The sequence below is a fragment of the Zingiber officinale genome, chromosome 7B, assembly GCF_018446385.1.
Source record: "Zingiber officinale cultivar Zhangliang chromosome 7B, Zo_v1.1, whole genome shotgun sequence".
NCBI classification, from domain to species: Eukaryota; Viridiplantae; Streptophyta; class Magnoliopsida; order Zingiberales; family Zingiberaceae; genus Zingiber; species Zingiber officinale.
The window spans coordinates 87,772,549-87,844,637 of record NC_055999.1 but is presented as its reverse complement, the minus strand read 5'-3'; the positions used below and the strand labels follow the sequence as shown (position 1 = coordinate 87,844,637).

At 40.7% G+C, this 72,089-nt stretch overlaps 1 protein-coding gene and 1 long non-coding RNA gene across 3 annotated transcripts; one reads left to right on the top strand and one right to left on the bottom strand.

Moving 5' to 3' along the window:
- Nucleotides 1-2,295: 2,295 nt before the first annotated feature.
- On the bottom strand, nucleotides 2,296-2,994 carry LOC122004520 (calmodulin-binding protein 25-like). Its single transcript, XM_042559396.1, has one exon. It carries the CDS (start codon nucleotides 2,992-2,994, stop codon nucleotides 2,296-2,298), a length of 699 nt encoding a protein of 232 aa, XP_042415330.1.
- A 33,105-nt stretch (nucleotides 2,995-36,099) lies between these two features.
- Nucleotides 36,100-66,036, top strand: LOC122006200. Of its 2 annotated transcripts, none has more exons than XR_006118651.1 (3): nucleotides 36,100-36,617; nucleotides 37,240-38,617; nucleotides 65,814-66,036. It is a non-coding gene; the product is annotated as an uncharacterized LOC122006200 (long non-coding RNA). The 2 variants fall into 2 exon arrangements; XR_006118652.1 differs by lacking the exon at nucleotides 65,814-66,036 and having other exon boundaries at nucleotides 37,240-37,337; nucleotides 37,417-38,843.
- Nucleotides 66,037-72,089: the final 6,053 nt, after the last annotated feature.

Below are 72,089 nucleotides of genomic sequence, written 5' to 3'. Positions count from 1 at the left end.
GCGAAAGTGATTGCATATTTTGATGATAAACGGATGTGGAGGAAAGCGCAGCCCGGCCAAAAATTGATCACGGAAGAAGCAAATGGTGCCGGGCGGCGGATCATTGGGCCGATCGGAAGGAGTGGCTATAACTATTTCGTGGTCGGCCGGAATTTCATACGTTCGAATGAGACTCAATGCGTCTTCTTCATCGAATCGGCTCTCCATAGTCGTATACCAGAGACTAGGAGCGCCGACCATAGACGTAGAAGTACTCGCCATGGGCGAAACAGAAGCGATAATCGACAGAAAAACTAAAAGAAAATGCCGATAGAATGCAAAAGGAAGAAGTACAGGAGGCGGGTAGCTAGAAGGCTTACGGGTACGAGGAAGATCGAGAAAAGGAAGAAGATGGCGAGCGCACCAAGCAGATGGGGAATAAAGATCGCCGGAGCAGAAAGAGTCGCGTGAGGGCGGAGGTCGATGAAGCAATAAGGCGGCGGAGAGAAGAGGCCGTGATATTTATAACGTTCGCGTCGAACGGCCGTAGCCGTTTGATCCAGGTCGTGAAAAACGAGGCCATCATCCAGCCGTTCATTTCAAACGGCGGATGCCCCATCGGAAGTGACGCCACCGCCATACTCTGACAAACGCACGATCGCCACGTGTCAGCATGATATTGGTCGCATTTAATGAGCGCCCCTTACCGTGCGCACCACACGCGAGGGGCAGTAGGGGAAAGAAGTGGGCATAGATTCCAAGAAAATACAAGGAAGGGGCAAAATACAGCCGAACGGACGAGCCTCCCTAAGCCTGTCCGAGCGGATTAATATAGCGGTCATTACTCAGTCAGATCGGCAGTCCAGTCAGTCGGATTTCGCCTCCTTCGACTAGACTCGAGAGAGAGGCAAGTGATCCGGCGGTTAGAACCGGACGCCCGAGAAAGGGTTGGATCGATAGGCCGACCGGAGAAGGGCGGGCCGACCTCCCGGCCGGCCGACCGATGAATATCCGCCGGTAAGAGGCGCCCCGGCCGGAGTCGGGGTTCCGGCGCTCAATGAACAGGAGCGAAGGGCCGAGCGGATGACACGTTCGGCCTAAGACAGAAGGTGATATACTGCTAACAACCTCCACATAGCACCCTACCTAGAATCTCCCAGGTAGACCAGTATATATGACCGACTGGACGTAAGGCGTGTGCTGGCCGGACGCCCGGCAGGGAGTAAGAGATAGACAAGAACACCTTCTGACAGCGGACAAGTCCTATAAGCGGCCATACTCCAAGTCTAACAACGAGGTGTTCTGTTGTCCCATCAAGGACATACTCGGACTGTAGCAGTATGGCGTCAGGTAAGCTTTCTGACAGACACATACCGAGGTATGGGTTGCGGACACGTATGCACCTCGGTGGACGTGCAGGAGCTCTTTCGCCGCTCTATATAAAGAGCCGCATACTTCGCCGGAGGTACGCGTTCAACACCTCTGGAGCCACTTTCTTCACTGTTTGCTTGCCTGACTTGAGCGTCGGAGGGTCGCCGCCGGGAACCCCTTCCCGGCCCGACTTCTGTGCAGGTTCGCCGGAGGTTCGTGCCACCAGTCGAAGATCCACGTCAGCAGCCGGGAGCGCCACGTGCCCAGCGTCCGTTGATTCAGCATTCGGACAGGATCAACTTAAATCATGGAGGATATTTATCCTACCATAGCGGTCATTTACATGAGAGAAATTAGGCATTCAACGAGGTATTTTATTTCAGTTAGAAATTGATATCAAAATTTATTAGAACAATCGTTTATACAAATACCAACTATGCTAATTCATAGGAGCACAAATTCTTCTATCACGTAGCTGACTAATATAGCTGACACTTTTCAATCTCCTCATCAACCTGAGTACTTCATCTTTATCAAAAGCATGGCTTCAATCTATCTTTCAAATAATTTGGATATTTAGTTCTTCTAAGTCAGTTAATTTCAAAATAGATGGTCCAACTCTATATTCAAGAAGCATGATAGCTTTCTTTACTGATTTCACTTTTTTACTACGATGACTCCATATAACAATCTAATATCATCAATAATTCAATCAACATAAATATATAATTTTCTGATTAGTTGAGAAGTGCACCCTCTCACTGTCACATAGTTTAATACTCTAGAACATTGTTTTGCATGATCTTCAAATTTGTGCTTTGTGGGGTCATAGCCCTGAGCTTAGTGGTAATGATGCCAGCAGTACAGTACGGTGGAGACGGGAGAGTAATTAATTAAACACAAATTTAAAGGAGAAAGAGATGAACACAATGTAGCGCCCGCGCGTCATATGTCGTCCCACGACTCCAAGGTCGGGAAGGCCGGCATATCTAGTCCGTCAAGGTCGAAATTCGGGATATGGTCAGACAAACCGACGGACACGCCATCATCCGAGACGCAGTCCAGCAACGGCGCCGAGGTATCGAGGGTGGACTGGCAGACCTGTCGCAGAACGGCGCGGTCGCCCCCCGCTGCTAGCTCCGGCTCCGACTTCACCATCGGCTCGGCAGACAGCATCCCGCGGTCGACCTGGAAGCCAGTGACCCGCTGCACCATCTCCCTGAAATTGGTCGGGTCGGCGTTGATGTAGGTGGTGGGCGAGCGATTGGGCGCGCGCGACCTGCGCTTGGAGATGCGGCCAGAAGGGGAGGGGCCGAGCAGCCGGAGGGGGTATGCGTCGGGTGTGTGGCTATGCTGGCGGTGGTGGAGCAGGAAGGGGGAGGCGGAGGACGTGGCGGCGGACGACGGAGAGGCGGCGTCGGAGGAGGAGTTGTCAGAGAGGGAGATCTGCAGGGCTCGGGTGACGGCCTGGTTCTCGCTGGCGAAGGCCTGGCTGATCCAGGCCGAGTCGGAGCGGTACTGCCAAGGATCCAGCGCCGAGCAGTTCTCCAACATGGCGACGGAGGATAAGCAGGAAGCGGCCGGTGCCGTATTTGATTGGGGGAGGGTGTGAACGGGCTTAAATAAGGCATTAAGCGTATTCATCGTGGCACGTGTCCATCTAAATAATAATAATTATTATAATTATAATTAAAATTGGGAAAGGATATTCATTCGGAGGTGGATGCGACGTGGATAAGACGTTGACTATGGAGTCGCGTCGCCGTTGGACCCACGCGGAGCTCGTGGAGCATGATTACTATTCTGACACTGTTGCTGCATAATTACTATTCTGCCACTGTTGCCGCCGAAGGTTAATAGGCTAATAGATTGATCATACATGTAAAGGATGAAATTAGAATGCGACGGGCGGGGTGGATTTGTGATTCTTGCACTCAAATTATAGATCTGCCGTCATCTCTGTCGTCTTTATTCTTGATTTTGTTTAATTGGAGAATTTCTATTTTTGTTTAATCTGTATCTCCATTCCACTTCAAATGTCTATTAATTTAGCCAAATAGATTTTTAATTTTTAATCTCTTTTATATAAATATTAATATGAGAAATCATTTATAAAAAATTTATTATTATTATTATTATTAGTAGACAGAGATGACATTTAATTGATAGGGATTTTAAAAAATCTCCCATTCCAAATTTAAACCAAAAAAATTTCCTGAATCGGTGTCCGTTTTAAATTTTCCCGACGAATACCAAATCGAAAATTGTCATCTCCGGATCTAAGGCAGGTAGTCGGTGAAATTAGGGAATCAGCCGTACGAGTCGGCGGTAATTTGGGTGGTAAGGTCAGAGTATGGTGTGCGTCAGCCAGGGCATATGACGTATTGACGTGGAAGACGGGCTTGAGGACCAGCACGTCGGTTGGTTCCCTCGACGGGGCATGTATGATCTGCTGTTTTTCTGCTCCGCCAGGAAATTACGAAACTTCCCAACCAGATAAATCTTATAGGGACTTTTTTTTAAAAAAAATTAAGAGTATTTTTTTATTTATTATTAAAAGGATACCGCTAGGACTTCAAGTTAAACTAAATTTTAAAGTATTCAAATTTATTTAATAATCGTGTTAAATTAAACCGAGTCAAGTAAATTAAGTTTAAAACGATTCAAATATTTGAAATAATTATTTAAACTTGATTTAGTTTATTTTTCATAAGTATGAGTTTGATTCAAGCTTAGTTTAAGTTTGATTCATTTAGATATTATCGAATTCTTAATTAAAATTTGACTTGAATTTGATTCGTTTATATGTTATCCAACTCTCAATTTAAACTTGTTTGCTTGTTAAAACTTTTATTTATTTGATTGATTATTGACTTTGATAAGTTAAATTTGTTTATTCATTTTAAAAGTATTTTTTATTTATTTAATATGTTGATAAAAATTTTATTAATGAATATGATTTATGAACATTCTTCACAAATGTTGTTCACGAATATTAACAAACTGAACACATATATGTTCAAGTTTATTGTTTAGCTTAACGAGTTGTTTAAACTTATTCATTTAATTAATTTTGTATGTATTAAATTAATATAAACAAACTCTTATTAAACCAAATAAATATTAAATTTATTCACGATGGTTTAGTTCATTTATAACTCTACTCATCATAGTACATTTTAATTTTTGAAACTATCTTTTATTGTTAATGTAATTTTAGCGATTATAAGATCATAACTGATATGTAATTATAGCAATTACAATTCCGTAACTGTTACAAATTATACAGTCTTTTTATTATAATCTCACGACTAATATATTATATGATGTCGACATGTGTTCACTAATATTGATCAGAGTTGACATACGTCCATATTACTAGAGCTATGAACTGTAGTTACTAAAATACAATTGATCAAAGTCGAAGTGTTACAATAACATAATATTACTATAATATAATTTTTTTAGTGTTGATTAGAGTTGACGTGTCCGTATAGTCATGATATATTTTTTAGCAGTAGTTATGAATCCTTAGCCGTTATCATAATGGTTTTTGTTCAATCTTATATTTAATACGGATATAAAATACAATAAGGGGGTGTTTGGTTGGGGGTTATCAAGAATAACCTTGGTAGGTTATCAATGATAACCTTGTTTGGTTTAAGTAATCAGTGATTCCCGGTAATACAACATTACCGCCACGTCAGCAATCAGGGAATATAACCCGGAATCAGAAAACCTTGGAAAGCTTAGGTTTTTCACGATTCCGGGGTTATCAATCTTTTTCTTCCAAAATTACCCTCCGACTACTCCGCCCTTCTTCACGATCGCGCGGATTTCTCGCCCGAGGCTGACCTCCTGTCGCCCTCTCTGGTGTCCCCCGCCGCCACGATCTGCTACGGGATAATTGAGTAATTGAGTCCGGTGTCAGTAGATCGAGTAGTGGTGATGGGGAAGGCCAAGCACCAGCCGGTACTGCTGCTGCTCCTCTGCTCGTAAGCCTCCTCGCTTTGTCGGCCTCTGTTGCCTTCCCGTATCCCCCTTTCATCTTGCCGAGTGGAGACTTTTACTGGATTCTTCAACTGCGTGAAGCCTTTTGCGAGCTTGTTGGATTGCTCCCCTCATTTGCTCAGCGTTTGATGGAGTGGAGTAGCTCCAAGGTGCCGTATTGGGACATGGCGGAGCTGGAGCAGGGGGTGGAGCTCAACGTGGGCGCTTTGGCAGGTCCGAGCTTTGTCCTGGGGAGCCAGAGCGGCGGGTTGGTGGATTGCTCGGTCGATCTGAGGCTGGGTGGGCTGGGTGAGTTCGGGCCGCCGGAGAGGTGGCTCCCCGTACCCGCATCGACCGCGGCGGCGGCGGCGGCCGTTCCGTCGAGGAGAGCAGGTGCGGGAAGCAATGCCGGCGCCTCGTGCTTAGTCGACGGGTGCAAATCCGACCTCAGCAACTCCCGTGAATATCACCGGCGGCACAAGGTCTGCGAGGTCCATTCCAAGACGCCGATGGTGATGGTGGGTGGCCAGAAGCACAGTAATATGAGGAAGAATCAATTTTTTAATCAAATATTTAAATTTATTTAAATTATATTTTAAAATATATATATATACTTATTTTAAAAATTAAAAATTAAAAATAAATTATATTTATTTATTACATATATTATCAACTTATTAATTAATAATAATAATTTAATTTTAAAATTTAATTAAATATTAAATTAAACAAAGGGTAATATAGTAAATATCAAATTAGATTATAACATAACCTACGCTCAACCAAACAACATTGGGGTTATGTTTTATTCTCGATAACCTTGGTTATGTGATTACTTGGTAATCACATAACTAAGGTTATACATGATAACTTGAACCAAACGCACCCTAATAGTAATCTGAAGATAATTTGGATATCAATCTTATATTTTAAACCATTAAAGCATATTGAGATCTCTTTATGGATGAGTTAGATATTTTGTATTTATAAATTGTGGACACATTGATCACGCATGAATGTAATGGGAATATCAAATATTGGGACGAAAAGGAAGCTTTTTGTTTTCCTTCGATTATTTTATCTCACGAGTGAAAGGTGGCCTGCTTGCCAGGTTCCCCATTAAATTTGTATTGAATATGATAAATGTAGTTTCATTCTTCCAACCAATTAATATAATTCGATCTGTCATGTTATATAATTTTCCAGTTGCTTAACTGACGGGGCATTGTCCATGCACGAACCGTCCATATTCCCATCATAAATTAATTCCAACCCGTAGCTGTCACTCAATTCCTTTCGTATCGGCATTTGGCATATCATTTTTCAAGTTGCTTAACAAATGGGGCAAACTTTTAAAAAGACTCCTTAATTATCAAAATTTGTGAAACCAGAAATTTTTTCCCTTTCCGTTCTCTTTTCGTATCCTTAGATTTGTTTTATTCATTCATCATTCATTCTTTCACGTAATCACAAAAATAAGGGGCAATTGTACTCGTGAAATGGTTAAAGATGAAATTTTATAGGGGTCGAATGAAAACTTTCCAGGTGACTTCACAAATAGGTAAGCAATGACACCATCAAATTCTAGAAGCCATATTAATTACCTGCGGTGCAGATCTTTAAACTTATTATTATTATCCTGTAAAATTAAAAACTTCAACTCCAGTTTTTTTTTCTGTCTTTTTCTGTGCCAATACAATCAAACAAATTCTTCAGGAAAAAAAAAAATTAAAAACATGGTTTGCTAACCTGCCTTCCTGCCTGCCAATCTGTGGGCACGTCTGTCCAAGGGTTCGCCAGCCTGCCTGTGAATGTGATGGAGGTTTGCCTGACAAGTACAAATTAGGTTTGGGCACGTCCGAGTGCACTGTTCTTCCTGTGAGTCCAATTTCAGTGCTTGACTTTGTTTTTTCTTTTTTCTTTTAAAAAAAAACATCTGTTCAAATTTCATCGATTATTTTTTTTAAAAAAATAGTAAGATAAATCTAAAATACAAAAAATATATATATATATATATATTCCAGAAATAATGGTACAGTAGTAAAATATCTTTTTAATTTTTTTATTTAAAAATCAAATCTTAATTTTAACAAATTAATGGATATATTTTTTTTATTATAGTCACTATGAGCACTTTTTAATTTATTCAAATGGTTGATAAAATATTTTCATAGATAATTCAAACTAAAAAAACAAAAAGATCAATGTTCGAAATATTCTTATTCTCTTAAGTATTTTTATCACTACCTTTGGAAAGCGGTGCAGACTTGTTGCCTTGGAGTAGGTATGGCCAATGGAATTGAGGGAGGGCTTATAAATTGATAAATTTATCTTATCAAAATATATATATATATATATATATATATATATATATATATATATATATATATATATATTTATATATATATATATATATAAAGTATATTCTAGTTGATCAAAATATGATCATTTAACATTGTCCCTTATAAAATACTATGCTTTGACATGAGAATATGAGGAGTCAAATCCACCAAGCAAGGCTGGACCTGAGGTGAGGCCCAAGAGGCACTCGCCTCAGGCCCAGTTTCAAGAGGGGCCCAGATATTAGTAATTGGTTATATAATTTAATATTTATATTTATATTTTAATGAAACTTGCATCTTGATTCCTTGCCTAATTTCTCCATCACAACTTCTGAAGTGCGTGAGCGTCTCTGTCGATCACATAATCCTCGCCTTGAATTCGCCGTCGGCCCGTCGCGAAGTGCCGTTGTGTGATCGCCTGATCCTCACCCTAATTTCTTCATTGCGAAGTGCCACTGTGCCGATCCTCACCCTAATTTCACCGTCGCGAAGTGTCAATCCTTGCCGGCTTGCCCTAATTTTACCGTGAGCTCTCTCCTCTTCAAGGGTGGTTGTTTCTAGTTTTCTACATGGTCTACGATAGCAGTCTGCTAGCCTCTTCGATTAATCTTCCATTTTGGTAAGTTTCTATTTGATGTGTGCAATTTTTATTTTCAATCAATTTCCCTGTTCTTGCTTGCGACATAACAACATTAGTTCTCTACTTCTCTTGATTTTGAATTGTTGTGTATTTTGTGTCGTTACAAAAGCAAGGAAAAAGGTGAGAGAGAGACAAAAGCAAAATTGATTTTTCTTGTTCTCTACTTCTCTTCTACCGCTCTGCTCCAGAGCTTCTTAATTCCTATTAACTCCATCCAATTTGATTCAATTAGTTTCTATCATTCAAGTAAGAGTTATTCTTATTAATTTTTCTATCTTTTATTTTATGTCTTTTAGGCTCAATGGACATAGGGAGGAAGCAGGGTGAACAACCCTATCATTTTTTTTGCTCATATCTCCTGTAGTTCTTGTCTCAATTGAATATGAGAAAAAAGGGAAAAAAGGAAAATGTCATTTTTCCACTGAAAAATTCTTTCAACCTGTTTATAATAGTTGCTTGATACTTGTAAATTATCTTTGGATTTGCTTTCTGCATGTTGGCTAGGAGTTGGATAGAAGTTCTTGGTTGGATTGTGGATAGCCTCTATAGTTACATGGTTAACTGCCTTATATTTAGGTCAGGTTCAGACATCCAATTACGTTGAACCATGGAATTTGGATTAAGTTTGAGTTTGTTTCAAGTTGTGAGCTCTTCTGGTCGCATTTGTGTATTTGTTACATTAAGTTGGGTATCTATTGTAAATTTTGTGGCTTGGCTTTCTTCGTACTTGCTTGGAGTTGGATAATTCTGCAAGTGGCTTCTACACTAAAAAAAAAGCAGGAGATATGCAAAGATGATTTTTTTAGATGTAAGTTGTTGTTTTCTTCCTATTCATCTGTTTAAGCGTAGCTTTTTGGCTCGAATCTACCATTTTGATTTTATTTTATGCTCATTTGTTATTGTAAAGGAGGACCTAATTGATTTAACCTCCCTGGCAAAAAACAAGCAATGAACAAGATCTCTTGTGCTGCACTTGAATTGTAGCGGCATAAAATCTTCATGACTAATTATGAGTGCAACTAGAGTCATTTGCTGTGTCTTTGAATTCATGACTAGTTTAGAGAGCAACAAGAATAGGCCATTGTAGTAAGTGTTTCTTTATATCTAATTAGGGCTTCCTTTTGTTTTCTCATGGATTGAATGGATGTTAGTGAGTGTTTCTTTACTTCTAATTAGATATACTTTTGATAGATATCCCTCACAAAGTTGTGTCTATATCACACTTCAAATTGCACTTTTTTTGATTTGGATGCGTTCTTTTCCAAATGCTTACTGTCCTTATATTGTCGGGAACCTGCAGGGGAAGTGAAGTGGACCAATCTGGCATAGCCAAGATCGCAACATTCTTCCCAAACTACACACGACGACGAAAGCCCTCAAGTAATTTTTTTCCTTATCTTTCTTTAGCTCTTTTTTCTTTTTCTTTTTATTCTTTAAACTTTTTCACTTTTCCCTTCTTATTATTTATTTATTTTCTTACACATTGATTTTTAATATTGTTTAGGTATAATATATAATCATGTCTCCAAAATATTTATCTGGATCTCAAAAAAGATAAAGAAAACAAAAAGAAGAGGCATTTATTCAAAGTCAGACAGGAGAAATTAATAAATACTTTAATATCAATAACAAAATAACTGTGGAACAAAAGATTGAAAACATGTTGGATGTTGAACAAGAAATTGTGAATGACTTGGATGAAGAAGATAATGATAATATTTCTATTATTCAGCCTGAAACTATAGATCAAGAGATTATTTCACATTTGAATATTGATGATCCTGGAAAATGGGAAAAAAATGATAAAAAATTAAGAGATTTTTTAGTGGAAAAGGGTCCAACAAGAATTGGTGGCATCTTGTTTCCTAAAGATAAAGCTGGTAGACATTTTGATGCATTGCATTATAACCGAATACTGCAAAATGGAGAAAAAAGGATAGAAAATGGCTAGTTTATTCATCTTCCTTGGATAGAATATTTTGTTTTTGTTGTAAGTTGTTCATAAATCACAACAACAAGAATACAATTAGTCAATTAGCTACTGAAGGCTACAAGGATTGGCATAATTTGACTCGATGTCTTACAATGCATGAAAGAAGTAAGGAACATATTGGTTGTATGACAACATGGAATGATTTGGAGAAAAGACTGAAAAAAAAACAAGACAATTGATGAAAGCATTGAGATAGAAATTAATAAAGAAAAAGAGCATTGGAGATTAGTATTAAAGCGGTTAATTGTTGTTGCCTATAGACTTACAAAAAATAATCTAGCATATCGAGGAAATTATGAAAAGCTTTATGTTGAGAATAATGGTAATTTTTTACAAATGATTGAAATGATTGCTGAGTTTGATCCAATAATGCAAGAGCACATACGACGTATTCAAGCACATGAGACACATTATACATATCTTGGTCCAAAAATTCAAAATGAACTGATTCAGATGTTAGCAAATGAAGTAAAAGCTGCAATTCTTAGAAAAATCAAAGAAGCAAAATATTATTTAGTTATACTAGATTGCACTCCAGACATAAGTCACGAGGAACAAATGTCTCTTGTAATACGTTGTGTGGATAATTCAACAAGCTCTGTTATGGTTGAAGAATACTGGGTATCTTTTTTGAAAGTAGATGACACTTCTGGATTTGGACTTTTTACTGAATTAAAAAATGTGTTGAATGATCTCGAGCTTAATATTGATGATATAATAGGATAGGGATATGACAATGGATCCAATATGAAAGGAAAATATAATGGGGTGCAAAAAAGATTACTTGAAATAAATCATAGAGCCTTTTATACACCTTGTGGATGTCATAGTTTGAATTTGACATTATATGATATGGCTAATTGTTGTTCTAAAGCTATGTCTATGTTTGGAGTGATACAATGTATTTATACATTGTTTTCCTCTTCTACAAAGCGTTGGAAAGTTTTTAAAAATCACGTAGAAGGCTTGACAGTTAAGCCATTGTCACAAACTCGTTGGGAAAGTCATGTTGAAAGCGTGAAAGCTATAAAAGAACAAACATAAAAAATTAGAGATGTTTTACTTGATTTGGCACAAACGAGTAAAGATCCAAAAACAAAGAGTGAAGCTGAATCATTGGCAACATATGAACTTGAAAATTTTGAATTCTTGCTTGGCATGGTAATTTGGTACAAGTTGTTGTATGCGATCAATACTGTGAGTAAATTTCTTCAAGGTGAAAATATAGATATTGATATTGCAATTAAATAATTAAAAGGACTTATTCTTACTTTTGAGGAGTATCGAGAGTTTGGATTTGATAAGGTCATGATAGAAGCAAAGCAAATGGCAGAAGAAATGGAGATTGAAGCTACATTTAAAGAAAAACGCATTATCCGAAGAAAGAAACAATTTGATGAAAGTAGTAGTGAAGATGTGATGTAATCAGCTGAAGAATCTTTTAGAGTTAATTATTTTATTTTCTTAATGGATCAAGCTATTTCTTCACTAAAAACTCGATTTGAACAAATTCAAAAGTACGAAGAAATATTTGGGTTTTCGTTCAATCCAGAAAGATTAAAGTTTGCTAATGATGATAATCTAATGAAATCTTGTAAAAATCTCGAAGAAACATTGAGATATAATGGTAAGTCAGATATTGATGGAGATGATCTGTAAATGGAGTTATCAATCTTGAAACAGTCTTTACCAGTGGAAGCAAAAATAGCAATAGATGTTTTGAATTATCTGAAAAATATGGATGATTGTTATCCAAATACTCATGTTGCATATAGAATTTTATTGACCATACCAGTTACAGTGGCATCTGCAGAAAGAAGCTTTTCCAAGTTGAAGTTAATTAAAACATATCTTCGATCAACCATGTCACAAGAAAGATTAAATGGATTGGCGATGTTGTCTATTGAAAAAAAAAATAGTTGAACATCTTGACTATACAAGCTTAATTGATATTTTTGCAGTTAAAACAGTAAGACGTGTTGTATTCAAATGATTATTGGTAATATTTATTTTTTATTATATTTTGAAATATTCATGTTATTCAACTCTTTATTTTATTGTAAACTTTGTAGCTTCGCTAAAAAATTTTGATCGCACATGTAAAGGAGGATTATATTTTGAAGTGTAGATGATTTTTTAAGTTAATATAGCAGTAAAACGGTGTAAGAGGACCCTTTTTATTGAAATTCGACTCAGGCCATCAAAATCTCAGGTACAGCACTGCCACCAAGTGCACGTACTTTTGCCAAGTACAATTAGATTAACTATGTTTTAGAAGATAATTTAAGCACTTTGATTGAATGGAGTTGGTAAGGTTTGATTAGGAAAGGAGATCTCTTTCCATATTGAAGTTTTTTTTTTTAAAAAAAAAGTCAGCACTATGCATCCTACCTTTCAGAGTGACTAATTATATTCATCGATCATTAAGATAAATCGAAATTATTCGTAGTGAACGGTTCAACAATCTAACATCTTAGATTTATCATCACATGAGAAAAAAAATACTCTACAGTGTACGCTAAGAATCGAATCATGATTAATTAAGATGCAAGAGTGCTCTATTATAGCACCCTAATGCAAGTTCATATTGAAAAGGTAGATCCACTATCTTAACGTCTCCTCTAGTACCGGCTTCATGGATATAGAGGGAGATAAATACAAGAACATAGACAGTAAGCGCATGGTGAGGTAAACCCTAGGTTGCCAATTCTTGAGAATTCCTGGCTATTACATTAGAGATGTCATGCGTTTACTGTCTACGCTACGCCCTAGGGGCTAAAGTTCATATTGAAAAAAAATTGATAAATCCAGTTAGCCTCATTGACTATCCCTGAAGTGACCGGCCCTGTAAGTTCATATTAAAAGGTAGATCCGCTATCTTAACAACCCCCCTAGAACCTGTTGGTCCCTTTGGAGGCCGGCAAGAGGGGAGGGGTGAATTGCCCTACAAAATAAAACTCGAACCTTTCTCGGATTTCAACTATATAATGAACACTTGTAATAAGTAAATAAAAGAGACTAAGTAAAGAAAAGCAGACACCAGAGTTTTACTTGGTTTGCAATCAGGGGATTGCTAATCCAAGGAATGTAAGCGCACTATCTGATTCTCCTCAGGGCGGAGTAACCTCTTTACAACGTTGACAGCACAAATGAAAAGAACAGAATTGAAAGCACAGAAGGAATTGATTACAAGTGAGTTCTTGTGATCTGTGCAAACCAGTGCGATATTTATAGCACTGGTCGGGGCGCCCCAAAGGGGTTCCGGGCGCCCTGGGGGGATAAAACTTTATCTCCCAATGTTTAGATCGAGTTTGACTCGATCTGGTCAAAAACCTCGTTCCAGGCGCCCCGGAGGATTCCGGGCGCCCCGGACCCCAAAAGTCAACTCTGGTTGACTTTTTCCGTCCGGTCGCTCCGCTTCGGTTCAGCTCGTCTCGGTCCGGGTCTTCTGTTCCGGCTCCACTAGCTTGGGTGATCTCAGCCATCCGGAATAGGGCTCACCCGAACCCATGTTCTGGCATTCTCCTCGAGCAGCCTTCCTTCCCGGTTTCTCGTCCCTCGAACGCCGCGCACGTTCTTCTCGTCCACCGGTGTACTCTTCCGCGGTCACCTCGTCCCTCGAACGCACCGAGCCCGTCGGCTCTCTCCCGTGCCGTCCTTCTCGCTAGCCGCGTCTTCCGCTCGACTTCTTGTGTTCCTAAGCTCCTGCACACTTAGACATAAGGGTTAAACAAACGCAGGACCTAACTTAGCTTGTTTGATCACATCAAAACACCTTGGGGTTCCAACAATCTCCCCCTTTTTGATGTGAGCAACCCAAGTTAAGTTAGGGTAACCATATGCAATAAAAACAATTTATATTCAAATAAGTCCAAATATTTTTCAATTGAAAAATTATAGTACCTCCCCCTAGACTTAACATACTTCTCCCCCTTTGATCACATAAAATTTGAGGTTATAAACAAGTCTAAGGTTATTTCAAACATGAACTTTCAAGTGTAAACTAATGTCTTAAGTAAATACACTCTTCAGAATTTTTTGTTCGAAAAAAATATTTTTCAGATAAGAACAGTCATAAGTGTTAAAAAATTGAAGTTTTTAAAACTTATCTCAGCATTCCCCAAAAAATATTCTAAGTGAATATTCATAAGAAACAATTCTAAGTCAATTTTTAAAAAAATGATAAGGCAATATTATAAAAAAAACTCTAAGTTTACTTTTATAAAAAAATCTAAGTCAATTTTCATAAAAATTTCTAAGATAATAAAAAATTTCTAAGTTAAGTTAATTTTTTTTTAAAAAATATTTTCTAACACAAATTGAATAACTCTTTTAAAGCATTAAGTAATTTAAATTAATACTTTTTCAGTTAATCAATTAAACTTTTCATTTCGATACTTGACTTTCAGGTCGTGGCGAGGCACTAGGCCTTCTTGGTTATTGGAGCAACAACCACTTCCTTAGACAAAGCCTCATAAAGAAATTAATTGTTTAATTTCCTTGCTGAAAATGTTAAGTCTAATTTTAATTTTAAATTAAATAGGTTTTTGGAACCCAATAGAGGTTCCTACCTACAGGATTGACCAAGTATTTCCTAGGTATATAGATTTTTGATATATTTCTAATCTGACTTTGATGAAATCTATAATACCAATTCAAACATTTGTAATTTCTAAAAGTAGAAATATTTGAACAATTAGATTTTTTCAGTCTTTCTATTTCGTCTTTTAGTTTTTCATTTTCAATTTTCAATTTTTCAAAATTCTCTATAAGACATGATTTTGCCAAAATTCTCTTTGTTTCTAAAATTTCATTTTCTAATTTGGCATTTTTATTTTCTAATTTATACATGGATTTAGTCATAGCTTTGATACCAAAGTAAAGTTCATCAGGGGGTATGAGGCATACCTCACTTACCATATCAGACTTGAAGCCTGAATCTCCCCCTGCTTCGCTACTTCCATCTGAAGTCGCTCCCCCTTCATCGATGCTGGGTTCTGATGTACTTTATCCTTCGTGGTTTGCCATCAGTGCAATCCCCGCATATTCTTGAGCTTCTGATTCAGATGAAGAAGTGTCATCCCAAGTTGCTTTTAGGTTGTGTTTCTTGGGTGTCTTCATTTTAACCTTCTTGAGTTCTGGGCAGTCTTCCCTTAGGTGTCCCTCCTTCTGACACTTGTAGCACAGTACCTTTCTTCTACCTTTTTTATTCTTTTTATTCTGCATTTTAAATTTATTAGATCTAATTTTTTTTTTAAATTTCTTACCATGTACGCTTCTTGATCGTCTTCGGAGTCTGACTCGAGTTCATCCTTGTTGGTTGCGTTCAGCGCCATAGTCTGGGTTGTGTCCTTTGATATCTCTGCATATCTAGTTTCGTGTAATTCAATGGTAGAAAACAACTCTTCTAAAGTACTTACCTCCAGGTCTTTTGAGATGTAGTAAGCATCGACGATTGATGTCCACTCCGGAGTTCTTGGAAACGCGTTGAGCGCGTAGCGTATAGTGTCCCAGTTTGTTACCGTTTCACCAAGGTTTTCGAGACCAGTAACTAGTTCTTTTACCTTTGCATGTAGACCGGCTACTTTCTCACCTTTCTCTAGACGGATCTTCATCAGTTTGTTGCGGAGGATGTCCCTTCTAGCGAGCTTTGCTTCGGACGTGCCTTCGTGGAGTTTCAAGAACTTCTCCCAAAGTTCTTTAGCAGATAAATAGTTTCCGATGCGGTTGACCTCTTGAGGCGGTAACACGCTCAGCAGGTGATGTTCCGCACGGCTGTTTGCTACCGACTCATTCTGCTCCTTCTTTGTCCAATCGCTCTCTTCTTTTTATTTTCCATCTTTATCTATTGGAGCTAAAAAACCATATTTCATAATAAACCGAATTTCAAAATCTGTTTTTAGGAATACCTCCATACGACGCTTCCAGTCTGCGAAGTTCCCCTCGAATTTTGGTGGGACGATGCTTGGTCCGGCCATCTTGTTGCTTCGATCGGAGGTTAGTCCTCCTGAAGCGCGCCTTGCTCTGATACCACTTGTTGGTCCCTTTGGAGGCCGACAAGAGGGGAGGGGTGAATTGCCCTACAAAATAAAACTCGAACCTTTCTCGGATTTCAACTATATAATGAACACTTGTAATAAGTAAATAAAAGAGACTAAGTAAAGAAAAGTAGACATCAGAGTTTTACTTGGTTTGCAATCAGGGGATTGCTAATCCAAGGAATGTAAGCGCATTATCTGATTCTCCTCTGGGCGGAGTAGCCTCTTTACAACGTTGACAGCACAAATGAAAAGAACAGAATTGAAAGCACAGAAGGAATTGATTACAAGTGAGTTCTTGTGATCTGTGCAAACCAGTGCTATATTTATAGCACTGGTCGGGGCGCCCCGAAGGGGTTCCGGACGCCCTGGGGGGATAAAACTTTATCTCCCAACGTTCAGATCGAGTTTGACTCGATCTGGTCAAAAACCTCGTTCCGGGCGCCCCGGAGGGTTCCGGGCGTCCCAGAGGGGTCCGGGCGCCCCGGACCCCAAAAGTCAACTCTGGTTGACGTTTTTCGTCCGGCCACTCCGCTTCGGTTCAGCTCGTCTCGGTCCGGGTCTTCTGTTCCGGCTCCACTAGCTTGGGTGATCTCGGCCATCCGGAATAGGGCTCACCCGAACCCATGTTTCGGCCTTCTCCTCGAGCAGCCTTCCTTCCCGGTTTCTCGTCCCTCGAACGCCGCGCACGTTCTTCTCGTCCACCGGTGTACTCTTCCGCGGTCACCTCGTCCCTCGGACGCACCGAGTCTGTCGGCTCTCTCCCGTGCCGTCCTTCTCGCTAGTCGCGTCTTCCGCTCGACTTCCTGTGTTCCTAAGCTCCTGCACACTTAGACACAAGGGTTAAACAAACGCAGGACCTAACTTAGCTTGTTTGATCACATCAAAACACCTTGGAGTTCCAACAGAACCGACCCCACGGATATGGAGGGAGGTTCCAGCATGGACACAGGCATTAAGCGCATGATGGGATCGACCATGTCCGCCATCACCTCGGGGGATCAACCTCTGACCATTACGTCAAAGTTGTAATGTGTCCACTGTCTGTACTACGTTCTGGGGCCTGTATGTAACGACCCGCCTTCTACTGACTAAGCTGTAAGGTCGATCGTCACATTATGCTGTGCTAAACCATTCCTTGACCATTACTAACACTAGATGCGGAAGCTATACTAATTAAAACTTTTGCTAATTAGAATCATCTCTCGATTCTACATGTGCTAAGGGGTGTAATCTAAGCTATTCATGACATTATTACCTCCCCTTATGGTCAAAGAACTTATCCAAGGGTTTCTAGCTAATATCAGGCCTTCCAATCGATCCACGGATCGATTGGACTGATCGAATCGATCCAGAGATCGATTCAGAGGCCTACTGTATCCGGGACATGAGTTGGATCGATCCAGTGATCGATCCAGCACGCTACTGTGCTCGGGACGATATTCTGGATCGATTGGCTGATCGATCCAGGCTGACCAATCGATCCAGTAATTGATTCCCGAACCTTCTGTTCGCGACAGAAATCGCTGGATTGATCGGATAATCGATCCAGAGACCTACTGTTCGCGGAGCAAGTCGCCCGATCGATCAGCTGATCGATTGGGACCCCCCAATCGATCCACCGATCGATTAGGGTGTCTGATTTCACACTGAAGCTCTGATTTTCAACACTGATTCGTGCCAAAAATCGCATACAAAAGTTCTAGATACATGAAAAACACTCTAGCATGTAAATACTAAGATTCTAAACATGATAAACTAAACAAGACATAGTTTACTAAGCTGTAACACCTAGTAACAAGACTAAGTCATAAAACTAGGCATGTTAAGTACTAAAACTGAAATAAAAGCGTATAGATCCCAAGGATCTTTATTCCAAACCCCTTGCACACACACATCATCGTAGCATCGCCCTCCAGCCTCCGCTAATCCACTTTTCTTTTACCGGTATCTGCAGTATAAGAAACGTAGCATCTGTAAGCTAAGAAACTTAGTAAGAAATCATCTACCTCACAAAAACATGCAACGATGCGATTATGTTTTTAAAACATGCTGTTTGAAAACTGAACTGAGCATGGCAACATGGCATGGCATATAAAAGCATAAACTGGAACTGAAACATGTATAGCATATAAATTGAACATGCTTTAAACTGAACATGACATACTTATAAACTGAGTATGAAACTGAACTAGTCATGCATATATCTAAATCTGTACATGAACTCAAATCATGTAAACTGAACCTGAACTGAACTGAAAGTTAAATTAGTGTTCTCATCACTAGTTTCAAATTTGAAAACTATACATATAATAGATGAAAATACTAAACATGCTGTTGGGGCCCTGGCAACTGTACTTATTGTGCGCGCATCCCTACGAGACCCAGGATTGCAAGTTCCGAATCCAGCAGGGTTACTAGGTTATCTGAACCTAGGGACGACTGTGGGAGTCCAGCCCATGGATATCTGATCCAAGTACAGTGCCAACTGAATAAAAGTAAAATACTAAATACTGTTTTATTTTACTTTGCTGTTCCAGGTTATCTGAACCTAGAGGCTACTGTGGGAGCCCACCTAATGGATATCTGATCCATATAGTTGTAATAACTGATAATAACCTGAGTAAAATGTTTCTAATACATTTTACATGCTGTTAGGACGCCTACTGGTGCATCCTTCTGAACTGGGCATTCTACCGAATGCTTGGTGTGCACTAAAAGCACACCCTAAAACTGAAAACTGTAAAACTACTGAACTAACGCCAAAACTAACAAACGAGAGCAATTATACTGCAGGTGAGGGGTTTCTTACCTCAATCGCAAGGTTTTCTTACGATTCTATCCGCTAGGTTTTCCGGAAAACTGCTCCGTTCGACGAACCGCTTACGTCCTCGCGTTCCTCTCGCGGAGAAGAACTTCCCTGTGTTGAAATCGTTGCCGGATGGTAACCTTGGGATCCTAGGAAGAAAGTCCTAGCCTTTCCTTGATGTGGCGCCGAGAGAAGGAGGAAGAAAAGGAGGGGGCGGCGTGAATGGTCTCGGTGAAGAGGGATTTGCCGAACCAAAATAAAATAACCCAACTCCATCTTAAGTTTATTATTTATATTAAGTGGTTTAATGAACCCAACTCTAATATAAATATATTTGGTTCTCCTTTCTTTCAGCACGGCCCTGCTGGGTTCACCGGTTACTAAACTTATCCGTACACCATAGGTCTCGGGTTCGATTCCCGACTAAGCTATTTTAATTATTCCAATTATTTTTGCCACTTCCGCTACTCGGAAAATTCTGGAAAAATATCTAAAAATTCCACAAAAATCATAGAATAATTCTAAAATAAATTCAGGAATTTTTCGGGCTTTACAATCCCCCATACCTTATAAAAAGTTCATCCCCGAACTTAAAATAATTCTGGGTACTTCTGTCTCATGCTGGCCTCTGTCTCCCAAGTCGCCTCTGCTGCTGTGTGATTTTGCCAGCTGACTTTGACTAATGGCACTTCCTTGTTCCTTAATTTCTTTACTGCTCGGTCTATTATCTGAATAGGCCGACTGTCATAGCTGAGATCATCACGGACCTGTACCAACTGGGGCTCAATCACCTGGGTGGCGTCTGGAATATGCTTCTTCAGCATGGAGACATGAAATACGTTGTGGACGGCTGACATCTCCTGAGGTAGCTCTAGCTCATATGCTACCTTGCCCAGTCTCTTCGTGATAAGGTATGGTCCCACATATCTGGGAGCTAGCTTGCCCTTCTTCCCAAAACGCATGACTCCCTTCATGGGAGCTACTCTGAGGAAAACTGTATCCCCAACTGAAAACTCTAGGGGTCTGCGTCGTGTATCAGCATAGCTCTTCTGACGGCTCTGTGCTGTCTCTATCCTCTGGCGAATCTGCTGTATGGCTGCTGTGGTATCTGCTACTAGATCTGTCTGAAGCTCTAGTTCCTTCTGTTCACCACTCTCATACCAGCAGATTGGTGATCTGCACCTCCGCCCATAGAGTGCCTCATAAGGTGCCATGCCGATAGTGGCCTGATAACTGTTGTTGTATGCAAATTCCGTTAGACTCAGATATTTGCACCAACTTCCCTTGAAATCTAGGGCACAAGCCCGGAGCATATCCTCGAGTACCTGATTTACTCGCTCCGTCTGACCATCTGTCTGAGGATGAAAGGCTGTGCTGAATTTTAACTGGGTGCCCATAGCTGACTGTACACACTTCCAGAAGTGTGATGTAAATCTGCTGTCTCTGTCTGATATAATGGTTCGTGGGACTCCATGCAGCTTGACAATCTCCTTGAGATACAACTGAGCTAGCTGCTCCATGGAATAGGATATTCTGATAGCTAAGAAGTGGGCTGATTTAGTCAACCTGTCGATTATTACCCAGATGGCATCGAAACCATTCGTGGTTCTGGGTAATCCCACTATGAAGTCCATAGAGATATCCTCCCACTTCCATTCTGGAATTTGGATCGGCTGCAGAACTCCTCCTGGTCGCTGATGTTCTGCCTTAACCCTCTAACAGGTTAGACAAATGCTAACGTATCTGGCGATATCTCGCTTCATCCCAGGCTACCAAAATCGTTTCTTTAGATCCTGATACATTTTGGTGGAACCAGGATGCATCGCATATGAAGTCCTGTGAGCCTCGTCTAGAATCTGTTTTCGTAGTTCCTCCTGATCTGGAACACAAAGTCTGTCACCACAGTACACTACCCCACTGGCGGACACTCTGAACTCTCTACTTTCTGATTCTGCTAACCCTTGCTTGATTTTCTGGATTTCAGGATCCTGCTCCTGAGCTGTCTGGATATCATCAAGCAAGGTAGATGCTAAGGACATAGTGGAAAGCTGCCCGACTATAAGCTCGAGACTAAAATTTGTAATCTCCTTCCTTAGGGGTGGTGACATAGCTGCTAAAGATAATAAGGTAGCGTTGGACTTCCTGCTGAGTGCGTCTGCTACCTTATTAGCTTTCCCTGGATGATAGCGGATATCTATGTCATAATCCTTGACTAGCTCTAACCATCTGCGTTGTCGCATATTCAGATCCCTTTGAGTAAAGAAATACTTCAGACTTTGATGATCTGTATACACTCTGCACTGAGCTCCGTACAAATAATGTCTCCAAATCTTGAGAGCGAACACCACTGCTGCAAGCTCAAGGTCGTGAGTAGGATAGTTCCTCTCATAATCCTTGAGTTGTCTGGAGGCATAGGCGATCACCTTGCCCTGCTGCATCAGTACCGCTCCTAATCCCAATTTAGAGGCGTCACTGTAGATGTCGAAGCTGCCTGTGTTTTCTGGTATAGCTAAAATAGGAGCACTGATCAATCTCTGTTTTAGTTCGCTGAAGCTAGTCCTCTGTCCATTGAAAGTTCTTGTTCTTCCTGGTGTCGGTGGGGAGGCTATCTGGAGAAGTCCTCTACGAATTTCAGCTAATCCCGTAAAGCTTCGATTTCCGCGTCTCCGGGTCTCTTCCAGCTATTTACGCTTTTATCTTGTGGGATCTACCATAACACCATCCTTGAGATGATGTGGCCTAGAAAGGCTACCTGGTAGCCAAAATTCACATTTCGTGAATTTGGCGTACAGCTGGTCTAGGATCTGCAAAACTGTCTTCAGATGCTCTGCATGGTCCTCCTGAGTGCCTGAATAGATAAGAATGTCATCGATGAACACGATGACAAACTTGTCTAAGTATTCTCTGAATACTCTGTTCATGAGGTCCATGAAAGTAGCTGGAGCATTTGTCACGCCGAAAGGCATGACTACGAACTCATAATGTCCGTATCTGGTCCTGAAAGTTGTTTTATGTATATCACCTTTCTTGACTCTAACCTGGTGATATCCTGATCTGAGGTCAATTTTAGAGAACACTGTGGCTCCCTTTAGCTGATCAAACAGGTCATCTATCCTGGGGAGAGGGTACCTGTTTTTAATTGTGACCTGGTTCAAGGCACGGTAGTCTATGCATAGGCGCATGCTTCCATCCTTCTTCTTCACGAACAACACAGGTGCTCCCCATGGTGAGTGACTAGGGCGTATGAAACCCTTGTCAAGAAGCTCCTGTAATTGCTCCTGAAGTTCCTTCAGTTCTGCTAGAGCCATGCGGTACGGTGCCTTGGAAATTGGATTTGTGCCGGGAATGAGCTCTATCTCAAATTCAATCTCCCTGTCTGGTGCTAAGCCTGGTAACTCTTCAGGGAAGACTGCTGGGTAGTCACAAACGACTCGAACCTCTGATAGTTGTTGGTTCTTGTCCTGGCTGGTGTTGACTACATTTGCTAAAAATCCCATGCATCCTGTATCCATTAGCTGCTGTGCTTTCAGTGCTGAGAGAAACTTCCTGGCTTTTCTCTTTGGTTTTCCCATGTACTCAAACTATACTCCTGCTTCAGGTTGGAATATGACCTTCTATTTACGGCACTCTATAGAAGCGCCGTATCTGATCAGAAAATCCATTCCAAAGATGACATCGTAGTCAGTCATTTCTAGCACTATCAGATCACCAAAAAGTTCTCTGTCTGCTATAATGACTGGCACTGCCCTGAGCCAGTGTGTAGATGTCATAATGTCTCCTGAGGGTAGTGTTGTCAGAAACTGACTATTGAGTACCTCTGGAGGTGTTGCTAATTTCTCGGCAAATGTCCTGGATACATAAGAGTGGGTTGCCCCAGTATCGAATAAGACAGTTGCATAATGCTGTAAAATACTGATCTGACCTGTGACAACTGTCGAGGCATTTGCTACGTCCTCTCTGGTCAGTGAGAAAATCCTGGCATTCGGGATAGCTGTGGGGGCTTCTAATCTGCCCTGACTGATCTGTGGACCATCTAAGGCAGCATACATCTGATGTAGCTGCGCTGGCTGAGCTCCATACTGTATCGGCTGAGGCTGAGGAAGGCTGTTCTTGTTCGGGCACTGTTTAGCCATGTGTCCTTCCTGTCCACATTCAAAACAACCTCGCGTACCCTTGCGGCAAACTCCTGGATGATGTTTCCCACAAGTAGCACACTTGGGATGTCTGGAATGTTTTCCAGCTGACCCTCCTTTTGGGTCACTGCTTGCCTTACGTTTCCCCTTCCAGTTGGAGCTATGTCCCTGTTGTTTCTGCTGAGTACCTGAGCCAGCTTGTCCCTTGGGCTCTGTGAAAACCTGCTTCTGCTGGGTGATGCTGTGCTGATAGTGTTGGGTGATCAGAGCACTACTCACTAGCTCCTCTATGGTTTGTGGCCTATGAACGCCACCAACCACATTCATTGCGATCTCTGGTCTGAGCATCTTTAGCATCAAGCGTACTCGTTCCTTCTTTGAGCTGACTAGTTCTGGACACAGACGGGCCAACCTATTGAATTTCTTCACGGCCTCCTGAACTAATAGGTTGCCCTGACGAAATTCTGTAAACTCGTCATAGTGTCGGTTCGTGACTTGCATGTGAAAGAATTCCTCGAAGAATTCTTTCTCGAAGTTGGCCCATGTCATCTGGTTTACTGGCCACTTCGGTTTAATCCGCTCCCACCACACTGCAGGCACTGTAGAGAAAGCGCACACCGGCTCCGCCGTCCAGAAGCTCCATCGTGCTTTCCAGTGTTTTAAACCATGCCTGAGCATCCCATGGTTCGCTGGTGCCTGAGAAGTTGTCGGGCTTAATTCTCTGCCACTGGATAAGGTAAGCTTCTCTCTTAGCCCCTGCTACTGGGGCCACTGGGACTGGTACTGTAGGCTGAGCTGGTACTACCTCTGTGATTACTGCAGTCGTGAGGTTCGGTACTGGAGTGACTGAGGGAGTAGTCTGCTGGTTAGCCTTTAAGGAGGTTATCTCCTGTTGCTGATCAGCTAACTGCTGCTGTAGCTGAGCCACTAGTGCTGTAAGGTCTGGGGGAGGCACTGAACTGCCTGCCTCATGCTGGGGCTCAGCCGCTGATGCTTTCTTAGCTGGACGTCCTCGTACCATTTCCAAATAGCAGAGAACACATATATAACTAGGCTATCATGTTATAGTTAACTACTGGTAACGTGTTAAATACTATCACTGTAAACATGAATTAATTAACTACCAACATGAGAGCAAACATGAAAGCACATATAACTGATATGAAAGCTGAAAACAAAACTGAGTGAGAGATGTTCTTACTTGGAAGCTGTAGGCACAATGCTGATGTGTGTGTAGGAAGTATGGATCACTGCTCTGATACCACTCTGTAACGACCCGCCTTCTACTGACTAAGCTGTAAGGTCGATCGTCACATTATGCTGTGCTAAACCATTCCTTGACCATTACTAACACTAGATGCGGAAGCTGTACTAATTAAAACTTTTGCTAATTAGAATCATCTCTCGATTCTACATGTGCTAAGGGGTGTAATCTAAGCTATTCATGACATTATTACCTCCCCTTATGGTCAAAGAACTTATCCAAGGGTTTCTAGCTAATATCAGGCCTTCCAATCGATCCACGGATCGATTGGACTGATCGAATCGATCTAGAGATCGATTCAGAGGCCTACTGTATCCGGGACATGAGTTGGATCGATCCAGTGATCGATCCAGCACGCTACTGTGCTCGGGACGATATTCTGGATCGATTGGCTGATCGATCCAGGCTGACCAATCGATCCAGTAATTGATTCCCGAACCTTCTGTTCGCGACAGAAATCGCTGGATCGATCGGATAATCGATCCAGAGACCTACTGTTCGCGGAGCAAGTCGCCCGATCGATCAGCTGATCGATTGGGACCCCCCAATCGATCCACCGATCGATTGGGGTGTCTGATTTCACACTGAAGCTCTGATTTTCAACACTGATTCGTGCCAAAAATCGCATACAAAAGTTCTAGATACATGAAAAACACTCTAGCATGTAAATACTAAGATTCTAAACATGATAAACTAAACAAGACATAGTTTACTAAGCTGTAACACCTAGTAACAAGACTAAGTCATAAAACTAGGCATGTTAAGTACTAAAACTGAAATAAAAGCGTATAGATCCCAAGGATCTTTATTCCAAATCCCTTGCACACACACATCATCGTAGCATCGCCCTCCAGCCTCCGCTAATCCACTTTTCTTTTACCGGTATCTGCAGTATAAGAAAAGTAGCATCTGTAAGCTAAGAAACTTAGTAAGAAATCATCTACCTCACAAAAACATGCAACGATGCGATTATGTTTTTAAAACATGCTGTTTGAAAACTGAACTGAGCATGACAACATGGCATGGCATATAAAAGCATAAACTGGAACTGAAACATGTATAGCATATAAATTGAACATGCTTTAAACTGAACATGGCATACTTATAAACTGAGTATGAAACTGAACTAGTCATGCATATATCTAAATATGTACATGAACTCAAATCATGTAAACTGAACCTGAACTGAACTGAAAGTTAAATTAGTGTTCTCATCACTAGTTTCAAATTTGAAAACTATACATATAATAGATGAAAATACTAAACATGCTGTTGGGGCCCTGGCAACTGTACTTACTGTGCGCGCATCCCTACGAGACCCGAGATTGCAAGTTCCGAATCCAGCAGGGTTACTAGGTTATCTGAACCTAGGGACGACTGTGGGAGTCCAGCCCATGGATATCTGATCCAAGAACAGTGCCAACTGAATAAAAGTAAAATACTGAATACTGTTTTATTTTACTTTGCTGTTCTAGGTTATCTGAACCTAGAGGCTACTGTGGGAGCCCACCCAATGGATATCTGATCCATATAGTTGTAATAACTGATAATAACCTGATTAAAATGTTTTTAATACATTTTACATGCTGTTAGGACGCCTACTGGTGCATCCTTCTGAACTGGGCATTCTACCGAATGCTTGGTGTGCACTAAAAGCACACCCTAAAACTGAAAACTGTAAAACTACTGAACTAACGCCAAAAATAACAAGCGAGAGCAATTATACTGCAGGTGAGGGGTTTCTTACCTCAATCGCAAGGTTTTCTTACGATTCTATCCGCTAGGTTTTCCGGAAAACTGCTCCGTTCGACGAACCGCTTACGTCCTCGCGTTCCTCTCGCGGAGAAGAACTTCCCTGTGTTGAAATCGTTGCCGGATGGTAACCTTGGGACCCTAGGAAGAAAGTCCTAGCCTTTCCTTGATGTGGCGCCGAGAGAAGGAGGAAGAAAAGGAGGGGGCGGCGTGAATGGTCTCGGTGAAGAGGGATTTGCCGAACCAAAATAAAATAACTCAACTCCATCTTAAGTTTATTATTTATATTAAGTGGTTTAATGAACCCAACTCTAATATAAATATATTTGGTTCTCCTTTCTTTCAGCACCGCCCTGCTGGGTTCACCGGTTACTAAACTTATCCGTACACCATAGGTCTCGGGTTCGATTCCCGACTAAGCTATTTTAATTATTCCAATTATTTTTGCCACTTCCGCTACTCGGAAAATTCCGGAAAAATATCTAAAAATTCCACAAAAATCATAGAATAATTCTAAAATAAATTCAGGAATTTTTCGGGCTTTACACTGTAAGTTCATATTGAAGTTGTTATGGCAAGCGGTGTAAGGTTTTTGTATAAGCATTTGTCTTTGATCAAGATGATTAAATAGGTGGTTGAGTTGATGAAAAGGAATATGGTGTTTGTCTTTGCCTTTGAAAAAGTTTGATGTTATATATATATATAGTAGGATCATTATTGCTAAGAGCAAGAGAGTTTGTACCATATTAAAATATTTGCTATTGTTGTTCCTTAATTAATTTTGTTGTTGTTGCATTTCATGTCTAAAAATTTTCAAAAAAAATATATTTTAGCCCTAACTTTATTACTAGTCTTTGAATACTAGTAAGTATAAAAGAATTTTAATTTTGTGTTAATTATTTGCTAATCACTAGTGGCATAGCCATATGGGGATGAGGGTGACACCGCCCCTCTAATATTTTCTTTAAAAAAATAATACTATATATTTGGAAGCTCTCATCACTGTTGATCAATTCATCATCATTTGTTATCGAAAACTAAAATTGATTACATATTTACAAAGCTCGTGATCGAAGATATTGATGGGTATCACTTCTCTGATAAAAATATCACAACTTGGAATATTAAGTATTAAATTTTAAAAATAAAATATATAATAGTAAATGAATGAATTAAATTGTAGAACACGAAGTGAAGATGTTAAATTTAAATTAAATTGGGTTCGAACTAAATCCAACGGATATGCGCCGAAATAAATATTATGTTAGTTCAAGCCGAAATTGATTTAGAGTTGATTTGATCAAGTTATGGTCAAATTAAGTTTAAGATTTAAAGAGATTTGATCGATTTAAGACAAATTAGGATCTTTTTGAAATGCCTTATATTTTTTTCTCTCTTTTCTCCCTATGCACTCTACAGCTTGTCAGGCCGTATGCCACCCCTTTGCCCATTTCTCTCTTCTATTTTTCTCTTCCTCTTATTCTCTATTTCCCTTTTTCCTTCTCTTCTCCTACTGTAGTAAATCTGTAATTTTTTCATCTCCTCTTATTAAGCATAAGATCTCTCCTTTCTCTTCTTTGACAAGTAAGAAATGAAGCATCAGCTATTGTCCTCTTCAAGCAACAAGCGTATACCTCAACCCTCGCATTTTCCTCCTCTTATCATGTTTTTAGGATATTTTTGTCACCTAGGGGTGGAACTAGAAAAAATTTTCCTGGGGGCTAAATTGCACAGATAAATTTTTTTTGTGTGGCTAACTAAATATATTTAATAATTAAGGTTTTACATCAATAATGGTAAAAATGATAAAAATACCTGAATTATAAAGCTACTTTTGGTTGACACTAATGAAGCATTAGTCCTTGGATGTGGACCTACTGCGATGAGTCAGTACATGAGGAGACAATTGGATTTTACAAGACTGCATTTGTTGAAAATGCTGCAATATTTGCTCATTTTTAATTGTAGAAAAAATATTCTTTTTAATATGTATAACTAGATTGTCATTCATCCATTTGTCTCTCATTCTATTACGTAAATCGATCTTCACAGTCTTCATTGTAGAAAAAACTCTTTTAATAGAAGCAGTTGCAACTAGTAAAACTAATGTTAACTCTATCATACGATAAACCAATGGAAAAACTAAATATTTTTCAATTTCAACCAATTTCTAAGCAAGAATTCCCAAGTCATCAATTGAAGAAAATTGATGATCATCCCGTAAATTATAAAAGTAACTCATAAATTGTTGTTCTAAAAATAAATAATTAGTACCAAAGAAGTCCTCGGGATAAAAATCAACAAGACGGATGAGTTTACGAACATAATATTGAGAGAAAAAATTTCTTAGATAAAGACATGCTATGTAACCAAGAAATTCCATACTAACTACTGAAAAATGATTATTAATCTCATATATAATTAAATCAACAACCTCATTAAAATTTATAACCATGATAAAATTAATAATCAATGAAATCTCCTTAACAAACAAAAAAATATTTTTAGAAATAATACCTGATAAAAAAATCTCCCCACGATAATGATGAAAATTGGTGATGAGTTATCCTCTACATCTGCCATGACCAAGAGTTAGCATATTGTCCTCCATATCAAGTATTGGGCTCATATTCAATTCAAATAATGTGTTAACTTGTTCCAAAATTATCTGTCGTCCACCTTCCCTGAAATCTTGTAGTCGGCATTTCACCGTTCTAATCAAGGACATGGCTTGAGCAATATTTTGATTCCCTTGGTGTAGGGAAAGTGACAACTCATTTGTAATTCCTAATATATACTTCATCAAATGCAACACAAAACAAATTGATAACTCTCCATCATCTCAATTAAACCCACGATAGCACCTTTATTCACAGAATAAGAGGTGTCATCATGTACATTTCCTAACACTTCTATCACTGAAGACAACATAGAATATAGACGAAGTAATGTTAAATAGTGTGATCCCCAACAAGTATCCTCAAGTCTTTCTAAACTAGTTTCTTGATTATTTTTTTTCTTTTTGACTAGTGATTTCTCCACTTTCGAATTCTACAATTATCTTATCATGTTGAATCTGTCTAAGTTGATCTCTCCTCTTACAAGATGCTCCAGATATATTCACAATTATGGTGACATATCCAAAAAATTCACTCACAGTAAAGTTGTCATTGGTAACAGTAACAAGAACGAATTGGAGCCGGTAAGAGAAACAGTGAACATACATTGCAATGAATTTTCTTGTAGTATTAGAGATTTCAACCCATTGAACTCACCATGCATATTTGAAGTTCCATCATATCCTTGGCCTCTCAATATAGATAATGATAAACCTTGTTGCATAAATAAAGAATCAATAGCCCTTTTCAAAGAATGAGAACTAGTGTTAGGCATACGCACAACTGTAAGAAATGGTTCAATCACACCTCCTTCTTTATTCACATACCCCAAAACAACTCTCATATGCTCATTCACTGAATTTTCTCGAGCCTCATCAACCATCGAAGAAAATAATTTATCTCCAATATCATTGATTCTAGTAAGTGTGATCTCTAAGACACAAGTACGTGTTAAATCTTTTGAAATTTTGAGGAAGTCAATTGATTATTTGCAGGAGTATTTTGTTTTATAACTTTGGAAACCTATTCATTTTGGTGACTATACAATTCAAGCAACTCAAGAAAATTGCCTCTATTTGAAGAATTAGTTGACTTATTATGTCTTAGAAAAGGCAACCCTTGCTTTAACAGAAAGCGTGCCACATCCAACATTGCTGTTAAATGAGTGCGATAATCAATTTCTATACTGCAACCATGCAGTCATAAAATATTTCTCACACTATGCTTTTAATCTTGAAAAGACTCCAATTGTATTCTAGCTTCATTGTGATAACTATTCATAGTCCCCATAATTAAGTCTTTCTAATGGCCTTTTCCAATTATGGTATCTATCTTTTATAAAGACATTATCTATATTTTCTTTATTTAATGATTTGAAAAGATAACACCAAAAATAAAATACTGCATCTTTTGATATGCTATAATCTAATCATGTATATTTTCTATACCAAGTTTCTTGAAAACTCCTTTCTTTACCAAAAGTTATTTTTGGATACACATGACCATTGGTTGACAAGATCTTCGTAGCGCGTACTCTCTTCGAGCTTGATCTTGAATAGCAATATCAAATTCTTCAATTAGTTTTCATAATCCCGGATCACTAATAATAACATCCAAATTTAATTCTACACGGGATTGATTTTCCACTTGTTCAATAATATTAGGCTCATTAGAGGAGTCAAAACTATGAATTCATTTAAAAAATAAATTTAATGTAAATTTAATCTAAATTCACACACAATTTCTCTAATTTCTCTAATTCAAATTCTAAAATTCCTATTTTTAATTTAAATTAAAAAAAATAATTCTAATAAATAATAATCATAAACCTAAAATCCTTACTATTTAAACACCCAAATTAATTTAATAAACTAGAAATGTAATTATGTAAATTTACAAAAAAAATAAATAAAATAATAAAGAATTTTAAACACAAATCTAACCATATCCAAATGGCGCCTATGGAGGTGTTGGAGTTTACTGTCATATGTCGCCACCACAACCTTCACCTGGAGGCTAGAGATAGAGGTTGAAGGTTTGGGGTGGTTAGGGTTTCAGCCTTTAAGAAGAAAATACGAGGAAGAAGAAGGAGATTTGGGAAAAAGGAGAGGAATGGGTCATTTGGCTAGAGGGACCCACGATAAGTAAAGGATTTTTTTTTTCATTTGATTGACTTGGGCCACTTGCCTCATTTTGGTTGACCGATTGATTTTTTAAATTTTGTTCAAGTAAAATTAAACAAAATAGAACCGTGCAAAATAAAAGACAAAAAAAAAGCAACCTTCTTCTCCGGCAGCCTTACTATCAGACAATAAGTTGTGCACCTGTGCTTGTGCAGACCACTACTACCTGCTAGCATCTATAGGGGGCTACACAAAAGTAGCTCCTGTAATTTTTACTAATGAATAGCAGGCAGTGGCCAAGTTGGGGAGGATTGAGGCCTCCCTCAGCCTCCTCGGTGTATCCGCCACTGTTGGCACCATAAGAATAGTCTTATTTTTCCTTGCCTTGCTTTCTTTGTGCCATTGTCGATCTCATCAAAACTACTTGAGGTTGCTAATGAAGAAGATAAAATTCTTTTCTTTTGTTTTTTCCTCCCTATCGTATCTTCACTATTTTTCTCAAAAGCAACGGTCTTCCAAGAGGAGTAACTTATTCTTTTCTTCTTTCATATTTCATTAATTGAAGAACGGTTGTAAAGTATAAACTTTATTTTATTAAATTGCTAGTTAGAATGGTTATTTAGATCTAAAAAAAAATCGTATATGAAGGAATGTTAAATATTACGAAGAAACGAGATCACAAATGATTTTTTAACATTTTTTTGAGTCATAGATAAGATTTGGGGATAGATGGATTATTGTTCAACTAAAATCAAAAGGTAAGGTCAAAATTTTTGAATTTAAGTTCGTTTTTAGCTTCTTAAATTTAAAATTTAGGCTTTTGGATGGTGAAAATCAATCTACACTAATATTTAAAATTTTCAAAAATCTTGACTATCCAGTACAAATCACACTTCCTCTAGCTGAACAACTTCAATCCTACATACTATCTTTTAGCCGCCCATTGAAGTTTTGTCATCTGATTGCTGCATTTGCATGAAGTTTCTTGGGGTGGATCCAGGAAAATCGTATTTCAATTATCAAAAATAAATATAGTAATTGATATGAATGTACGAAATAATCACACTTTTTATTTAGGCATATATTTAATTTTCAACTGAAAGATATTATAAGTGTTTAGACCAAAAGAATTAAAATATTTCCATAATAATTCTTTTCATGTATTTTTAATATGGGATTTTGTTTGTAATCATTGCAACCCAATAATCTCCCCTCTCAAACGAAGGACCTCCTTACCCTTCAATCCAACCAACTTACTAGGTCTTCTTTGTTTAGCAACAACTAGGATTTCTTTGCCTGGTGTCTGATCATCTTGATCCAGACATGGGAGCACCCGCTTCCTTCATTAGAGATCAATATTTCACTCACATGCCTCGATTGGACCATGATTCTTGTGTACAGCCGATGGCTAGCCCTTCTAGCAGTCCAGACTCTGATACTAATTGTTCGGACAAAAAGAATTAAGATATCTCCACAATGATATAATATTATTTACTTTGAGTCTAAGTTCTCATAATTTTGTTTTTAGGTTATATTCAAAAGGTCTCATACTAATAGAGATATTTTTTCCTTTTCATATGCTTTCAATGTGAGATTTTTTTTTTGCAACCATTGCAATCCAACAATAAAAACCACATCTCAACTTACTATAATAAAATATCATTAAAATAAATCTATCATTTAAAACAAGTTACACAACAATAGGAGCAACATGTAAAATTCAAAAGTAAAGTTATAATTTAAAATATCTTACACAAAAATAGGAGCAACATGTACAATTTCAAAATTTTCAATTCTGTTCTGTAGCAATAAAACCTGAAAAATATAAAAATAATACTTTAATCATTATAATATAATTAGTAAAATACAAAATAGATATAAAAATCATTATTTATCAATTTAATTTTTATCCATTTTAAGTCGTACTTGACATTTTTTTCATAATTTGAAATTCATCAATAATTGATTTAGCACTGAAAGTTTGAGCAATCTCTTTTTTAGTGTAAATCAATAAAAAATCATTTTCAATTTTATTCCACAATCACATATTGACAATCTTTTTAGATGAAAATGCACATTCTGTGTGTGCGGTAAAAACTCAAAGAATAAAAAATAAGTCAAATCAATTGATCCATGTGATATTAATTCTCTTTCTTTTTTGTGTTAAAAAATAATTGATACAATTATGAAAGTGTTGACACATTTTGAAAATACTAATTACGTCGAATATTAATCTCAAAAAGCTCAAACTGATATTTTATAGGCAGCTTTTATTGACATATAAAATCATCAGATAAAACTTTTCAATAAGTTTGTAAATGTAATTGATATTGAATAATTTGTATCCATCTCTTGGATTCAAAGCTGAGTTTAGTCGGAGCAGTTCTATTGTATTTTCATCAAATCGATAGTCATCTATTGTAATATTGGATCTATAGTGCTAGTGAATATATCAATTCGATAATGATGCTCTAAGATAACATTTTATTCACTCAGTCGCCTTTTACCTGATCGATGAAGAGCTTGCATATCTGGTACATCTATCTCATGTTTATCACAAAAACTCTTCGCCTTATCAAATAGTTCATCCCATCAATTCTCTCTAAATTTCTGAATAATTTCTTTTGTATTACGAACTGCATCCATAACATTTATAATATCTTGAGACTTATATTATATAATTTGACAAAGATTGTTGACCATTTCTAATAGCTCAAGAACAAAATACAATATAAACACAAATTCAAATGATAGCATTACATCATAAGCTACATCAGTTGTTTCTTTACTAAATAAACTATTTTTTTCATTGATGATATCACTTAAAACATATAGAATGAGATCAAATAAATTAAGAGAACTATGAAGTGTCCTCAAGTGAGAACTCCATCGTGAATCTCCTAAATATTGTAATGCCCCAATTTGATTTTTTTTTCCCCTCTTCTAGATTCAAGTTCATTAGTAGATATCAATTCTACAATTTGAGTAACAAGTGCAATTCACAATTGATCATGGTGTTTGGAAGAAGAATTCACAAAATTCACTATAATAGACAAGTGTGAAAAGAAATGTTACATAGGAATAACACTTTAGGTTGTTGCTACCAATGCCAATGTAGACGATGTGGAAAACAATGAACATAATATGCATATGAGCATTCATTCAAAAAGAGAGCTTACAAACCATTCTATTCTCCTCGCATAGTACTAGTATATCGTAACCTTCTCCTTAAATATTTAATATGAGAAGATTATTATGCGATAGAATACCAAATTTTTTTTTTTCAAAATAGATGATTTTGTATCTTCCACATGAACAATGTCAAAAAATTGTTTATAATAAAGCCCTCTATCAACAAATCTTAAAACAATAGTCATTTGCTCCCTTTTTAAAATCATCTCAAGGTTCATCCATTATAAGACAATACTTGGCATTACCAATTTCTTTTGTGATTGACCTTTGAATTCTACTCACATAGAATGATAAAATCTCCTTCTGAATTTGAGGAGAAATATAAAAACTATTTTGAGGTGCATTTTCCAAAACAACATATCTCACATCATCGTTATAAGATGTTATGTGTTTTATGATTTCTAAAAAATTCTCACGATTATGTGAGTTCTGGGATGCATCGTGAACTCTAAAAGCTAAACCTTGAAAAGCATATACCTTTGCAGCATCAATTGAAATTTTAAGTCGTATATGATTTTTTACAACTAACTCCAAAGATTGTTTGTAGGACTGTAAACGAGCAAAGCCGAGCTAAGCTTTGCGGTGTTCAAACTTTTTTGATAAGTTAACCGAGTTAAGCCAAGCCAAGCCTAAAACAAACCAAGCATAAAATGAACCAAGCCATTGAAATAATTGTTCATGTTTGGCTTAGTTTCTTTTTTATGAGCTTTAGCTTGGTTCAAGCTTGGTTAGTTTAGATATTGATAGCTCTCAATTCAACCTAATTTGATTATTTTAAAATTTTACATTTTAAGCTTATATGGTTGGTTATTGAGTTTGATAATACAAACTTATTTATTCATGGATGACCAGATGCTTTGCGGTTGAAAGTCTAACATAAAGTTGACACAAGATAGAAAGTTCGAGTGGGTCATGGAGGATCGGACATTTGATGATGATGGAAGTATTAGTATGTCAAGGTTGATTGAATGTCAGGTAATGATGAAGTCAAAGTAGGTCACACAGTTAATCGGATGCTAGGCAACGGAAAGTCTAGACATGTCAAGGTTGACCAAATATTGAGCAAAGAAAGTCTTAATAGGTTGAGATCAATCGAATGCCAGACATGATGAGAATTCAACTTGGTAAGATTGAAACAAGAGTATTAGTTTATTGATAGACATATCAATCGACTAATGAATGCAAAAACCACTAAACTTCAAAAATTAAAGTTGCTACAATAATTTTTGGAGTTGCTACACTAATTAGGTTTGCCTACATTACTAGAGTTGTTATAGTAGTTAGAGTTTGGTACAAACCCTAAAACTTCGAAAAAGAGGGTTGCTATAGTGATTTCGGTGGTTGCTACACTAACTTTAAGATTTTTTTGTAATATCAAGTTTAGAGTTTGTTGCTACAATACTTTTTCTATAGTACCGATTGATTTATGAGTTCCAACAATCGATTGATGACATTGTATTAGCGAACAAACACTTCAACAAATATGATTTTCTACGGTGCATCATCAACGGCGCACAGTTAATGCGTGCTATGAATAATAGTTTTTAAGATGCACCCAATAAAGTGCATTATGAATAATATTATATTTATACAAATGATGACATATAAAAAAAGTATAATATTAATAATCTTTTCTACAACGTATAAAATGTATTGTTAAAATTTAATATTAATAGTTTACAAAGCACATTATTAATATTATTATACTTATTATATAAATGACGACCAGCAAAAATACAATTGTGAATAATTATTATTAAAATATTAACAGTGTGTAAAATACACGCGGTTAATAATCTTTAAAATTTTAAAAAAAATTAAGTACAAATCCTACCCAACCCCCTAATTATTTTTATCGAACCCTTCTCTGCCAAAACCCTCCGCGACCTAAACTCCTCATCAACCAAAACCATCCATGAAAATGTACCCACCTCCTCCAAACCACGAAAAACATCTTACGCCAAAACTCTCATCCGCGTCGCCCGCATCTAGCCTCCTCTGCGTCGCCCGCACCTAGCCTCCTCCGCCACTCATCTGAGTTGCCTGCGACTAGCTTACTCAGCCACTCCTCCGCATCGTCCGTGACCTCGCCTCCTCTGCCACTCCTCCATGTCGCCCGCGATCTAGCTTCCTCCGCCACTCCTCCGCCCACTCATCATCATCATCCGGTTCTTCAATTGTTAGTGGATCTCAAATATATGGTAAGATTTAAGATCCGCGTCTTTGGAGATTCCATGGGTTGCAAGTTAGGTACCAAAATATCTCTTTTGGTGGAAGGTGTTGTCGAGATAGGTACGGTGGAATTAGTCGATCTTCAACTGTCTTCTTACCTTGTAGAAACTGCATTCGTTGGAAAACCATACTTTCAGAATGGTACATTTTTGTAACTTATATTTTTTTTGTTAATAGAATGTTGATTGAAATTCTTTTTTTTTTTAAGGTTTAGATTTAAAACCGTCTCCTCAATTCCAATTTGGATCAGAAGATACCTTCTTTAGGATAACAGAATTTTCTATATTTCTATATTTTATTTGATATAGTTTTTAATATACCTAGAAATACATGATTTTTAACAATTAAAAAGTCACTAAAATTTTGATGTGTGTGCGTGTGGTGTATGCTCTTTTGTGAGTGCGTGTTGTGAGTAGCCAATCATCTTTAAAAAGATCAAATGACACATTTTCTTGTATCTTTCTCAAACTGTTAAGGAGTCTTTTATTTTTGTTTCTTGTCATCGCATTATTTTACCTTTTTAGAGCACAAATGAGAAATTAAAATGTGCAAGCTTCTGCACTCTATGATTGACAGTAGGATTTTTTTTTTTTTTAATCTAGAAGATTCCAGGTTGACCTGTCCATTGAGTAGGGAGTATAGGGATGATGGTCAGTGATCTCCTATCTATCTCTGACTAGTTTGATCGCCAGGAAATTGAAAGAGTTTCTTTATAGCAATTTTGTGGGTAGGGTTTTGACATTTTTATTCATGATTTTTGCAGGTGTACCTTCGCTTGTTGCCTTGCCTTCTAAGTGTACAAATACTCATTGCATTGAAAAGTTTGTAAAGGATGATGGATCTTTTATATAACTTGTGTTGGTTGGAAACTCTTCCTATATTATTTACTTACAATTTCATTGTACGTATCCTGATGAATTCTCAGTTGATTCAATTTTAGATTGGATGACAACCAATATTCTTGGTCTACCTCGCATTCTTTATTATTCAAAGGAGACTCTGGTAATACATGTGCTCTGGGTAATTTAAATAGCATGGTAAATGTTTTTTGTGAGGTCTTGGTTTAAGTTTATTAGGTGAACTTTAGCATCGATGTAGTTGCCACATGCTATTACTAACTAGGCTAGGCTTGTGGTCTAGCTGTGGGCATGGGTCTCAAGTTTTTGAGAGCTATATACATTAATTGTTTATCCTAGGTGTTTATGCAAACTCTTTAGCTGTTTTTACTGTCATATGGGGTGGTGTTATATAACTTATTTTTTAAACTTTTGTTCTTGACAATATAATGTGGTGCTCTCTGTTACCTATCATTTTCAGGCCAAGTTCATTGCAACAAGTGGTCGCTATAAAATACTGGCTGCAAACTAATAGAATTGTGAGGACAACTACTTAAAATGTTATGTCTAATATATTTTTAATGTTTCTTTAAACCCTTAGACAAGCTAATGGGTTGATTTATGTTTCGGAAAAATAAAGTATTAGGGTAGTGAACTAATGATGTATATTCTATTAATAGTGGGCATTTTCTCTAATGGTTGCAAATTAAAGAATTCTGATTACTCCCTGCTCCTAAACTTTCATCTTCCCTCCTTATTAGTTTTGGAATACCAGCAAAAATGGGTGCCTCCTCCACCTCCCTCTTCTCTTCTTTTCTTCTTCTGATTCTTCCACTCTTTTTATCCCTCTCTCATCCTATCTTCGTGTCTTCCGCCTTTCCCATCTGCTTCTACTGCTATAATCATTGCCTCATTCAGAGAGAGGGGTTGGTTATGGATTCTCACTTTATTGGCTCAATCAGATATTCAGGAAACTGATCCATAGTTCAACAATCATAATACGAGCCTAAACAGTCCTAAATATTAAACTGTGACAGTCTCCTACAAATTAGTAAATGCTATCTGGGATGGTGAACCACCAGGTAAAAATCATTCAGAACAAAAAGCTGTTAAACTTTATAGTAATTTTTTGTTCTATTACTGAGGCACTAATAAATAATCGTTCTTTTGTTTCTAATCAAATGTTAGTTGATGCCCCAACATCTTCCGGAGGGTGATCCTTCAAAGAAAATAATTGTTCGAATAACTGGAGATAAAAGACAAATTGAATCTGCTAAAGATATGATCAAGGACGTAATGAATCAGGTCAGTCCTACAGCACTATATCCTTTTTTTTTGTTTTGATAAATTAGCCTACTTATAAGTCAATTGCATTGCTACCAGTATTTTATTGGCTTCATTTTCCAAGTCTGGTGTTATTACTTTCATCTATTATTCCTCCGTTCCAATATTATATTTGCATTTGACTTCAAAAATTGTAAATGCCGAGTGCCTGAGGTTGTGGCATGATTTCTTCCTCTATAACACGTGACATGCGACATGCTTATTTTTTAATTTTGAGAAGAATATTATATATATATATATATATATATATATATATATATATATATATATATATATAGCGTGCGGCCGCGTGTTACAAATGTTCTTAACCATAACACATGACCATACAAAATTGATGTGTTAGGACTTTTAATAACTTTGAGTTATGCAAAATATACATAATATATATATACTATTAACCGCAGCGTGTGACCGCGGGTTACAAATGTTCTTAACTATAACACGTGACTGTGCAACGTTGATGTGTTAAGACTTTTAACAACTTTAAATTATATAATATGTAATGCTTGCTACGGATAGAATAATTACACATCGCTGAAAGTCAATTTTGTTGGTGTGAGAACACTCCTGAATCGATTACCTAATTCAACTGGAGACAAGCAATCGATTGGTAAGATAAAAAAAAAGTCATTTTAAAAGTTTAAATGGTCGGATTCAATGTCAATCGATTGATGAAGTTAATCAATCAATTGTTAGGCAAAAATTAATCCGAACAACAACCTTTAAAGAGGATTTTGAGAAAGATTCTTGGTGCCGATTCTTAGAATTTATGAGACGAAGTGTTGTTGCATTTTTAGATCGAGGTATTTTCAAACAACAAGAAATAATCCAAAATAAGTTTCTAATTGTAAAGTCATTTTTGAATTCATTTGACTTTGTATTCATTTTCTTATTATGTTCTTGTAAGAACATATTGTAAGAGATTTCTCCATCGCTGCTGGAAGGTATCCGAAAATGAGAAGTTTATAATGGAAGGAGATCACTAGGAGTAGACATTGGATTAATTGGCTAAAAGGCGGTTAATAAATAAATTCCAGAATTATCTATGTGGTGTTGGTATTAATTCAAGTTTTTATTACAAATTCAAACGATGAGCAAAGATCAAGACGAGAAGTGTTCGAACCTATTCGAACATCTTATCATAGTCAACTGTATTGAAATTACAACTACAAGAATTTAAAAAAACTAGAGATGGAAATTTTGATTTAAGGTTTCCGGCTTCTCTCTTCAATCGCCTCTTCTAGCTATCGGACTTCTCTGCTTCAGAGTTCAAAAATCTTCTCACAGTCTCTCTTTTTAATTATTTTTTGTTCTCAACTTTTATTGTTTTTTAATTTTATTTGAAGGCAGAAAAGTTATTAAACACTTGCATTAAAAAATTGAGAGGGTGGCAGCTAACACCATCCCGCTCCATCTTTGCTCACTAGAACGGGTCAAAAATGATGAGGATCGAATCTCTCGCCTCGCCCACTTGCTTGACCACATCTCTCCCTTCGAGTCTGAATTTGGTAGAGCTCCACCCAAGCGGGGTTCTTGTCTGCACATCAACACCAATAAGTAAAGGCTGCATAGCCGACATGACCCCTTGAGCACTCATGAAACATCCCTAATCTTTCCTCAAGAGATTTTTTTTTTGTTTTCAAAGGGCAATCCTCTCAACATATACTATAAAATAATCATAGTAACAATCCCTTCAGAATGAACCATTTTGTCTAAAGTAAATGATAGCATCTCAAACACAAAGAACATTGATCCCGTCCAGAAGATGAGTCGGATGAAGGCTGGCTGAGTTGTACCCGCGGTTGACGGAAAGTCGTTACGAAGCCTGGTCGATCTGGCACCCGCTGGAAGGGTTCCCGCGAGCGGATGACAGGGGGGTGATGATGAGGATGATGACGCGAGGGCCCTGCGCACACTCAGACAAGCCCCCTCTGCGTTAGAGACCAAGAACTAGGGAAAAAGTCTCCGGGTCAGGTTCTCCGATACTCAAGTCAGGTACTTTTTCCCCAGAAGCACAGTGAAAGGACGAAAAATAAAAGACGAGAATGAAATGACGAGTGAGCATACCCACGTAGAGACAAAGCCTCCCTTTTTATATGGTAGTAGATGCTTCTAGAGTCTGACGAGTGTTAGGGAATGTCGGGTGTCAGACTTTGTCTGGCGGTGAATGACATGTGGCACCTTTCTATAGGTCTGAGAAGGGATCCGGAGGCAACGAGCCACAGACCGTTAGCATATTCCCTAACATGTGGTAATTATTCTCTGACGGGTTGTTACGATTCTCTGGCTCGCTTGTCGCGTAGTGCCTGCTCGCTCTGGTCTATTAATCCTTAGACTGAGTCTTCGTACCTCTAAATCGTGACCTGTAGGCCTAAGATTGCCTTTCCTGTCGCATTCCCTATCTTGTTTGTTGTCCCGCCAATCCAGACCTGTACATCGCGCCTTGTATTTGCCCTTCGGTCTATCCCGGTACATCCAACCCTGTGCCTACCGCCTTATAAACCTTCTTTCACATATCCTGACCTGTGTCTTGGCTCCGCATATCCTGCTTTGTGAGTCTTGGTTCGTATATCTCGACCTATGCGCTCTGTCCGTGTATCCTGTTCCGTAAGTTCGCAAGCCTTGACCTGTCATCCTTGGTGTGACTATCCCGATCTGTACGCTTTAATCCTCATATCTCCTATATAACGAGTCCGTAAACCCTGACCTACCCTCCTTGGTTTGCATATCCCGACCTGTATGCTTTGTTCGTGTATCTCCTGTGTCGTGAGTTCATAAATCCTGACCTACCATCCATGGTTTGCATGTCCCGACCTGTACGTTTTAGTCTTTGTATCTCTTGTGTCGCGAGTCCGTAAATCCTAACCTGCCATCCTTGGTTTGCATATCCCGATCTGTACGCTTTGTCCGCGTATCTCCTATGTCGCGAGTCCGTAAATCCTGACCTGCCATCCTTGGTTTGCATATCCCGACCTGTACGCTTTGTTTGTGTATCTCTTGTGTCGCGAGTCCGTAAATCCTGACCTGTAGGTCTTTGGTTTGCATATCCTGACCTGTACACTTTAGTCCTTATATCTCCTGTGTCGCGAGTCCGTAAATCCTGACTTTCCATCCTTGGTTTGCCTATCTCGACCTGTACGCTTTGTCCGTGTATCTCCTGTGTCGTGAGTCCGTAAATCCTGACCTGTAGGTCTTTGGTTTGCATATCTCGACCTATACACTTTAGTCCTTGTATCCCCTGTGTCGCGAGTCCGTAAACCCTGACCTGTAGGTCTTACCTTCCGAGTTTCTATTTGACCCCTACTTGACACGTAGGCTTAACTCTGGAAGGTCACTTGTGTCCAACCAGGTCCATCCTGTAACCTGGCCCTTTGCACCCTACGTAGGCCAGACTTTTGACCTCCACGTAAGCCAGACTTTTGACCACCATGTAGGCTTGACTTCTGACCGCCATGTGAGCTTGACTTTTGACTGCCTCGGGAGCTTGACTTCTGACTGTCCCGTGGGTTTGACTTCCAACCACGTCTGTTGTCCGACCCTACTATCATGCACTGTATCACAAGCCTCCCCTTCAAGTCTAGTCGAAGGAAGATCTAGTCCGATTGACTAGACCCAAGTCCCGTTCTTACCTGACCTGACTTTTGTGTCTCTTTAACTACTGGCCCTTTTCTTGATATCCCACTCAGAATTTATCCTCCTTCCTAATTGAGCCTTCCGAAGTTAACTCTTCACATTCCCCTCCTTTAAAAGAGGAACCACGCACACTGTTGCTTTCACGTTCCTCAGGCTTCCCTTGTAATCATGAACTCAGACGAGGTCTCCTCTCTGCACCATCAACTCACTCATCTGACCTAGTTGCTAACCCACAGAGATGAGGCCCTGCTTGAAATGATGCAGAGTAGGGATCTTCAATCCTCTCTCCGTCTGGAAATGGAAGAACTCTGGCTGGCCATTAAATCCAGGACGAGGGCCGAAGTAGCTATGAAGCATAAGGCCCGCTCAGATCTGCTAACTTAGACTCATTACATCACCTTCTTGAAGCTGAGGCATGAGTATACTGTAACCCTCTTGCAAGAGGAAAACCGGATAAAAGAGGAAATCATCGCCCAACTACAAAAGAACATTCAATGTATTAAGGAGAAACTGGCTCAAGCGAGAGCTCATCTAGAGAAAAGGAATCAAGCGTCTTGTTCTTGTAATAATGCAAACCCATGAAAGACGTTTCTCTACCCTTATGAAATAAACAGTATTCTCTTCCTGATCTACTTATGAGGATGTGTATTTATACCTGGCTCTTCTTACTATAATAAACAATGTTTCTGGAGGGTGTGAGTTTGTGCTTCTTTGCTTGTCCTTTTACTATTGTATGCAATAGACTTAAGTTTCCAAGGAAATTCTCTAAAAAGAATAATTTAAAAAGGCTAGTTTACTTACCAAACCTTTTTCTTACCGCGAGGGTTGGGAAGACATGGATCATGCGGACGTGCTTGCTTTTTCTCAGATTTGAGGTGGAAGTAGTAGAAATATGGCTTATATACCTGTCAAGCACGAGAGTATGTCCTTGTATTTCGTTCTGAGACAAATGCAGGGGGTACCGACCGGGAGAGTCGTTGGGCGTGAGAGCAGGCTCACTTATAACTCGCACTGAGGCGAGAGTCTGGGACCCGACCCGGACGGTCGTTGGGCGTGAGAGCATGCTCACTTATAACTCGTACTGAGGCGAGAGTCTGGGACACCGACCTGGATGGTCGTTGGGCGTGAGAGCATGCTCACTTATAACTCGTACTGGCGCGAGAGTCTGGAACACTAATCTGGACGGTCGTTGAGCGTGAGAGCATGCTCACTTATAACTCGCACTAGGACGAGAATCTGGGACTCGACCTGGAGGGTCATTGGGCGTGAGAGCATGCTCACTTATAACGACCGTCAGAGCATGCTCACTTATAACTCGCACTGGGGCGAGAGTCTGGGACACCGACCTGGACGGTCGTTGGGTGCGAGAGCATGCTCACTTATAACTCGCACTGGGGCGAGAGTCTGGGACACCGACCTGGACGGTCATTGGGCGTGAGAGCATGCTCACTTATAACTCGCACTGGGGCGAGAGTTTGGTATCCAACCTGGACGGTCGTTGGGCGTGAGAGCATACTCACTTATAACTCGCACTGAGGCGAGAGTCTAGGACGCTGACCTGGATGGTTGTTGGGCGTGAGAGCATGCTCACTTATAACTAGCATTGAGGCGAGAGTCTGGGACCTGACCTGGACGGTCGTTGGCCGTGAGAGCATGCTCACTTATAACTCGCACTGAGGCGAGAGTCTGGGACTGACCTGGCAAGTCGGTAAAAAGTTCTTTGAGAGCTGATTCAGGAATCAACTTTGATATTTGAGGACCGGCCTGAAGATTATCTCCAAAATTCCCGCTCTGGCGTCACTGTTTAGGTGTCCAGACTTGTGCGCTACTCGGGTCATTTCCTGTAAATAGTTCACACAAGCTTTGATCAGATAAGTTATTTGTTTACGAAAACTTTAATGAGCATCAAATTCAAATTCCACTTTTCTTTATTTTCCTTCCTCTTTCCCGAGGTGGCCTCATAGCCGCGACCTATGATTTTTTTTGTTCTTCTCGAGGTAACCGCATGACCATCTTTCCCTCTGGCGTATGGCCTTCCTGCGCCGGAATGATGCCGTACGAAAATCTCTTTTCATGATTTACTTGTCACGTCCATCATTAATACCTTTCATAGGAGAGTGACGCATGCCCCACTAACCTTTCTCGCTACTGTGGTTGATCAGCGCTTTTGGCACGAGACCCTAGATCCGACGACTCAAATTAATATACCTTCCCTCCTTTCGATGCCTCCTAAGGGTTTTGACTTTATAAACCCTAAAGGCTGTCCGCCGTCTTCTTCACATCACTCGCTCTGCTTTCGACTCTTTCGCTTCTTTTTGCTCTTCCTGCTAAGTCTTCCTTCTGTGTTTGTTTCTCGCAAACACTTCTTCTCTTCATCTTCCTCAGTTTCCTCATGGCCGAAGGTAATGAAGCACTATGGTATGCGTATTATATTTCCGACTTGGATGATAGCAACTTATTCCAGATCCATAATAACTTGCACCTTACCGAAGATTATCAATTGCGAGCTCCCCGACCAAATGAACACCCTTCCTCTCCTCTACAAGGTTTTGTAACCTTCTTTAAGGACCAACTGTTAGGAGGTCTTCTCTTTCCTCTACATCCCATTTTTTCTTCCTTGAGTCAATATTTCCGTATTCTATTTTCACAGTTTGCTCCCAATGTTATTCGTGCTATATCTGGCATGGTCATCCTCTGTAGGGTATACCAGATTCCTTTAACAACACAACTCTTCCACCACTTCTACTCTTTGAAACGATCCGAGCCCAGCGTATTTATGGTGCAATCCAGGGTCGGGTGTAAATTCTTCTCTGACATGCCTTCCTCCAATAAGGATTGGAAGTCTCGCTTCTTTATCAGGCTGCCTGGGTCGGTGACTTGGCTGACCCAATGTCGCTCCAATCTTCCTACCCCTTTGAGTTACCAGAGCACCAACATCAACCAAGTTGCCACACAACTTCAGAGAAAATAAAGGGAGTCCGCCTTCTCTTGTCTATAATATTGCGAGAGGACTTTTTGCACTTTTTTGGACTCAGCCTGATCCCTGCAGATATAGGAGCTCCATTCCGTAAGATTTTGCTTTTCCTTCTGCTAGTCTTCGCTAACTGAGGTATATTTTTCTTGCTTGGCAGAGGCTGCTATGTTCCGGGCCTATTCGCGGGAATCCAGCAAAATGCCCAGCAATGTTTTGAAGGTTGTGGGCGAAGAAATCGCGAGAGGCCTTACTGTTCCTTCGACTACTTCCTCCCAAGAAATAGCATCAGAGCCGGCAGAGTCCTCCAGTCAACTTCTTTTGGAAGTTGTCCTCCCAGAAGCTAGCTCTGTAGCTCTGGAGCCCATCGCGGAGGAGCGGCTTCTTTCTCCGCCCCCAGATAAGCATCTGCGCCTCCAGCGAAAACGTAAAAGAGTCATTCCGGCAGTCCAATCCTCCCCTTCACTTCCTCCTTTAGTGCAGATTTCCTCTCAAGTCCCAAGGGTTTGGGTCAAGACAGCTAGAATCCCGGTCCCTGAGCTTTCTCCTGTGGCAGAAATCCCTACACCCACTCCTGTCCGGGTCTTAGCTCCCGAGCGGGTTGGCCCCTCTGCCAGAGACTAGCCCGGGAGTTCGGCAACCCCTTCCACAACTCCTATTGCCTCTTCCCCTTCATCTGCTCGTACCAGGGTGAGGTCCAGCGGTAGCAAATATGATTTCACGGCCTCCTGGAGTCTGCCCTCTATGCTCAGGAAGGATTCAGTAGGGGGGTTGGCCGAGGCCGGTGGTACTTCAATTTGCGGCAAAGTTCAACTGCACGGAGCCCTAGCCACTTGCTGGAGGTCGGCTAATGAGCAGTTCTGGGGCGGCTCCCAGTGGGGAGGGCTGAATCTGGCTTCACAACACATTATATCGGCGAGTCTTCCTTTTCCTGACCTGACTATCTGACATTACTTCTGACTTCCCTCTTTTTTTCTGGCAGGACTGCTCTGCGAGCCTCAGCCTGACCCAATTTTCCGCCGAGCTACTAAAGGAGAACGAGTCATTGAGGGCTCGAGTTCAAGAATTGGAGTTACCCCTTGCTCCCCGCGCTCCGCTCGACCCTCTAACTGCGGACGACCCTTGGATTCTGATCTTCACAAGATAAAAGAGTCCGCTAACAACCCTGAAAACCAGCGGCTCCAAACTGAACTCGGAGCGGTAGTGTCGCCGCCAGCTGGCGACTGAGCTGGAGAAGAAGGAATCAACGCTGACCACTCTTTCTGCGAACTTGAAGGTACTCCAGGAGTCTAATAAAGTTATACAGAAAGACCTGGAGGTTACTCAAGTTGACTTAGCTGCTAGTGTTAACCGGGAAAAAACTCTCAAGACGCAGCGGGCTCTGGATCAAGCTACCATCAAATCTCTCCAGGCAGATCTTCTCCAAGTTCGGGCGGAGGCTTCTACCTTTAAGAAGGAGAATACACTGGCTCTGGCCGCTGCTGATAAAGTGAAGGTAGAACTGGCAGAGTACAGATCAGGTGAAAAGGATCGCCTCAGAGCTTATCGAATTTCTTATGTCAAGTCTCCACTCTTCCAGAAGAAGATAGGCGATTTCACCGACCGGATGCTCTGCTACGGGGGCGTGGGTGTTGTGCGCCAGTTGTTAGAGAAAGGACTTCTTCGTTCTACCCCCTCAGATGACTTTCTAAACAGGGATTGCCTAATGCGAGATCTTCTTGATGAAGCATTCCCATCCTTCATTGTAGACGACGGTTTTCTGGCTCTTCTTGTTCTTCCCCCGAGTGACGTACCTCCTCCAGACCCTCAGCCATGATGTAAAAATTTTAATGCGTAAATATTCCAGACCTGCTTGTGTTCAAAGGTGTTAAAACTTAGGAAATCCATCGGTCTATTATTGTCTAAACTTGCGTAAACTTAGGAAATTCCACGCCGAGCATCTCGATCTTGAGAATTCTTGGTTGTGTGTTCCCTGACCCTAGATCTGCTTGTTCCTCGACCTGGGATCTGTTTGTTTCCCGACCTGGGATCTGTTTTGATTTTGACGACGTTCTGACTAGTGCTCCTGCCTTGGAACTTTGCTCGCTTAGTGTCCCAAGCTGGCTCCCGAACTGGGTTCGCCCCTTAAACTTAGCAGGCTAGGGTGAAGTACATAGAGGGAAAAAGCTCGCTAAGACTTCCCACGCTTCGTAACACAGTATTGCTCTTTCCCGAGGTAAACTCATAATAACTCTCGTACGTCGTGCCATGTACTCTCTTCGACCTCTCTCCCCCGCTTTGTTTTCTGTGCCGATTGTTTGGCTCCTTTTGCTTGGATATCATAAATCGCTTTTATTGTGAGCCGTTGGATGACACTTTGACCATTATACCCTCGAGAATATCGACTATAAATAGGTCGCCGCCGCTACCCCAAGGAACTTTTTCGACTGCTTCCTCTGTTATCGCTCTCTGCTCTCTCCTTCCCTATGCTTCCTTGTGCCTTCTGCCTCACCTTCTTGTTCCCGGCTTCCTCTTAGTTTTTCCTATGGCCTTTCCTAACATCATTTACCCCCCTAGGATCTCTACCTTTGTTGGCATGGATCTGGATGATCTTCGCTTCACCTATGAAGTCTCCGATGACATGCATATCATCATTCCCAACACACTACACCAGACCTCTTCCTCCCCAGCAGGCTACGTCACCTTCTACAAGGAGCAATTCATGGCGGAGCTTCGTTTCCGCATTCATCCTCTGTTCTCCGACGTAAGCCGTTATTTCTGAATTTCTCTGGGCCAGCTAACTCCCAATTCTATAAGGATTCTGTGCGGCTTTGTGGTCTTATGTGAAGTTTACGACATATCTTGGTCTGCTCGCCTATTCCACTATTTCTTCACCCCTCGTCAGCACAATGAGGGCTTGTTTCGCTTCCAGCTCGCACCCGGATTACCTTCTTTTGTCTTATTCCCTCATCTGAACCTGCTTGGAAGGATAAGTATCTTTTCCTTAAGTTTCCTTTTGCTGTGGAGTGGCTTACTCGATGGCAGCGAACCCTTCCCGTAATGCCTTATGTGGGGGATTTCAGTAATGATCCCCTCTTCACAGACGCTCTGGCTCAGCTGAAGTGCTGGCAACTGGATTTGATAAGACTAATAACTGAAGAGGTGTTGTCTTTCTTCAGGCTAAGCCGCATCTCTTCTTCCGAGCTGCCTCGCTCTCTGGGCGAGTTTTGTCTGACCCTGAATTACTTCACTGTTGTTTGGTGTGATGACTACAACTCTGGTTTCCCCGTGCAGCCAACACCTTGCTTCGCGCATCAGACGTCCAACCACTCCCCCTTAGCGAACAAGAAATAATGCGGAGAAGCCGAATCATATTGGATAGGAGACTCCTTCCCCATTTTGCTCCTGCCCGGCTAGGAACAACTACCACTACCAATCCTCAGTCAGTCCCTCAATCAACTCCTCAGTCTGCCCCTCGAATGGTCCCAGAACCTTCTGTTCGACCAACTCCCCGACCTTCCTCAGGGTCAACGGATATTCCCCCTGCCAGTCCTTCTTTCTGAGCGGCGTCCCGGGCGGCCTGGCAGGCGCATCTCGCTATTGATCCCACTAGCAGACCTGCTACGCCTTCTTCAGCTCGACAACCTCAACCTTCTTTTGAAGATTCAGACTCGGACAACCAGCCCTTCACTCATAGATTTCACCAAAGGTATACATCACCAGACCTAAGCGTTGACCGTCCGTCCGTCAACCCAATTAACGGGTCTTCCATTCCAACTCCAGCCTCGCACGTCCAGGATCCCCCTGTGCCTATCCACAGTCCCGCAACCCCAGCGAATCTCCCTCCCCCACAGTCACAGGAGCAAGCTCCAACTTCCTCTCTATCTGCTTCTTCCTCTTTGCCTGTCAATGTTCCTTCAAGAACACCAGGCGATACGGCGGGCCCCTCAACGACTTCCCTGCCTAATGAATCACGTCCAGGGCCATCTCACTCGCCCCCTCTCAATCCTCCTGAAACCACGGCAGCAACTTCACCAACACAGGAGCCCTCTTATCACAAGTATTATTCCACCAAATCCTCTGAGTCAGGGCTAATACGACAACATGATGCTCCCACTAGTTGCCTGATTCTAAGAGGTCAACTAGCTACATGTTGGGATGAATGCTTTTAGCAGATGGAGGGTCTGTCTGCACCTGATCGGATGGATAGGTTCTCGGAGTTGTATGTCCAGGTGAGCTTCACCTATTCATGCAACAACACTCCTTCCACTCTTCTCAAACATTTTACCTTTTTGGCTCATGCTTATGCTGAATCTCTGATGATGAATCACACTCTTCATCTTTATTACCATCGTAATAAAGTGTTGCCGGATAAGGTAGCTGAGCTGGAATTGCAATTAAATGACCCTGTAACAGTCGGCCGTGCCCAAAGGGCTGAAATAGGGGCTTTGAAGAGGGTCAATGCTCAGCACCAACACGTTTTGCGGGAAGCCAACCAAGAGCTCCAAGGCCTCAGTGAGGAGAAACGCCAGGCCGAGAGTTTCCATAAGCAGAACGTAGATCAGCTGACTCAAGTGCTAAGATCCAAAGTAACCCTCCTACAAGAGCAGGCCAGGACTTTGGAATCCCAAGCCACATAACTGCACGCCCTGAAGGCTGAACTGTCACAAGCTCGTTCTGGCCTTTCTGGAGTTGCCTCAGCTCTGGAAATATATAGGGCGGGAGAAAATGAACGCTGCCGGCTGAGTCGGGAAGCCTACCTCCATTCTAGGGAATTTGGGGTCCAGGTTGGGGACCGCCTTGTGACATCCATTGCTTATGGTGCAGCAGGGGCCATGCGACAACTGTATGAACAAGGATATTTTAGGTCGGCTCCCCTTGAAGACTTCTTAGATCATCGTCGTATTTTGGATAAAATACCCGATGAAGTTTTTTCTGCCTTTAAGTAATCTATGTTTGTATACTGTACTGTATAAACCAAACCACTTCCCACTTAATATTATATTTTACTTCTTGCTTTCTGTGTATGAGTCCAAAATGGGTTTGACAATTTACAAAGGACGTAACAATCCTGACCAGACAAATATTCTTATTGGGCGGAGAAAAGAAAGTTATCTATATGCGGTAAGGCCGAAGATAATTAGCGCTCCAGGGCCGGTCTAGATTCCTACCCTTGTCGTCCTGTAGGTAATACGCACCTGACGCCAACTTTTTAATAACTTTGTAGGGTCCATCCCATTGGGGTGCTAGCTTGGCACATCCCCAACATGCTTTATTCGCTTCCAGACCAGGTCCCCTTTCCCGAAGAAGTGAGGAACCACCCTTTTATCATAATTTTGCCTCATCCTTTGTCGATAGACTGCTAGCCTGGCTGCCGTTCGCTCGCGAGTTTTACTGATGAGGTCCAGCTCTGTGAGTCGCCTCTCAGCATTCTCCTCGTCGTATAGCATCCTCCTAATGGAAGGCACCCCGACCTCTATAGGTATCACGGCTTCATTGTCGTAGACTAGATGAAAAGGAGTGAGGCCTGTGCTCTCCCGAGGTGTTGTATGATATGTCCAAAGAATGCTTTGCAATTATTCCACCCAATCTCCTTCAACATAGTCTCACTTAACCTCAATCCCCGAACAATTTCTCAGTTAATAACCTCTGTCTGCCCATTACTTTGCGGGTAGACTACGAATGTGAAGGCCTGAATAATTCCAAACCCTTGAGACTAGGCCTGGATCTTCTGACCTTGAAATTGTCTTCCGTTATCTTATACTAGCTTATGGGGTATGTCAAACCTGCACAGAATATTTTTCCACAAAAACTTAATAACTGCTCCTTCTGTAATTCTGGCCAGGACTTCGGCTTCCACTCATTAAGCAAAGTAATCCACGACCACAAGTAGAAATCGCTTTTGACCTAGTGCCATAGGGAATGGTTCTACAATATCCATACCCCACTGATTAAAAGGGAAGGAAACAATAGACGTCCTTAGCATTGAGGTGGGCATATGTGTCAGATTCTGATGTTTCTGGCAAGACAGACAAGTGTTTACTAACTGCTGAGCATCCTTTTATAATGTGGACCAAAAATAACCGGCCAGCAACACCTTGCGAGCTAATGTTCGACCTCCCACATGACTGCCGCATCACCCCTGATGTAGCTCTCGCAAAGCATGCTCTGCCTCTTCCAAGCTTAAACACTTAAGTAAAGGCATGGAAAATGCCTGCTTATATAACTGATCTCCTATCATGGTGTAGGCATGAGCCTTTTTGCTGACTAGCCGTGCTTCCCCCAGGTCGGTCGGTAGTATATCTTGCTGCAGATAACTAATCATTGAGGCCCTCCAGTCAATAAGTTTGTCCCTGTTATTCTGAAGATCTATTTGAGTTATGAGGAAGGTCTGTGCTATTGACCTATCTAACACCCATGTTGTCAGAGAACTGGCCATTTTGGCTAACTCGTCAGCTCGACCATTCTCTGCTCTAGGAATCTTTCTCACCGTGACCTCCTTGAATTCTTCTTTCATTTTCTCGTAAGCTTCTCGATATACTTGTAGTTTATCATTGTTGACTTCAAAATTACCCGCCACTTGTTGTGTTACCAATTGGGAATCTGAGTAAACAATCACTCGGGTAGCTCCCACATGTCGGGCTGTCTGCAGACCTACCAATAAAGCTTCATACTCCGCCTCGTTATTAGTGACCCTGAAATTTAATCGCACGGCTAGCTACAAGATGTCTTCCTGAGGTGATATCAGAAGAACTCCGACACCACTTCCCTGATGTGTGGCCGACCCATCCACATATACCTTCCAAGTTTCTTGTGTATCAGTCTGATGAATTTTGGTCAGGAAATCAGCTAAGGCTTGCGCTTTAATAGCTGTACGAGGTTAATAAGCTATATTATACTCCCCCAGTTTTGTCGCCCACTTGATAATTCGGCCTGCAACCTCGATGTTGGTAAGGGCTTTTCCCATTGTGATATTCGTCAAGACCGTGATAGGATGAGTCAGGAAATAGGGTCTTAAACGTCGAGCCATGAGCACCAGTCCGTAAACTAACTTTTCCAAGGCTGTGTATCTAGACTCAGCCTCTTTCAATAGATGACTAAAAAAGTACACCGACCGTTTTACATTATCCTGCTCTTTCACTAACACCACCCCCACGGCCTCAAGGGTGACTGACAGGTAGACCCACAGTGGCTCTCCGATAATAGGCTTGAACAAGGAAGGCAGGGTTTCCAGATACTTTTTTAATTCCTTAAAAGCTCGCATACACTCTTCATCCCATTGGAATTTGGAGGCTTTCTTGAGCACTTTGAAGAAGGGTGTTGCTTTGTCTGCTGCTCTGGAGATAAACCGAGACAGGGTTGTTATCCTGCCCACAAACTTTTGTGCCTCCTTCAGGTTTTGGGGAGCCTTCATATCCTGGAGTGCTTGGGCTTTCTCAGGGTTGGCTTCGATTCCCCACTCCGTCACCAAGTATCCCAAGAATTTCCCTCCTTTGGCCCCGAACAAACATTTCAGGGGATTTAATTTTAACCCGTACTGTCGAAGGGTGTCGCAAGTCTTCTCCACATCGGCTATTAGATTTGTGGCTGAGGGGGATTTGATAAGTATATCGTCAACATAGACTTCCACATTGCACCCAGCTTGTTCGCAGAAGATTTTGTCCATCATCCTTTGATAAGTAGCTCCAGCGTTCCTGAGCCCAAAAGGCATGACAATGTAACAAAAAGTACAATCAGCTGTAATGAAACTGACCTTCTCCTGATCCTCCAGGGCTAAGAGAATTTGATGGTACCCCTGATAAGCATCCAGATTGTAAATTGTTTCACAGTCGGCGGTAGAGTCTACCAACTGATCAATTCTGGGCAAAGGATAACAATCTTTAGGGCTGGCCCGATTGAGATTCCGAAATGCTATGCAGACCCTCCACTTATTATTGGGTTTTGCTACTAAGACCACATTGGAAAGACAGGACGGGAATTGTATTTCTCTGACGTGTCCTGCTTTCCTGAGCTGGTCTACCTTAGCTCTGATAATTTTATTCTGGTCGGCCGAGAAGTTCCTCTTTTTCTGCTTGATAGGCCGGGCGTTAGGCAAGAGATGTATCTTGTGCTCTGCTACTTCAGGTTTGACTCCTAGTAATTCCTTGGTAGACCAGGCGAAGACATCTCTATTGTGAATCAAACACCGGACCAACTCTTCTTTCAGCTTAGGAGGTAGATCTCCAACTATGCGAGTGAGAGTCTCTGGGCGCTCAGGATACAATTGGACCTCTTCACAGGGAATAGACTCTTTCGCTATAGGCATAGGCTCCTCATGAATAGCATGAACGCTCACACCAGCGGACCAAACACATACTACGGCGCTTCCATCTCATTCGAGAGATCATCGAGAGAGGAGATGTGAATATTTGCAGAGTACCTACAGAGGCTAACATCGCAGATCCCTTGACCAAGGCTTTGGCACAAAGGAAGCATGATGGTCACACTAGGTCATTGGGGCTTAGAGCCTACACTAATTGGCACTAGTGCTAGTGGGAGATTTTTAGCTAGAGCCCTAGAGCCAATCATTTGATGATTGTATTTTTGGACTTGTTGTATCATATTCTATATAAATAAAGACATTTGGTTTTTGGTTATTATACTTGCTTGTATTTGTGCCAAATAAACTAAGTATAATAACGTCCTTGAGTAGAAGGTTCTTACCTATATCAATCGATTGGTTGAATCGATAGTGAGATGATATAGGGAATACTACTCTTAATCATTCCTAGTCGAGTATTAACATTTAGGGACAATGTTAATGCAATAAGACTAGCATGTAGGTCAACTCGATGAGTTGATCTCACAAGTCATGGATATATAGATATCAAGTTGACACATGGGTATGCATTAGAGAATGTATACTGAATGACCCGTCATGAGAAAGTATCATGGATCGTTATATGAGTGTCATATACTTTCTCATGTGGCTATTAGTATGACTACTAGTCCTTAGACCTGAAGTCACCATGGTTCCCTACATAAGGAGTTATGTACTTTGGTTTCGTCAAACGTCACCCGTAACTGGGTGGACTATAAAGGCGATTATTGGGTATGTAACAAATTATGTAGAGGGATGTGAGTGATGTAGATGAGATCTATCCCTCCTATATGACGGGAGAGACATCGGTATTCTTGATAGAGTGAGACCACGAAGTGCATGACCATGCCCAAATGAGTCAATATAAGATATTGAGCTCATTTGATTTAGTGAGTTTACTTGAAGTTCAAGATTTAGATTGATCAGAGGACGACACGGTCTATGTCTCACATTGATCAATCTAGATGTCTAGGATAGAAGGACACTTGTCATATTTTGTGAGGAGTCACAATTAGTAGTCACAAAGGTGATGTTGGATTTCAACATTCTTGTAACATTGGGTAGTAATGATGTGTTGCTAGATACCGCTCATTACTTATGCTCCTAAATGGGTTTAGGGGCATTGCCAACGTTACAAGAACCTATAGGGTCACACACTAAGGACAATTAGATGGAGATTAGGTTCATATGATGAACCAAGAGAATTAGATTCATTTGATGAATCAAATTGGATTAAGAGTAAATCTAATTGGGCTAATTGAGTTAGACTCAAGTTGATTCATGTGTTTAATGAGTCTAATTTGGATTATGACTCATTGAATCAATTTAATTAAATGAATTAGATTCATTATATTAAATTGGCTTGAATTAAATGGTTGGATTAGATCAACCATGAGAGAAATTAAGTCAAGTTTGACTTGACTTGAGAGGAAGATGAAGAGTCAAGTTTGACTTGACTTTATGACACCTCATTGGTGAGTTGACATTGAGTGGGCCAATGATGATGCTCCACATCATCATGGTTGCTTAAGTGGGATGCCACCTCATGGAAGTTACCAAGAGTTGTGACTCTTGGCATTCCATGGGAGTTACACACCCTCTTAATGTGGCCGGCCACATGAATGGGTTGATTAGTTTTCATTTTGTGAATTAATCTCATTTATTCCTTCATCTTCTTCCTTGCTCCAATTTTGCTCTCCCTCTCCTCTCTTGGCCGAACCATCCAAAGGTGCTAGCACACCTTTTGTGTGGTTTTTCTCCACCTACTTGTTTGTGTGGATACATATAGAGAGTTGTCTACGTTAACAACTTCGAGATCCGACACCATTTGGACGAGCGGGAATGCGAAGGGCTTCGCTTCAAAGATATAACCTTTTCTTTTGTAGATCTAAGTGTAGATCTAGGTAGAAACTCGTATTCGTATGTTTTTCAAACCTTTTCTTTGCATGGATTCGTTGGCTAGGGGCTTTCGGGGTTTCCGCGACGCGAAAAGTGATTTTCGCGGTCCGAAAAATCCAACAGTGGTATCAGAGCCACGTGCGAAGACGAATACGAGTTTATTTTGTATTTTATGAAAACTTTTCAGTTCTGTAATATTCTATAAATTTATGATTTTTATAGTTTTTATGGATATTTTTCTCGTAGAAGCGAAGCACAAGTGTTTTGACACTTGTAGGCTTCGACTACCGAGAAGTTTTTCCCAAAACGGCCAAGTTTCGCCCCAAAACTTTTTGGGACAGCGGGCTAAGGCGCTGTTAGATCACAAATGAACCCTCGCGATGGTTAGATCGCGGGTAGGGGCGTGCCCCTAGCCCCGCAAGGGGATTCGTTCTGCGATTGCGCCCGAAAACCGGTAAACGGAACCGCCGGGAAATTATACTCGTAAAAAATGTAAAATTATAGGAAAAATTATAGAAAATTATAGAAATATATGATTTCGAATTATATATTATTTTTGTGGTAGTCATGACCCAAAGACCCTATTCGATTGGATAATTTGTGTTGTAATTCAAAATATGGCCTGCGTGCCATTTTGTGTGTTTGCGTGTGCTGTATTTGATACGCGACCTGCGAGTCGTGCCTCCCCTTTTATATTCTGGTTGTAAATTAGATTTAGACTCGAATGTAACTCGAGTTTTAAAATGTAATGTAAATATTGAAGCGGTGGAAGGTCCACTCAAGACGGAGTTACGAGGAAGGCGCGAGCAACACAAGGTGGTCAAAAGGAAGGCGCTTGAGAAGCTGTTGACCTTAGGTTGACCATCCGATCTTCTCATTGGCTTGAGAAGATCGTAGTATGTCCATGACATAATTATAAAATTATTTAATTAATTACTTTTGTGTGTATGTGATGCATGCTAGTTAATTAAGTAATTAATTAGTGCCTAACGATTAGATTAGATCTAAGTCGTGCACATGATGCACCCTTCGATTAGATTAGATCTATCGAGTATATGATACGCATCATCGTTTATATTAGATCTAAATCACGATAACTCGTAATGCCTACCATGCCGTGATACCTACCACTACCTCGATCGCATGTTGTTGTTGAATCTGTCAAAGCAGAGCAACACATACTATCTTGGTAGGGTACGGAGGGACAATCTTGGTCCCGCCTATCAACACATGGGTGAGTACAACTCAATTAGATTGAGTAACTAGTTAACTCAATTGGATCGAGTTTAACTATAGACATTATCCAATAGTTGGTAGATAGGTCAAAATCACGTTTATATTAACTCTTGGGCGTATTAGCCAAAGCTAACTCGAGTTTTAATATAAATACGGATTTTATCCTATAAACAAGAGTTGCATAGAGATGTAATTGGTAATTAGTTACCTACCGATCATACTAAGTCTTGGGCGTATTAGCCAAAGCTAACTCAAGGGTTAGTATGATGTGGATCTTGTCCCACATGAATTATAGAATTCAGTGGGAGAATCATTTAGTTAAAGGCCTAATTAAATGATTAAGAATATGATATTTATTTTTACATTTTTCTGTTGTAGATAACCATGACGTCAAATACGAACACTTTCTCCCTGCGATCTGTTCTTGAGAAGGACAAGCTCAACGGAGCAAATTTCCTGGACTGGTACAGGAACTTGAGAATAGTTCTTACCCAAGAACGTAAACTGTACGTTCTGGAGCAGCCCATTCCGGAGGCTCCTCCTACCACTGCCCCGCGAGCTGATCGAGATGCTTTCAAGAAGCATCAAGATGACACATTAGATGTGTCTTGTCTAATGCTCGCGACCATGAACTCTGAGCTTCAGAAGCAACACAAGTTAATGGGCGCTTACGATATGGTTGAACATCTTCGTCAACTGTATCAAGGTCAAGCGAGACATGAGAGATTTGAGATCTCAAGGGCACTATTTCAGTGCAAGATGTCAGACGGGGCTCCTGTAGGCCCATATGTACTCAAAATGATTGGGTACATAGAGAACTTACAAAGGTTGGGGTTCCCACTTGGCCAAGAGCTGGCCACTGACCTGATCTTGTAATCCTTGCCGGATAGCTACAGTCAATTCATTCAAAACTACAATATGAACGAGATTGACAAGCCACTGTCCGAGCTGCTTAGTATGTTGCGAACTGCTGAGCTGAACCTTAAGAAGGCTAAGCCCAACACTGTTCTGATGGTTCAGAAACATAAGGGTAAGGGCAAGCCCAAAGGCAAGGGAAAGTCCCAAGCTAAGGGCAAAGACAAGGCACTGAAGCCTAAAGGAGGGGTCGCCAAGGATACTACCTACTTCCACTGCGGTCAGACCGGGCACTGGAAGAGGAACTGCAAGGTATACTTGGAGGATCTTAAGAAGAAGCGAAGTGAGACTTCCACTTCAGGTATATATGTTATAAAAGTCAATTTATCTATTTCTACATCATGGGTATTAGATACTGAATGTGCTTCTCACATTTGTACTGATGTGCAGGCGCTGAGAAATAGCAGGGCATTGACAAAGGGCGAGGTGGACATACGAGTAGGCAATGGAGCACGGGTTGCTGCTGTTGTTGTAGGGACTTACTTTCTATCTCTGCCCTCTGGGCTTGTACTAGAGTTAGTCAACTGTTGTTATGTGCCTGCATTAACTAAGAACATTATATCAGTTTCTTGTTTGGACAAGAAAGGTTTCTCGTTTACAATAAAGAACAAATGTTGTTCCGTCTATTTAAACGATATGTTCTATTGTAGTGCACCTCTGATAAACGGACTCTATATTCTAGACCTTGAAAGCCCTATCTATAACATAAATACCAAGAGGTTCAAGTCAAATGACCTGAACCAAACTTATCTCTGGCACTATCGCTTAGGTCATATAAATGACAAGCGCTTATCCTAGCTCCATAAGGATGGTTTGCTGGACTCATTTGATTTTGAATCTTATGAGACGTGTGAGTCATGCCTACTAGGCAAGATGACCAAGACTCCCTTTAGTGGGCACAGCGAAAGAGCGACTGATTTGTTAGGACTCATACATAGTGATGTATGTGGCCCTTTCAATATTGCTGCTAGAGGCGGTTATAGGTACTTCATCACATTTACTGATGACTTCAGTAGATATGGTTATGTGTACTTGATGACACATAAGTCTGAATCCTTTGAAAAGTTCAAAGAATTTAAGAATGAAGTACAGAACCAGTTTGACAAGAGTATTAAGATACTTCGATCCGATCGAGGTGGAGAATACCTTAGCTATGAGTTTCGTAACTATCTAGCTGAGTGTGAGATTCTATCCCAACTCACTCCTCCTGAAACACCACAGTGGAATGGTGTATCCAAAAGGAGGAATCGTACCTTATTAGATATGGTACAATCTATGATGAGTCACATAGATCTTCCGACATACCTTTGGGGCTATGATCTAGACACGACAACTTTTATACTCAACCGAGTTCCATCCAAGGCCGTGATAAAGACACCATATAGGATATGGACTGGGAGAGATGCCCAAGTGTCTTTCATGAGGATTTGGGGATGTGAGGCCTACGTTAGACGTCAAGTCTCAGATAAATTAGGACTCAAATCCGACAAGTGCTATTTCATTGGATATCCCAAGGAAACTAAGGGATATTACTTCTACATTCCCAGTCAGCATAAGATAGTTGTGGCAAAGACTGGAGTCTTTCTAGAAAGGGACTTTGTTTCTAGAAAGACTAGTGGGAGTACATTCGATCTTGAAGAAGTTCAAGATGCGGATCCTAGCACTGAAGCCTCGATGGAAGTTGAACTTGAATCACAAAGTGTTGTGGATGATGTTGTTCCACAAAGAGTTGAGGAACAACAACCAGTTCAAGTAGACCTACCTCTTCGCAGGTCTGATAGGATATGTCGTCAGCTTGAGAGATACTCATTTTTCTTGTTTGACCATGATGACGTTGTGCTCATAGAGGATGAGCCTACCACCTATCAGGAAGCTGTGATGAGACCAGATTCCGAGAAATGGCTAGAAGCCATGAGATCCGAGATGGAATCCATGTACACCAACCAAGTATGGACTTTGATTGATCCACCTGAAGGGGTAAAACCCATTGGGTGTAAGTGGGTCTTTAAAAGAAAGACTGACATGGATGGACTTATCTATAAGGGTCGTTTGGTAGCTTTAGGTTTCAAGCAGATTCATTGTATTGACTATGATGAAACCTTTTCTCCAATAGCGATGTTTAAGTCCATTCAGATCATGCTTGCTATTGCAGCTTACCATGACTATGAGATATGACAGATGGATGTCAAAACCGCGTTTCTGAATGGAAACCTGCTCGAGAATGTGTACATGACACAACCTGAGGGTTTTTGTAGATCCACAGCATACTAGCAAAGCATGCAAGCTGCATAGGTCCATTTATGGACTAAAGCAAGCTTCTCGGAGCTGGAATCTTCGATTCGATGATGCAATCAAACAGTTTGGTTTCATCAAGAACGAAGATGAGCCTTGTGTCTACAAGAAGGTTGTAGGAGATATAGTTGTCTTCCTCATATTGTATGTGGATGACATACTACTCATTGGGAAGGACATCCCTATGCTTCAGTCTGCCAAGACCTGGCTAGGGAGTTGCTTCTCAATGAAGGACTTAGGTGAGGCATCCCGCATTCTAGGGATACAGATCTATAGAGATAGATCTAAGAGATTGCTTGGCCTAAGTCAGAGTACATACATTGACAAGGTACTCCTACGGTTTACCATGTAGAACTCCAAGAAGGGATTTCTGTCGATGTCACATGGCGTGAGTCTTTCGAAGACTCAAGGTCCCTCTTCTAGAGAGGAGAGAGATCGCATGGATCAGATCCCTTATGCCTCAGCCATAGGATCGATCATGTACGCCATGCTATGTACTCGACCTGATGTCTCATATGCTTTGAGCATGACGAGCAGATACCAGTCAGATCCAGGTGAAAGTGACTGGATAGCGGTCAAGAATATTCTTAAGTACTTAAGAAGGACTAAAGAATATTTCTTGATATATGGAGGCAATGATGAGCTAGCTGTAAAGGGTTACAGTGATGCCAGCTTCCAGACCGATCAGGATGATTACCGATCGCAGTCAGGGTTCGTATTTTGCATTAATGGTGGTGCTATCAGCTGGAAGAGTTCGAAGGACACGATGGTGATTCTACAAGAGGGCGAGTACATTCTTTGCATCGAGGCGAAAGGAGGCGGTTGGATTCGCAAGTTCATCATGAACTTGGGGTGGTTCTAGCATTACCGACCCTATTGAGCTCTATTGTGACAACAATGGAGTTATAAGACGAAGGAACCTTGCTCACACCAGCACACATACTACGGCGCTTCCATCTCATTCGAGAGATCATCGAGAGAGGAGATGTGAATATTTGCAGAGTACCTACAGAGGCTAACATCGCAGATCCCTTGACCAAGGCTTTGGCACAGAGGAAGCATGATGGTCACACTAGGTCATTGGGGCTTAGAGCCTACACTGATTGGCACTAGTGCTAGTGGGAGATTGTTAGCTAGAGCCCTAGAGCCAATCATTTGATGATTGTATTTTTGGACTTGTTGTATCATATTCTATATAAATAAAGGCATTTGGTTTTTGGTTATTATACTTGCTTGTATTGGTATCAAATAAACTAAGTATAATAACGTCCTTGAGTAGAAGGTTCTTACCTATATCAATCGATTGGTTGAATCGATAGTGAGATGATATAGGGAATACTACTCTTAATCATTCCTAGTCGAGTATTAACATTTAGGGACAATGTTAATGCAATAAGACTAGCATGTAGGTCAACTCGATGAGTTGATCTCACAAGTCATGGATATATAGATATCAAGTTGACACATGGGTATGCATTAGAGAATGTATACTGAATGACCCGTCATGAGAAAGTATCATGGATCGTTATATGAGTGTCATATACTTTCTCATGTGGCTATTAGTATGACTACTAGTCCTTAGACCTGAAGTCACCATGGTTCCCTACATAAGGAGTTATGTACTTTGGTTTCGTCAAACGTCACCCATAACTGGGTGTACTATAAAGGCGATTACTGGGTATGTAACAAATTATGCGGATGGATGTGAGTGATGTAGATGGGATCTATCCCTCCTATATGACGGGAGAGACATCGGTATTCTTGATAGAGTGAGACCACGAAGTACATGACCATGCCCAAATGAGTCAATATAAGATATTGAGCTCATTTGATTTAGTGAGTCTACTTGAAGTTCAAGATTTAGATTGATCAGAGGATGACACGGTCTATGCCTCACATTGATCAATCTAGATGTCTAGGATAGAAGAACACTTGTCATATTTTGTGAGGAGTCACAATTAGTAATCACAAAGGTGATGTTGGATTTCAACATTCTTGTAACATTGGGTAGTAATGATGTGTTGCTAGATACCGCTCATTACTTATGCTCCTAAATGGGTTTAGGGACATTACCAACGTTACAAGAACCTATAGGGTCACATACTAAGGACAATTAGATGGAGATTAGGTTCATATGATGAACCAAGAAGATTAGATTCATTTGATGAATCAAATTGGATTAAGAGTAATCCTAATTGGGCTAATTGAGTTAGACTCAAGTTGATTCATGTGTTTAATGAGTCTAATTTGGATTATGACTCATTGAATCAATTTAATTAAATGAATTAGATTCATTATATTAAATTAGCTTGAATTAAATGGTTGGATTAGATCAATCATGAGAGAGATTAAGTCAAGTTTGACTTAACTTGAGAGGAAGATGAAGAGTCAAGTTTGACTTGACTTTATGACACCTCATTGGTGAGTTGACATTGAGTGGGCCAATGATGATGCTCCACATCATCATGGTTGCTTAAGTGGGATGTCACCTCATGGGAGTTACCAAGAGTTGTGACTCTTGGCATTCCATGGGAGTTAAACACCCTCTTAATGTGGTCGGCCACCTGAATGGGTTGATTAGTTTTCATTTTGTGAATTAATCTCATTCATTCCTTCATCTTCTTCCTTGCTCCAATTTTGCTCTCCCTCTCCTCTCTTGGCCGAACCATCCAAAGGTGCTAGCACACCTTTTGTGTGGTTTTTCTCCACCTACTTGTTTGTGTGGATACATATAGAGAGTTATCTACGTTGACAACTTCGAGATCTGGCACCATTTAGACGAGCGGGAACGTGAAGGGCTTCGCTTTAAAGGTTTAACCTTTTCTTTTGTAGATCTAAGTGTAGATCTAGGTAGAAAATCATATTCGTATGTTTTTCAAACCTTTTCTTTGCACGGATTCGTTGGCTAGGGGCTTTCTGGGTTTCCATGACGCGAAAAAGCGGTTTTCGCGGCCCGAAAAACCCAACAGATTCAGGACTAGCTACCTCGGGTCTAGTTAGGGATGCGCGCATAGCAAGTACAGTAGCCGGGCCCATCAACAACATGATTATTATTTTTATCTATTATGAAGATAGTTTCCAAAACTTCACAATCTAGTTATGTGAATACAATTTAGATTTAGCATTAGCCTAGCAATAGTTTAGCTTGGTTTGTGTATCAATTCAGTTTTTCTTATTGATACAACAAGATAGTTCTATGATCAGTATTTGATTGTCATGACTTATATATTAGTATGCCATGTTTTAGCATTTTCAGCATGAATAACAGCATGTGTTTCAAATAGTATCTTTTAAAAACATGATTTCATCGAATGCATATTTTGTGAGGTAGATGGTTCTTACTAAGCTCCCAAGCTTATAGTTTCCTTTTCCTTATACTGCACATAAAGGTAAAGGGAAGATGGATTAGCGGAGGCTGAAGGGCAATATGTCAAGATGTGTGTGAGAAGGAACTTGGAATAAAGACTCTTGGGGACTAGCAAGTTTAAAGAATTTCTTACATTCTTATTATTCCGCACATTTAGAATGTTTAAATATCATGAATTGTGAAAGTATGCACCATGCTATCCTTATACTGCACCATGCGCCGGCGAGGAGGGGACCTCGGAGTTTCGAGAAGAAGAGAGGTTAGTTAGAGCCGAACCCTTTTTCTCCCCGATCCCTTTCTCCTTTCTCTGATCTTGGTGAACAACGGTGACAGATCTCAATCGGTGGATTTCGCCGGTTGTCGGGAGGGAATCGAAGGCGTCGGCGTTGGATCTGGGCAGTGTCAACGGATTGGGTGAGGTAACAACCACTGCTTTCTTTCCTGATTTTTTTCTCTCTTCATCGACAAGGGGCCGATCGTGCCCTAGCCGCGATCTTAAGGTAAGAGGTTTGGTTTTCCTTATTGATCGTGAAATTGGAAACCCTAATCCGTCTTTTGGGAATCGATGCTGGTGATCTTTCTGGGGAGCAGGAGGTGGTGTGGTGATTTCGGCCACCACAGCTTGATTGGGTCGTTCCCTCCACCGGATCTGTGATCATCTCCGGGAATTGCAAAAGTAGAGGTAAGGGAATCAATTAGTTATTGTTGTTCACAGAATTCTTAGTGAATCCCCACTGTTCTGTTCTTGATCCGACTGGTGAAGTTACAGTGGGTAGGTCTCTGTTGGTAGAGATTTGATGTAATGTTTAAATTCTTGTTCTTTTCTAATGATCGAACACTAGATGCATTAAGTCCTGTGTAATGCTTGAAGCTGGATCACAGGAAGAAGCAACAAGAATCGGTTATTTGGGTGATAGTGAGGTAAGATTTGTGCTGTAATCAGAGGTTTGCAAATGTAGAGGTATCTAAATCTGATATGGATTCCATGATGTTTAGGTTTACTTATTGTTAGGTGGTAAAGGAAGGATTAGGAATAATTAAGAACCTAATGGGGATTTAATTCTTAGATATATTTAGCTGGGTTGGAAACTTAATTTAAACTACCCGTGGGAAGTAGTAACCACAGCTAGCTATTACTTCTTAGTTGGCTATTTATTTGTAGGTAATTCACCTACTTGTAGTGTACACATATTTAGTTACATATTACATGGATTGTATGTGTGACACATGACCTTGATCTATACGAGCAGCGTGGCGTGGGGTGGTTCTGTTGATTGCGGGATATATCGAGGCGGGTATTTCTTCCTTAATTTCTATTTAGTTCTTTAAACTTTAACGCATGGTTATATTTGGATAATTAGGTTGCATTCCTTAAATCTGATTATTTGTTGCTTTCCTGCTTGTCATTTTTGCTTGATCTTTGATATGATCTGGGTTGATTCGTTACAGTCTCTATTCTTGTTATCTGTGACTCTATTGTATATACACATGTAGAGTGTTGTAGGGATGACTGTATTTTATATTTGTGGTCTATACCTGTCTAGGTTGTGATTGGTACGTGTTATGGGTTTTACATGATTAACATTCCATTTGCATAGTGGTATGTGTAGTTACGTCTGTTGTGGTTATTGGAGGTGTTTATGAGGTTTGAGGTTGTTGCATGGATGATGATTATATATCATGTTCATCATTCATTGCATTTGATGACCGTTGTCTCCCTTGTGGTTGAGAGAGAGTCATCAGTTGGTTTGGTTTAGCGCGCACATTCGGCTACTCATGGGTAGTGGTAGCTGGAGCAGTTGTCGCTTGTCCTGTTGTGCCACCCGGTCACGAGGTTTAGTGAGATCCGACGTTGTGAGCAGTCAGGGACCCTGATGCTATGTAGTTAGATAGCTACTAGCGGACTGTCCGCCTCGACCACTCTATTGTGGGCTGGAGGGTAGTACAGTCGTTACAGACCCAAGCCTCTCAGCCATACAGGGGTCGTGGTGTCTAGAGAGGTGTCGGGGGTGACCATGGAGCATGCATGCACTTTTGCATATGATGCACGGTGCATCTGTGGGGATATTTTTACATACATGCTTATTAGATATTAGTTGCATGTGATTGTGTATTGTTGCATTTGTCTGAGCTATGTATGTTGCATATGGATGTCATGCTGCATACATGTCATTTACTTTACATATATTTGTAGTCGTATATGTATTGCACAGGTGTCAGGAGTATGTTGTTGACTCGGTGGGTTTACGGATCATGGTATCAGGGTATTGGTTCTTTTCGGGTATGTACATTTATGTTATGTGCATTTGTTATGTCAGGTATGTTCATGCACAGTTATTTTATCGGATATGGATAGATGAGTTATGTTATGATAGCATATTCTTACTCTTTACTTATGGAGACTGTATTTTTTATTCCTATCTCATTATGTAGACTATGCTTTATCCTATCTGTACCCGTTGAGTTCCCTGTACTCACTACCCCGTTTATATTATGTTGGTTTCAGGTAGTAGGTAGATGATATGGAGATGCTTGGAGTATGCTGCTGGTCGGTCCCCTTTCCCACGTCATATCCGAGGACCTTTATCGGTTTTGTTTCTCTTTTCCTACATTTTGTATTGGTTGGATTTGGAGTTGTGAGAACGAATTGTGTTTTTGATATGTGTATTGTGGACTTGTATCTGTGATGTGTTTCATGGACTTTTGTATTTGTGGGTTTCCTCTTCGCCTTTCCGTCGTGTTTTGATATGACCGTGTGGGCTACATATTAGTCGTATGATTGTTTTCATTTCTTTTATCCAGCCGGGTAGGCTGTGGATTTTAACTGCGTGGTTGTTGTTTCTTTTGTGCACATATATTCCAGCCGCTTGTGGCTGATGTATTTTGCTTGTATGTGAGGTTCAGATTGTCACCGATGCAGGGGAGATGTTGCCGAAATTTTTCGGTAGAGACTCACCCGGGGCGTGACAAGTAGCAAGTTTAAAGAATTTCTTACATTCTTATTATTCCGCACATTTAGAATGTTTAAATATCATGAATTGTGAAAGTATGCACCATGCTATGCCTAGACCACTGATTATCTTGATATTAGTTAATAAACCACGAATAATGACAGTAATGACATGCCTAGGAATCTTATGATACTTTTAAGTTGATACATTTGCATTGTATATGGATTGTGGTGGAATGCAGCAGAAATCAGAGCTCCAATCAATCAGCCAATCGATTGGAGGGTCCCCAGTCGATCGATTGGGAAGTGATTTTTCGCGTACAGAGAGCTGATGAATCGATTAGCTGATCGATTGTCCATGGATCGATCAGCTGATCGATCGGAAAGTAATTTCCGCGAACAGAGAGCTTCTGAATCGATCAGCTGATCGATTGGCCAGGCTGGATCGATCAGCCGATCGATTCAGAAAGGATTCCGTGCGCAAAAGCACGTTGGTTCGATCAGTGGATCGATTGAAGCCCTTTCAATCGATCGAGTCTCAGCTTCAATCGATTGGGAAGTTTGATTTCAGCTGGAAACGTCTGATTTCAGCTCCTTGATCAAATGAAAAGTTTAGATTCCATCATGTAGCATATGTACAACAATAAAATAGTATTTTGAACATAAATTCCAGATTTTATAGCAATTAGCAGAGATTTTAATTAGTTCAGCTTTTCGCACATTATAATTCAGTAATAGGCATAGAATAGTTTAGCAAACGTAAACCCCGGCCTTACAGTTTAGTCAGTAGAAGGTGGGGCGTTACAGAATGGTATCAGAGCAAGTTCCATACTTCCTCCACATACACATCAGCATTGAGCCTGCAGCTTCCAAGTAAGAATACCTCTCACCTTATTTATGTTTCTTGCTTCCATGTTTATAGATAACTAAAGCATGTTTATATATGATAACATCTAACATGATATTAGTAGTTATGTAAGCATGATTGTAGTAGTTATGTATGCCCTCTACTTTTCTAGGAAATGGTACGAGGACGCCCAGCTAGAAAGGCACCAGCTACTGAGCCCCAGCATGAGGCGGACAACTCAGTGCCTCCCCAGACCTTACAGAGGTGGTGACTCAGTTACAGAAGCAACTAGCTAAACAGCAACAGGAGATAGCCACCCTAAGGGCTAATCAGCAGAACACTCCCATTGCCACTCTGGAACCTAACATAGCAACCCCAGTAGTTATAGAGGTTCCACCAGTCCAACCTACAGCACCAGTAGCCCCAGCAGCGGGGGCAAGGAGAGAAGTCTATCTGATCCAGTGGCAGAAAATCAAGCCAGGGAACTTCTCAAGCACCAGTGAACCATGGGATGCCCAAGCCTGGTTCAAAACACTGGAGAGTACGATGGAGCTTCTGGACTGGCCAGAGCATGAAAAGGTGAAATGCACCTCCTTCTGCTTGGCAGGAGACGCACATATGTGGTGGGAGAGGATTAAAGCGAAGCGCCCAGTGAACCAGATGACATGGGCCGACTTCGAAAGAGAATTCTTTGAGGAGTTCTTTCACATGCGGGTCACAAACCACCACTACGACGAGTTCACTAAATTTCATCAGGGCAATCTTTCAGTTGAGGAGGTTGTGAAGAAATTCAACAGGTTGGCTCGTCTGTGCCCCGAACTAGTCAACACCGAAGGAGAATGAGTCCGGCTGATGCTCAAAATGCTAAGGCCGGAAATAGCACTGAACGTGGCCAGCGGCGTCCATAGGCCGCAAACCACAGAAGAACTGGTAAGTAGTGCTCTGATCACCGAGCATTACCAGAACAACATCAAGCAGCAGAAGCAAGCCATCTCAGAGCCCAATGGCCAAGGAGGCTCAGGTACTCAGAAACACCAGGGCCACAGCTCTAACTGGAAAGGGAACTCCAGTAACAAACGTAAACCAGGGAGTTGCCCAAAAGGAGGACCAGCTAGTAAACAACCTAGCTATCACAAGTGTTCCACTTGTGGAAAATTCCACCCAGGAGTTTGTCACAAGGGCACACGAGGATGCTTCGAATGTAGCCAGGAAGGGCATATGGCTAAACAATGCTCGAACAAGACCAGCCTTCCTCCACCACAGCCGATTGAGTACGAAGGCAAACTAGCACAGTTGCACCAGATGCAGGATGCTTTAGATGGTCCACGCATCAGCCAGGGCAGACTAGAAGCCCCCTCAGCCACGATGAACGCGAGAATCTACTCACTAACCAGAGAAGACGTAGCGAATGCTTCGATAGTTGTTACAGGTCAGATCAGTATTTTACAGCAAAGTGCAATTGTCTTATTCGATACTGGGGCAACCCATTCTTATATATCTAGGACATTTGTCGAAAAGTTAGCAATATCTCCAGATGTACTCAGTGGTCAGTTTTTGGCAACACTACCTTCCGGAGAAATCATGGCATCCACGCACTGGCTCTGAGCAGTGCCAATCATTATAGCAGACAGAGAACTCTTTGGTGATCTGATCGTGCTAGATATGGCTGACTATGATGTCATCTTGGGAATGGACTTCCTGATCAAGTACGGTGCCTCCATAGAGTGTCGTAAACAGAAAGTTGTATTCCAACCTGAAGCAGGAGTGCAGTTTGGGTACATCAGAGAACCAAAGAGTAAGGCCAAGAAGTTTCTCTCAGCTCTGAAAGCATAGAAACTACTGGATTCAGGATGTACGAGATTCCTAGCACATGTAGTCAGTACCAGTCAGGACAAGAACCAAAAGCTAGAAGAGGTCCGAGTTGTATCTGACTACCCAGCAGTCTTCCCTGAGGAGTTACCAGGCCTAGCACCAGACAGAGAGATTGAATTTGAGATAGAACTCGTCCCCGGTACAAATCTCATCTCCGAAGCACCCTACCGCATGGCTCCAGCAGAACTGAAGGAACTTCAGGAGCAACTACAGGAGCTGCTCGACAAGGGTTTCGTACGCCCTAGTCACTCACCATGGGGAGCTCCTGTATTGTTCTTGAAGAAGAAGGACGGGAGCATGCGGCTGTGTATAGACTACCGGGCACTAAACCAAGTCACGATTAAGAACAGGTATTCTCTTCCCAGGATAGATGACCTGTTTGATCAGCTAAAGGGAGCATTAGTGTTCTCTAAAATAGACATTAGATTGGGATATCACCAGGTGAGAGTTAAAGAAGGTGATATACCCAAGACAGCTTTCAGGACCAGATATGGACATTATGAGTTCGTGGTCATGCCCTTTGGCGTGACGAATGCTCTAGCTACTTTCATGGACCTCATGAACAGAGTATTCAGAGAATATTTAGATAAGTTTGTTATCGTGTTCATCGACGACATTCTTATCTATTCCGGAACTCAGGAAGAACACGCAGAGCACCTGAAGATAATACTGCAGACCCTTCAGCAGAACCAGCTGTACGCCAAGTTCACGAAATGTGAATTCTAGCTCGATCAGGTATCCTTCCTGGGTCACATCATCTCCAAGGATGGTATCATGGTAGACCCCAGTAAGATAGAGGCTGTGAGTAACTGGAAAAGACCTAAGAACGCCAGTGAAATCAGAAGCTTTCTGGGATTAGCAGGCTATTATAGAAAATTTGTAAAGGATTTTTCCAGGATAACCTCCCCACTGACAGCTCTCACCAGGAAGAACAGAAAATTTCAGTGGACAGAGGACTGTGAGAACAGCTTCATCGAGCTAAAAAGAAGATTGACCAGTGATCACATTCTGACTCTGCCAGAAAATACAGACAGCTTTGATATTTACAGTGATGCCTCTAAATTAGGACTAGGAGTAGTACTGATGCAAAATGGCAAGGTGATCGCCTATGCCTCCAGACAACTCAAGGACTATGAGAGGAACTACCCTACTCATGACCTCAAGCTTGCAGTAGTTGTCTTCGCCCTCAAAATTTGGAGACATTACTTGTATGGAGCTCAGTGTAGAGTGTATACAGATCATCAGAGTCTGAAGTACTTCTTCACTTAGAAGGATCTGAATATGCAATAGCGCAGATGGCTCGAGTTGGTCAAAGACTATGACATAGACATCCTCTACCACCCAGGAAAAGCCAATAAGGTGGCAGACACACTTAGCAGGAAGTCCAGTGCCACCTTACTATCCCTAGCAGCCATGTCACCGCCCCTACAAAAGGAGATTACAGATTTCAGACTCGAACTTATAGTTGGACAACTCTCTACTATGACACTAGTATCTACCCTGCTTGGTGACACCCAGACAGCTCAGGATCAGGACCCTGAGGTTCAGAAAATCAAGCAAGGGATAGCAGAATCAGAAAGTGGAGAGTTCAGAGTATCTGATAGTGGGGTATTGTATTTTGGTGACAGACTATGCGTTCCGGATCAGGAGAAACTACGGAGGAAGATCCTAGATGAGGCTCACAGGACTCCTTATGCGATGCATCCTGGTTCCACCAAGATGTACCAAGACCTAAAGAGACGTTTTTAGTGGCCTGGGATGAAAAGAGACGTCGCTAGATATGTCAGTACCTGTCTGATCTGCCAGAGGGTCAAGGCAGAACACCAGAGACCAGGAGGAGTTCTGCAGCCTATTCAGATTCCAGAGTGGAAGTGGGAGGATATTTCCATGGATTTCATAGTGGGACTACCCAAAACCACGAATGGTTTTGATGTCATCTGGGTAATAGTCGACAGATTGACTAAATCAACCCACTTCTTAGCTATCAGGATATCATACTCCATGGAGCAGCTAGCTCAGTTGTATCTTAAGGAGATTGTCAAACTGCATGGAGTTCCACGGACCATTATTTTAGACAGAGACAATAGATTCATGTCACACTTCTGGGAGTGTGTACAGTCAGCTTTAGGCACCAGGTTAAAGTTTAGCACAACTTTCCACCCTCAGACAGATGGTCAAACGGAGCGAGTAAATCAGGTACTCGAAGATATGCTCCGAGCGTGTGCCCTAGACTTCAAGGGAAGTTGGTGCAAATATCTGTGTTTAGCAGAATTTGCATACAACAATAGCTATCAGGCCACTATCGGCATGGCACCCTACGAGGCGCTCTACGGGCGGAGGTGTAGATCTCCAATCTGCTGGTATGAAAGTGGTGAACAGAAAGAACTATAACTTTAGACAGATCTAGTAGCAGATACCACAGCAGCTATACAGCAGATCCGCCAGAGGATAGAGACAGCTCAGAGTCGCCAGAAAAGCTATGCTGATACACGGCACCGACCCTTAGAGTTTTCAGTGGGGGATACAGTATTCCTCCGAGTGGCTCCCATGAAGGGAGTAATGTGTTTTGGGAAGAAGGGCAAATTAAGTCCTAGATATGTGAGACCATACCTTATCATCAGAAGAGTTGGCAAGGTAGCATATGAGCTAGAGCTACTGATAACCATGATTTTACTACATTATTTTGATTCATATATGCATGGTTTTATGTTGATTTCATAGGTTAAAATCATGGTTACATCACATTTTGTGCATTGTATGTATTTTTGGACTTAATTACAAATTACTTTATTTTTATGTTATTTGGTGCTAATATTTGATTCTTATTTTGTAGGCATCAAAGGATCTTAGATTTGGATATATTTGGACCGAAATTGGGCTCGAATCGGAGTTCAAACAAGAAGATCAAGCTTTGAAGCATTATGGACCGTTCATCAAGAATAGGAAAGATCTGAACCATCCGTTGAAGATCTGGCCGATCCAACCTAATGGGGAGCAGATTTAAGCCATTGATGAAGATCCAGAAGTTTTGATCCAGATCTGAGTTCATCCAGCCATTGATCCAGCCGAATTAATCTGGACCGTTCAATGAAGACTGTGCAGATCCGGGCCAT

Coding starts and splice junctions, on each gene's coding strand:
- LOC122004520 (XM_042559396.1), bottom strand. CDS start 2,994: ATGAATACGCTTAATGCCTTATTTAAGCCCGTTCACACCCTCCCCCAA.